Genomic DNA, 70,564 nt, shown 5'->3' with positions numbered 1-70,564 from the left:
GGTTCCATACCATGTTCTACACAAAAAAAGTTGATCAATACTTTCACAGAATTTTCAAAGTTTTATTCTAATTCATAACAAATGCTGTCTTTTCCACAAGACAAAGTTACACTTGTGTGACATGATTTTATCACAACTTTTCCATCAATAGGAACCAGAGAGACACAAACACACACCTCAGTGATACACGGGAGCTTGTGATTTCTGTTAATTTACTCAAAAATAAGAGCCAGACATTTTTCTTCTTGACCGGTATACGATAAAAAGTGTCTTGTTCATATTTTCTCATGATATGCTGTTATAAATCACTTTGAGCATTCATGTACTGCTTACATTACCTTGAAGTTGTTGCCTCTGCCTCTCCAACTGAGTTTTCTGTGACTCCAGCTGAGTTTTCTGTGACTCCAGCTGTGACTCCAACTGAGTTTTCTGTGACTCCAGCTGAGTTTTCTGTGACTCCAGCTGAGTTGCTTGTGCTGAAATAGATAACGTCTATAAGATTTTATTTTATTCACAGTTAGTTTCTTTGGAAATTATCTTTGACTCCTATCATTGGAGCTGAGGGACATTCCTATCATTTGCAAGTATCGTGCCAAATAATTCAGTGTTACAACATTGTACAGAACCTCCTGTAACAAAACATTGGTTCCTATTACTATCACTTCCTCTCTACCTTACATACTACTGTACCTTCATTCTCTCTTTGTAAGTGCCTCATCTCCACCTTCTGCTCAGCCAACGAGGCGCTTATCTCTCTCAGCACAGCATGGATGTCTTGTGTGCAGGTCTGTCGCTGGTCAGAGCCGTTCGTTGGTTCACTTCTCTGGAGTTCACTTTGTTTTTGTGGAATAATTTCGTTGTCAGACTGAAGCTGAGCCGTGGAGAGAGAGCAGATCAGCAGCAGCAGAGGAAAACACATCGTCATCTCCATTCTCACAGTGGCAGTCTATCCAGTTCTCCTTTGCTGTTTCTGTCTTAATCCCAGCTTTATATAGTGTCTGCTGCTGATCAATCATTACCAGAAATACATAACAGAAACACGTGGAGGAGATTATTTTGATAACAATTATTAGTTGAAACATGTTACGTGGAAACAACACTGAAACAAACAGTATACAAGTGAATTATCTATCAGTACCTTTATGTTGGAAAATAGCTCCAAATCAGTTGAGAATAATTAAAAAAGTGTATTTTAATATATTTTCTCAATGGTGTGAGTTTTGGTGAAATCTTACTGTAAATTAAGGAGTTGTAGTTACATGTTAATCACTACAATGTGGATTATTAAAATGATTGTTATAAATCACCTCATGGCTGATAATACTGACAGATTCTAAACAAACAGTACGAGATTTGATATAAAAAACAAGTCATTGAAGAAGTAGCAAACCAAAACATCATCATCTCTACCTGTCAAACATTAATGAGACAGTCACATATAGTGACCTCTCTGAGGTTGTTCATTGGCTGAGATAAGCAAACACTTACCAGAAACACAAGTTGGAGGAGAGATAAAGAACACTTTCTCTTGTTGCTTCCTCAATAAATCCAGCACGGTAATAAAGTCAGACTTCTGAAGAACAACAACACAAAGTTACAAAAACATTCACTGGCAGGCAGCAGCCGTGTCCACTTTACGTGATCGTACCCACAAACACACTTTTCCAAAGTGACATGAACACATTTGTACCAAACCAAACACAAGTGCTCAGTCATAAAGTCATAATATGACAAAGTGTAGAGCTTCTCCACTGAAAACACATCAGTGACTGTGTTCACTGAGCTTGTAGTCTCATCAACGCCTGTGACAACAGCAATTTAAAATGTGAATGAAGAGACAGAAAGAAATATTAAAGGAACATTATAGTTAAAAGAGCAGAGATGAAAATACAAGTACTGTACTGTATGTACTGAATAACATGTTCACTGTTCTCATTAATGAGCACAACCTATAAACCAATAAAGAACCTAACTAACTAACTAACCTAATCACATTATAATTACTCAACGTGATGAGAAGGACTACAATTTATATTCAATTAGTTGATTTAACTATTGATATAACATAAAATAATTTTGTGACATGTAATGGTTTGTTATTGTCAAATAGATATGACAATATATTTTGTTTTTGAAACTAATTTTACCATGTGATGAAGAAAAGACAACAGTTGGTACTGCAGTGGTCATTTAATGCTTTTATTCAAATTAGCAGAAGATAAAAATTCAATACATTACACAAGTACAAACATGTTATAAATCTTTGTCATTAAGTTTTCATACACAGAATAAATACAACATTTAATTAGCTGTGACTGATACAGTTCTCCTGTATGTCTAGATTTTTATTCTGACTAATAAAACCAGCACAGTTAACTGTGTCGTGCATTTGATGGTACAAAGGGGATTTTCTCTCTCACATTAACAACACAAGACCATTCAAGTTTCTACAGAACAAAGTAAAAAACAGTCAGACAGTAAAGTGACGTGGTTTATTGGATGCTGCGGTCCAACGAGTGACTGAGTCCTTTCTGGTGATTTTATTTAGTGTTTCTTTAAGTAAAATGATTTTTAAATATTTACACAATTTTGTCATGAGTTTAATACACTTAATGTTTAAAAAAAACATGTATTACAAGTATCCCCACATTTTATATCACTGTTGAATGATATCTAAATTCAGAAAGAGAGACAGATTAAAAATCCAAAAATTGTTTCTTAGCAACACATTTTGCTGTTTTACTTTGTTTTCAATCAGCTTTCAAGAAAAAATAAATGACATTATTCTCAATAGTACTGACAGTCTGCTGCAGTGTGCACGGCTGACATGTAGCTGAAGAAAAAGAAGTCCTGCTTCTCTTTCACATGGTGAAAAGCAGATGGCCACTGAAGGTGGTGTGATGATTTCCATTGTCATACACTCTTGAGTTAATCCACAGACGCAAATATACAACATCTCCGATCTCTAGAAGCAACGTGGCACCATTTGCAGAGCTCCCAAAACCAGACGTCTGGTGCTCATATGCAATAAAAATATGCTCTCCATTCTTAACCAAAACAGCACCTGAAACATATGAAGAATGTCCACCTGTTCCGATGTAGAAGTCAAAGTGGTAGGCTCCTCTCACTGGGGCAATGAAAAAACCTGTGGGACAGTTTTTGTCACTGAATGTTATCAGATAATCATATATATCAGGTTATAGTCAATATAGCTTTAACAGAACATAAGTTAATGATTTATATATGATAATTCCAGTACCTGTGTTTGGGTTGTAGGCATTTCCAATGTTTGTGACGACGTGTCTGAAGACCAGAAGAGTGTGTGCGTTAATTGGTCCCACATATCCTGAACCTGAAGCCAACAGAGAGGCTGAGAAAGCCACCTGTTTGACTGAGAGAGAGAACAATGTCATTATTCTAAACATAGTGTGGATTCAACAATGTTAACAAACATTTCTTTATTTTTTCTAATCAATAATTCTTGCTGTTTGTTTTTATAATAAAAATGTTGAAATATTAAATGGCTGATGAAGTGCTGAGCCTCACCTTCTCCATCTCTCTTTAGAGCCTCCACCTGGTTTTCTGTGACATTTGACCTGGCCTTCACAGTGATCAGCTCTGCTGCTTGTGCTGGAAAAGTTAAAAAATCATCACATATCTGTGTGATGAACATGATGCTGCATGTGTTTTACCATCAACATTTTTATAGTTCCCATTGTCCTCCAGCTAAATTTGACCATTTTCAAATGTTTTGATATGAAAAATAGAGGTTTCTGTCGCCTAAATAGCTAAAAAAAAAAAAAAAAAAAAAACATGGATGGTTCCTTATCGTGCTCTACAAAAAAAGTTAATCAATAAAAAAGTTGATCAATACTTTCACAGAATTTTCTAAGTTTTTTTTTCAGATTCATAACAGTTGTGGTCTTATCCACAAGACAAAGTAACAGGTGTGTGACATGATTTTATCACAACTTTTTCATCAATAGGAACAAGACAGACACAAACACACACCTCAGTGGTACAAAGGAGCTTGTGATTTCAGCTAATTTACTCAAAAATAAGAGCCAGAATTTTTTCCTTGACCGGCATATGATTAAAAAAAAAAAATTGTGTTCATTTTTTCTCATGATACACTATTATAAGTCACTTTAAGACATCATGTTCTGCATACATTACCTTGAAGTTGTTGCCTTTGACTCTCCAGCTGAGTTTTCTGTGACTCCAACTGAGTTTTCTGTGACTCCTGTTGAGTTTTCTGTGACTCCAGCTGAGTTTTCTGTGACTCCACTTGAGTTTTCTGTGACTCCAGCTGAGTTTTCTGGGACTCCAACTGAGTTTTCTGTGACTCCAACTGAGTTTTCTGTGACTCAAGCTGAGTTTTCTGTGACTCCAGCTGAGTTTTCTGTGACTCCAGCTGAGTTTTCTGTGACTCCAGCTGAGTTTTCTGTGCCTCCAGTTCTTTCAGCTTAGCTGCTTGTGCTGTAATAGACAAGTAAATGTCTGTTCGATTTTATTTTATTTACAGTTAGTTTCTTTGGAAATTATCTTTGACTCCTATCATTGGAGCTGAGGGACATTAATATTATTTGCAAGTATCGTGCCAAATAATTCAGTGTGACAACATTATACATTAAATACTACTGTACCTTCATTCTCTCTCTGTAAGTGCCTCATCTCCACCTTCTGCTCAGCCAACGAGGCGCTCATCTCTCTCAGCACAGCATGGATGTCTTGTGTGCAGGTCTGTCTCTGGTCAGAGCTGTTCGTTGGATCACTTCTCTGGAGTTCACTTTGTTTTTGTGGAATAATATCGTTGTCAGACTGTGTCTGAAGCTGAGCCGTGGAGAGAGAGCAGATCAGCAGCAGCAGAGGAAAACACATCGTCATCTCCATTCTCACAGTGGCAGTCTATCCAGTTCTCCTTTGCTGTTTCTGTCTTAATCCCAGCTTTATATAGTGTCTGCTGCTGATCAATCATTACCAGAAATACATATCAGAAACACGTGCAGGAGATTATTTTGATAACAATTATTAGTTGATACATGTGACGTGGAAACAACACTGAAACACACAGTACACAAATTAATTATCTATCAGTACCTTTATGTTGGAACATAGCTCCAACTTTTCCAATAATCAGATGAGAATAATTCAAAAATTTTATTTTAATATATTTTCTCAATGGTGTGAGTTTTGGTGAAATCTCACTGTAAGTTTAGGAGTTGCAGTTACATGTTAATCACAACAATGTAGATTATTGAAATCATTGTTTAAAATCACCTCATGGCTGATAATACTGACAGATTCTAAACAAACAGTACGAGATAGATGTGACTGCCTTCACTGAAATTTAAAATGGTAAATATTGAACAATTTGATATAAAAAACAAGTAATTGAAGAAGAAGCAAATCAAAACATCAACAGCTCTACCTGTCAAACATTAATGAGACAGTCACATATAGTGACCTCTCTGAGGTTGTTCATTGGCTGAGATAAGCAAACACTAATCAGAAACACAAGTTAGAGGAGAGATAAAGAATACTTTATCTTGTTGCTTCCTCAATAAATCCAGCATGGTAATAAAGTCAGACTTCTGAAGAACACCAACACAAAGTTACAAAAACATTCACTGGCAGGCAGCAGCAGTGTTCACTTTACGTGATCGTAACCACAAACACACTTTTCCAAACCGACATGAAGACATTTGTACCAAACCAAACACAAGTGCTCAGTCATAAAGTCATAATATGACAAAGTGTAGAGCTTCTCCACTGAAAACAGATCAGTGACTGTGTTCACTGAGCTTGTAGTCTCAACGGCTGTGACAACAGCAATTTAAAATGTGAATGAAGAGACAGAAAGAAATATTAAAGGAACATTATAGTTAAAAAAGCAGAGATGAAAATACAAGTACTGTACTGTATGTGAATAACATGTTCACTATGATCTCACTAATGAGCACAACTTAATCACATTATAATTACTCATCGTGTGGATGAGAACTACACTTTATGTTTAATTAGTGGATTTAACTATTGATATAACATAAAATAATTTTGTTACATGTAATGGTTTGTTTTTGTCAAAAAGATATGACAATATCTTTTTTTTAAACTAATTTTACCATGTGATGAAGAAAAGACAACAGCTGGTTCTGCAGTGACATCATGCTTTTATTTAAATTAGCACAAAATAAAAATGTCAATACATTACAAAAGTATAAGCATGTTATAAATCTTTGTCATTAAGCTCATTCACAGAATAAATACAACATTTAATTAGGTGCTACTGATACAGTTCTCCTGTATGTCTAGATTTTTATTCTGACTAATAAAACCAGTACAGTTACTGTGTCGTGAATTTGATGGTACAAAGGGGATTTTCTCTCTCACATTAACAACACAAGACCATTCAAGTTTCTACAGAACAAAGTAAAAAACAGTCAGACAGTAAAGTGACGTGGTTTAGTTGGATGCTGCGGTCCAACGAGTGAGTGAGTCCTTTCTGGTGATTTTGTTTTGTGTTTCTTTAAGTAAAATGACTTTTAAATATTTACACAATTTTTGTCATTCGTTAACTTAATGTTAAAAAACATGTATCTCAAGTATCTCCACACTGTTAATCACTATGTATTTTGATGTGAATTCAGACAGAGATACAGATTAAACATCCATAAATCTTTCCTTATTAAAACATTGTGCTGTTGTGCAGCATTGTCAATCAGCTTTCATAACAAGAAAAACATAATTATCAATAGTAGTGACAGTCTGCTGCATTGTGCACGGCTGTCATATAGCTGAAGAAAAAGAAGTCCTGCTTCTCTTTCACACGGTGAAAAGCAGATGGCCACTGAAGGTGCTGTGATGATCTCCATTGTCAAACACTCTATTGTTAATCCACAGACGCAAATATACAACATCTCCGACCTCTAGAAGCAGCGTGGCACCATTAGAAGAACTGACATGACCAGACGGCTGATACTCATATGCAATAAAAATATGCTCTCCATTCTTAACCTACACAACACCTGAATCAATAGAAGAATGTCCACCTGCTCCTATGTAGTACTCAAAGTGGTAGGCTCCTCTCACTGGGGCAATGAAAAAACCTGTGGCACAGTTTTTGTCAGTGAATGTTATCAGAGAATCATCTAAAGCAGGTTAAAGTCTACATAGCTCAATCAAAATTCAATATTAGTATTTAAATTTGAGAATTCCAGTACCTGTGTTTGGGTTGTAGGCATTTCCAATATTTGTGACGACGTGTCTGAAGACCAGAGTAGTGTGAGTGTTAAATGGTCCCACATGTCCTGAGCCTGAAGCCAACAGAGAGGCTGAGAAAGCCACCTGTTTGACTGAGAGAGAGAACTGGATTCAACAATGTTAACAAACCTTTCTTCAATTTTCTTTCATCGATCATTTTTGCTGTTTTTTTTATAATAAAAATGTTAAAATATTAAATGGCTGATGAAGTGCTGAGCCTCACCTTCTCCATCTCTCTTTAAAGCCTCCACCTGGTTTTCTGTGACATTTGACCTGGCCTTCACAGTGATCAGCTCTGCTGCTTGTGCTGGAAAAGTTAAAAATCATCACATATCTGTATGTCATGAACACAATGCTGCATGTGTTTCACCATCATTGCTGTGGGCCAAATTAGAGTGTTTTCAAATGTTTTAATATCAAAAACATGGGTTTCTGTCGCCTATTCAGCTAAAAAAAAAAACATGGATGGTTCCATGCCATGTTCTACACAAAAAAGTTGATCAATACTTTCACAGAATTTTCTAAGTTTTATTCTAATTCATAACAATTGCTGTCTTTTCCACAAGACAAAGTAACAGGTGTGTGACGTGAATTCATCACAATTTTTCCCTCAGTGGGAACCAGAGAGACACAAAAACACACCTCAGTGAGACAAGGGAGCTTGTGATTTCTGCTAATTTACTCACAAGAGCCAGACGGTAAATGATAAAAAGTGTCTTGTTCATATATTCTGATGATACGCTGTTATAAATCACTTTGAGCATTCATGTACTGCTTACATTACCTTGAAGTTGTTGCCTCTGCCTCTCCAGCTGAGTTTTCTGTGACTCCAATTGAGTTTTCTGTGACTCCAGCTGAGTTTTCTGTGACTCCAGCTGAGTTGCTTGTGCTGAAATAGATAAGTAAACGTCTGTTAGATTTTATTTTATTCACAGTTAGTTTCTTTGGAAATTATCTTTGACTCCTATCATTGGAGCTGAGGATCATTAATATTATTTGCAAGTATCGTGCCAAATAATTCAGTGTTACAACATTATACAGAAACCTCCTGTAACAAAGCATTGGTTCCTATTACTATCACTTCCTCTCTACCTTACATACTGCTGTACCTTCATTCTCTCTCTGTAAGTGCCTCGTCTCCACCTTCTGCTCAGCCAACGAGGCGCTCATCTCTCTCAGCACAGCATGGATGTCTTGTGTGCAGGTCTGTCGCTGGTCAGAGCCGTTCGTTGGTTCACTTCTCTGGAGTTCACTCTGTTTTTGTGGAATCATTTCTTTGTCAGACTGTGTCTGAAGCTGAGCCGTGGAGAGAGAGCAGATCAGCAGCAGCATGTGTCATCAGTAGATGACACATCGTCATCTCCATTCTCACAGTGGCAGTCTATCCAGTTCTCCTTTGCTGTTTCTGTCTTAATCCCAGCTTTATATAGTGTCTGCTGCTGATCAATCATTACCAGAAATATTAACCAGAAACACGTGGAGGAGAATATTTTGATAACAAATATTAGTTGAAACATGTGACGTGGAAACAACACTGAAACAAACAGTGCCTTTATGTTGGAATATAGTTCCAAATCAGTTGAGAATAATTCAAAAAGTGTATTTTAAAATATTTTCTAAATGCTGTGAGTTTTGGGGAAATCTTACTGTAAATTAAGGAGGCGCAGTTACAAGTTAATCACTATAATGTAGATTATTAAAATCATTGTTAAAAAATCACCTCACAGCTGATAACACTGACAGGTTCTGAGACAAACAGTACGAGATAGATGTGATTGTCATCATCACTGAAATTTAAAATTGTAAATATTGAACAACTTGATATAAAAAACAAGTCATTGAAGAAGGAGCAAACCAAAACATCATCATCTCTACCTGTCAAACATTAATGAGACAGTCACATATAGTGACCTCTCTGGGGTTGTTCATTGGCTGAGATAAGCAAACACTTACCAGAAACAGAAGTTAGAGGAGAGATAAAGAATACTTTCTCTTGTTGCTTCCTCAATAAATCCATCACGGTAATAAAGTCAGACTTCTGAAGAACAACAACACAAAGTTACAAAAACATTCACTAGCAGGCAGCAGCAGTGCACATGCATTCAGTTATATCAATTAGTTAAATAGCTAGATAACACAAGTTTCCAATCTACAGCAGACTTTTGCAGCCCTAGTTAAAACTCATTTTCAGTTCAGGCAGTCCTGTGTGAGTAATTTCTTTTCCAAACGAGATATTTTAAAAGAGCTGTTGACATAAACACTGCTAAAGTAGGCCTCGATATGGTGTGCCACTTCAACAGATTAAATAGACAACGGCAACTTAAATTGTGAATAAACACATCAAACTGTGGGTGTTAAGGTGATGTTTGAGCTTTGTGAATATGCAAAAGACTAAAGAACTCTGTAATCCTTTGAAGTCTAAGCATTCACATTACTTAACCCTTTGGAGTTTGGGGCTCTTTTGGCGGTTTTGGGCTCCTTTTCATTCTGCCTGTATAAACCACTTACATTTTATTTACAATGACGTGTTGGTATCATTGTTTTCCAGACAACCTCACCTATATGACCACAAAAAAAAAAAAAACACACACACACATAAAACACCAAAAACACACACAAAATTACAAAAAACACATACAAACACATTCAAAACACACCAAAAACATAATAAAAATACAATAAACACACAAAAATGATTAAAAACACAGATAAAAACACAGAAATTACAAAAAACACACAAAAAACAGTAAACACAAAAGATTGCATGACAAATGGTAAATACACAAAGCATGATTAGAAAAATATCTGCAAAAAAAGTAAAATCATGTTAATACACTTGGTAAAGGTGTTTTTACCTTTGCTAAAAAAGGATTGATGCATTAAATTGGACATGGAAACTTCTGGAAAAGCCAAAACTTTAGAGAAAAGCTGACAGCAGGGCTCCATGCTGCTTCGTTTTTACGTTGTGATGTCATGAAGAAGTCGTGCTCCAACGCTTTCGTGGACTCCAGAGGGTTAAACCGAGTTGAATCAAACTTTTGACTCGGAGTCTGAGCAGACAACAGATTGCCCTGTCTAAACTCACACGATAGTGTGCAAGTTCTGATATTAAGAAGTGGAAAAGCCCTGTCCACACTGAAAAACCAGACCACAAGAATGTACTTGTTTGGTCAAGGGCAGGGATGGGCAACTGGAGGCCCAGGGGCCACATACCAGGGCCCGCACCCTCACTTGAAGTGGCCCTTACAATACAACTACATGCATTTGAGCATGGAATCTTAAAAGTGCAGTGTATGAGACTGGGTTGAAAAATGCCCAAATTTCTTCTTGCAATTAATGTTGGTCTGCTGTTCTTGCACTGATAAAAAGAAATCACAGTAAGTGGTTATTTTTTATTTGCTTCAAACCTTTTGTATTCCTATTTATACTGTTAAACATGCATTTGAGCATGAAATATGTTAAGTTACTGCACTGTAAACATATTTAGAATTGCAGTTTCAACATATTTGGTGAAGTGCACGGTCCTACATGTGGCCCTGTGGTAGTGTCCATGAAAATTTGTGGCCCCCTCCAGCATTTAAGTTGCCCATCCCTGGTCTAGGGGGTCTCTGAGAGAGGGCCAGAAAAAGTCCTCGAGAGACGTTACTGATAACAGCAAAGGTCCACAATGCTGCACAACACACAGTCAGCAGAAATTGTCCAAAACCTTTCCCTGTGTTTTTGGCGTCCCCTATTGACCTCCAGTAAAGAAGAGCAGCTGTGACTGAGGCAGCACTTCCTGTTGGGATGCAGCTTCAGAATGAGCAGAAGGGATTCTCACTGACCCAGACCCCTGCACCTGAATGTTTTAACTATTTGAGTTTGAATTTAGAATAAACATTCTGTAACACTTTACAATTACCAACTAAGTAATGTTTATAGATGGTTTATAAACCAATTATTAACCATTTACAAAGTGCTATACATATTTAATCGTTAAATGTTTTCAACCAATTTCTTAAAGGTGAATATAAATCATTTTAAAATCATTAACAAACTTAATATGGTGTTAAAAATGTTATAATGAGTGCAACTAAAACTTTTAATAAAATAAAATAAAATGTAATTGTTTGTTAATGGTAAATTAACTATAAACTTACATTAATATACCATCTATTAGCCATTTATGAATTATTTAGTTAGTTAAACATTAATAAATTATGTATTTACCATTCTAAATGGCCTATATACAGTTTATAAATGATGGTTATTGTAAAGTGTTACCAAACATCCCTTTACTATCTTTTCCCCTTTTAAATCACATACAGTGCTTAACAAATGTATTAGACCTCCTGTCATAAAAACGAGAAAACATTAATATTTTAGAAATCTTTCAAAAGCTTGTTTTAAACAAAAATGTTAGTTATTTTTTGGGCAAAAATAACCAACTGAATTAACCTTTTTATACCCAGATTTGAGCCGGCTCACTGGACCTCTCTGAGAAGTCAGAAATTAATCAAGCAGAACATTCAACCACTAAAACTCATTTTTATGTTCAAGGATGCAAGTAAATAACTATAATTTGACATCTCAGTCAAGAAATAATAAGGTGCTTTACTTTTTTATATTTTTTTGGTGAAACAGTAAATTTGAAAATGAATTCATAACAGTAAAAATTATATTATAGAGCTTCTACATACTGGTGTTTTAACTATTACAGAAACATAGAAAATTATTTTGGTAATTACTAATGCTGTAATGCCTCACATTCATTTTCAATGCTTTCTGCAATTATATTTATATTCATTTTCAGCTGCAGGTAGCCGTGATGTCTCTCTGCAGAACATTACCACCCCTCCTCATTAGATTAGGCTACTGTGTTTTATAGATACAGGATTATCAATGTGTTGATCCATAACACCCTTGGTGGGCCAATACATAAACATGATATACATATTGTTAAAATATATAGAAAAGATTGATTATTAATACAATTATTAAAAAATAGATTTATATTGATATATTGGGCTGTGTGCAAGTATATACAAAAACACAGATTCACACACACACACACACACACACACACACACACACACATGCCTGTAAAAATATGTTTCCACCAATATTCTGAATAGAGGATTTTTCTGATTTATGACCTGTCTTTTGCAGATGTTTAATAATCAATTATAAAAAAAATAAATTATTATTGTTATTATTATATATAGTTTTTTATTCTATTTACATTTTAGTAGTATCGCTTTCTCTGCCTAATAATGATACATAAGATTTATTATCATATATTAATACTTAACTGCTAGATCTATAACACGCACACACACACACACACACACACACACACACACACACAGGGGTACCATTATTGTCGTTGTTTAATATTCACTCTCTGTCTGTTTATGTCTCGGTATTTTATTATTGCAATATTTTTTGCAAAAAAATATTTAAAAAAGATGTTTAATAATCATTTTCAATACACTGCCGTTGATGCAGAGTACAGTAAACAATTTTAATAGTTGTATTTGATATAATGACATGATGATGATATACTGAAATAAATAATGCATCATGCAATCATAAAGGTCATCATCATTTCCTTCTGCATTACTTTTCTCTGCCCTTCACTGATATCTTGTTCAGAATTTGTCATACAGATTGAGATTCTGCTGAAGATGAGAAGCCTTTCCTTCACTGCACAGCTTTACACAGCCTGAGAGGTTTTACCTGTGCTACCTCCGATATACCTTGAAAACATGTAATTTAGTTTTGATGGAAAAAATTGAATAATCATTTCCAGTACCCTAAATAGAGCAAAGATCTTCTGGTAGTTGTCATCATACAAGCACGGAAACAGTTCATTGTAATATTCTTCTTCTTATGGAGACACTGCTTTCTCTGAGAATTTGCACTTTTTACCTTCTTCTAACTAACTCATATATCAATTGTCCAATTCTTTTGTAAGTCTACATATGCTGGCTGTACTTAAGTGTAGTGCTTTGAGCTAAATGCCAACAACAACATGCTGTTTATCACCATCTTAGTTTCATAAGTTTGTGTGTGCTTATTAGCAGAAAGTACAGCTGAGGTTAGGATGTAATTTTGCATATACATGGTTGCCCATAAAGTTGGAATAATTTTGTTTTCAGACACAATCCTGTCTCCTGTTTGGAAAAGATTGATTAATACATTTTTGCCCTGACCAGGCCAAAATATGGAAGAACACACATTAACAGTACAGAGGGAACACAATTGCTCAATGTAAAGTATATTCTATTAACCAATTTCTTTAAGGTGAATATGAATCATTTTAAAATCATTGTATAAAATGTCCAGGAAACATATGTTAACATATCCAGAAAGAAACCTTTAAGTGGGCAAATGACCCTGCAGAGACAGAAATGTCCTACTAGCACATTTAACACTGAAATAGCATAACCTTTATGTCTAACTGCTAGTCTGTTTATCACCTCCACATCTATCAACCACTGATGATGCTGGCATAGATTACTGCAAATCAGCTTCTCAACACTAACAAGTCTGTCCAACATGTAATTATGACAAGGCACTATTGTGTGGCAAACTGGTTATATAACTGAACAGTAGGCAAGCCAAGCATGTTGCTGTGCCAGTCTTAAAACTTCAACCAATTACGTCATCAGGGTGTCTGTAACTGTTAAACTCCTTTAAAGGTCCGGAGGGGTCAAAGTTACTGTTATCAGTGCCACATAGTGGAGGCAGCACAAACTTTCCTCTCTTAATATGCTTTTGCCCCCTGGCTGAGAGCGCACCCAGTACTAATTATAAACAAGACACCTGTCTATACACATACAATACATTAATGATGTTGCAAGCAAACTCCACATGTTGTGTTCAAAAAGTTAGCAAGCTAACAAAATAAAGGTATCAACCTGGCTTTATGATATTCGAGTCAGGCAGAGAACCATTAATCGCTTCTTACCGCATGTGGCTGCCATCTCTGTCCACCTCTCTTGCCTAATTCTGTGAAGCCTGCCTCCACCATCCCTTGCAATCTACAATGTTATTTAGCAGACGCTTTTATCCAAAGCGACATACATTTGAGAGTACATACAATACAAGCAAGGATGAAGTCAAAAGAAACACAAGAATAAGTGGCATATATTACGTTGAGTCCTGTTAGGACGTAAGTGCTTTTGGGACGTGCAGGTTTTTTGGGGGGGGTTTTTTGCGTGTGTGCGTGCTGTGTGTTGATTATGTGTGTAGGACAGGGATGGGCAACTTAAATGCTGGAGGGGTCCCACAATTTTTCATCGACACTACCACAGGGCCACATATATGACAGAACACTTAGATATGATGAAACTGCAATTTTAAATATGTTTACAGTGCAGTAACTTAACATATTTCATGCTCAAATGCTTGTTTAACAGTATAAATAGGAATACAAAAGGTTTGAAGCAAATAAAAAATAACCACTTACTGTGATTTCTTTTCTTTTTTTTCAGTGCAAGAACAGCAGACCAACATTAATGCAAGAAGTAATGTTGTGCCTTTGTACACTGCACTTTTAAGATTTCATGCTCAAATGCATGTAGTTGTACTGAGGGCCACTTCAAGTGAGGGTGCAGGCCGTATGCGGCCCCCGGGCCTCCAGTTGCCCATCCCTGGTGTAGGTGATCAGTAAAGAGCTGGGTCTTCAGCTTCGTTTTGAAAATTGAGAGGGACTCAGCATATTGTATGGAGTTTGGAAGGTTGTTCCACCACCTGGGCACTACAGAGGAGAAGAGTCTGGTTAGAGACGTAGAGCCCTTCAGCGGAGGAGGAGCCATCCATCTTTCACTGGAAGACTGTAGTGGGCGGGAGGGTTTATAAACCTGAACAAGGGAGTTCAGATATGAAGGAGCTGTTCCCGTTGCTGTCTTGTAAGCAAGAGACAAGGCTTTAAATTTGAAGACTACAGTAGATGCGCCGCTGCGTTCTGGATCATCTGCAGAGGCTTGGTGGTGCATGCAGGGAGACCGCCAGTAGAGACTTGCAGTAGTCTAAACGGGTTAACACAAGGGCCTGAACCAGGAGTTGTGTGGATTGTTGGGTCAGGTAGGGTCTGATTTTCCTGATGTTCTACAGGGCGAATCGACACGATCTGACAGTTGAATACACATGAGTCTTGAAGGTCAGTTGGTCATCAGTCATGACACCCAGGTTCCGTGCATGGATCCAAGCTGAAGATTGATAGGCTGATGTAGGGCTGGGTGGGCCGGGATGAATAGAAGCTCCGTCTTAGAGAGGTTAGGGAGGTCCCCTGCCGCCACCGTGCTGAATAAGGTCCGGCTGCTGCAGCTCTAAACATCTCAGCTAGTTCAGCACATTTGGCATCAATTGCCTGGATTGCTTTTCGTTTGTTTGTCTCATAATTTTCCCGCGACTCCTATGCATTTCGTTTATACTTTCTCTGTGCCGTGACTTTTTGATTGATTGACAGTCGATGGGCCCAAGGAGGAGTTTTTTTGGCCATTGGTCAATGAGTCTACCTAAAATGTTGTTGGCCCAAAAGACTTGTCAGGCCATGACGTGAGTGGCTGATTGATTGATTGCCTGACAACAAAAGGGGCCAAAGACACCTCGGCCTTCTCTCTATTTTTTTATTAAAAAATATATATAATTGGCCCAGCATGCAAGATGGCCAGTCCAGCCCTGCAACCATCACAAAGCTGAGCAATTAATAGGGCTTTTATATTACAAATTAAAACGTTTATAGATATGGTCTCAGTGAGACATTTTAGTCTCTTCTAAGGATGTAAATTATGTTTATAGGCTTTTCCAGGGAAAAATGCTGAGAAAATCACTTTGGACTTGCGTTTCAAATCCCAAACTACAGATTAGCAATGATTAGCTGCTCCCAGCTTTGACATTTGTAAGTGGGCTGCTAGCAGCCTGGTACTGACATGTCATTTTCATGGGCAAAGGCTTTATGTGGGCAGAACCATTAAAGCGTGGCATTAGAGTGTCCTGAGGGATCAGCTTTGCTCCAGTGATTTCTCATTCACATGAGGGCTGAAGCCAGGCTACAGGGACCCTGGTTGGTTTATTACGCCTGATGTGTTCCACTTCCAACTGACTGGCATGGAGGCGCTTACTCAGGCTTCACTGCTAAATTACACAGGAGCATGTCAACCTTTGTCATCTACCTAAAGTCAAGTATGCACACTGAAAGCTGCTCAAAAGGTTTTGGAATATAGTGAGATACATCCTGAATAGAACTGCCTAAAATGTGCCACTATGCATGCTTGTGGCAGTTAATTTGAACTTTTGAACTTTTTCTTTTCTTTTATTTCAGCTTCTTGAAATAATTCATTAAATCCATGAAAGCACAAAGCCCAGCTTAATATAGCTTAAAGAGGAATAGACACTAAGCTTAGCTTTAGTGAAAGTTGTCTGATGTCAAAAACTCATAATTGACTTGCAATTGGTCAGGCAGCCGTCAAGGTGATAATAGTTTAGGATTTTTCATTAGTTTTAGTTTTAATTTCTTTGTGATTTTTTGTTTTCAAATTCAGTTAGTTTTTATTACTTTCTAGAGTGAGTTTGCTAGTTTTAGTTTATTATTATTATTTTTTTAAATGCTTAGTTTTAGTTTAGTTTTTATTAGTTTTACTTTTTTGTTATAGACTATGTGTTGGGTGCGAGATCCAAAGAGGTCATAATAAGTTTTGCCATTATTTCCTTTGGTTTATCCATCTCAGCCCCAATAAGGTGATTAACTCTTACATCAGGTGTTTTGAATTTAGGTTGGAGTGTAGACATCCCAGTCTCAGTAAACATATTTACCATGTGTTCCTGCACTAATCAGCAGCTATGTGGTCAGAGCTAAATAAATACATTTCATATCAACCAAAAAGGATTAATGCAGTGTTTCCCCTATATGTATTTTGCGGGGAGTGTGATTTGTAATCTCATGGTTGAATTGAAGACTTTCACTTGAACACAGTGAAAGCACAACATCCAAAGTTTACAGAGTGTTGCCCCGGCGACACTTTTACCATAATAACTAAAGGGTTTGCGCTATCGGAAAAATTCCAATGTTTTCTGAAAGCTGAGAAGTTGCTCTTTACAGCCAATGTGGTGTCATTAATTATTGTCATTATTTAACTTGCGCTTCTCCTGGAAGCCCACAAAGCAGGAATACACACACTCAGCGGTGGAGAAATAGAAACACTGGATTATGTATGAAAAAAGTTGACAAAGACGAAAACGAAGGCCATATCCATTATAATTTTAGTTAGTTTTAGTTAGTTTTGTCAATACAATAGTTTTTTTGTTTTTTTTAATAGTTTTTAGATTTATTTCAGTTAACAAAAATCTAATTTCAATTCTAGTTTTCGTTATTTCGTTAGTTTTCATTAATTATAATATCCTTGGCAGATGTTTGTGTGGGAACTCGACACTGCAGCACCACTCTGGCTCTGTGTGACGTCACCAGTGCAAGATGGCAGCACCTGTATCTGGGATAGTTAGGCCTCAATGTTGTACAACGGGAGGAAGTGAAGCCATGTCGTCCGGTCATTATACAATCTATGCTACCAATAAAAGAAAGGTGTGTCTAACCCCTCTCTTTCTATTTTCATAGAACCCTTCCCTCAAATCCCCTTTTCTGTGTGGTCTTCTGTCTATTATCACAGGAACCACATTGTCGTGTAATTTATTGGTCCAAGTTGTAGGTCAAATAGCTCATAAATTAGTTTTTAAAGGAGTCCAATTGGAAAAAATTACTTCTCTTATCTTTAACAATAAATCAAAAGCCCCGTTGGAAAACAGCTCCAAAAAAACTCTCTAACAAGTCTCAAAAATCTTCAAGCAGGAGTCCAAGATCTTGTGACACACTTTATTATCGATAAAAAGTGGAGAGAACAAATATAATACACACAAGGTGCAGTCCATAAGCTCTCTAACTCGAAATGACACTTACATGAGATTTTATAGAGAAATCACACACATCTGTCCATCCCATCATTAATATTTATTATGACCTTTCCTCCAATAAAATTTGTTAATTCTTTAGATTTCTCCTCCTAGGGGCTGCTCCAAATCCGCCCCCCCCCAAGGTGCAGGTGGCATTACCTCATTCCCTGGCAGAGAGACATCAATATGTTTAGGGGTTGAAAATATTACCATGATTTAAAATCCCGCATTGGTTCTCATAGGGCCTTTCTATGCTTTATTTACTATGATTTAAAATCACTCATCGGTTCCCATAGGGCCTTTCTATGCTTTATCTACTATGATTTAAAATGATCCGTTAGTTCCCACAGAGTTTTTCCATGTTCTTATCTCTCACTCATCTCTGTTTGTCATATACAGAGCCTTTTCTATTTTTCATTTCTCACTCAGAGTATGCTACTGTATTTAGCCCTTGTAAATGCTGCTTCTTGCCCAGCTGGGTAACCTTGCTTCTTATTCTTATTCTTGCTTCTCTCTTATTCTTACCAGCACTCTAATGAACATCTCTGGTGAAAGATCACAGGTGTTTTTCTGGCACAAACTTAACATTCTTATCTAGGCCTTATTCTACTTCTCCTCTCTTCCAGTACTTCTCCACCTTTCAGTTAAATCTCTGCAGCATATTGATTATACATATAACATCATATAGATCACTCAGGGTTACATTATTTAATCACACTTTGTCATACAAATAGCTACATAGTCCCTCTAGAGACCCTCATAAAGAGATACTAGCTTAACTCTCACCACATTATTTACTCTACATTATCCCCCCTATGTGACTTAATTAGTCACATCTCAGTAATGTCGCCGTCTAAAGATGGCCGTAGCCACCCTACTAGGTTCACTTTATCACTATTGACAAGGATCCATTTTTACGGCTTAAGTGGGAGTTTTGCCAGCTCTCACAAGGACTAGGTGCAAGCCTTAAACTCGTTTCCCAAGCGTTTTAGCGTTACAGTAGTATATATATGAGGTCACACAGGATATATAATTCCAGCACACTGGTCCAGTATATATTTTCACACAAATCTTAGTGCGGTGATACAGTAGATAAATGTAATGTGACAATCAAAACCTTTACCAGTGTTTGACTAACTTTATCAAATGTAGTGTGACAATTAAACCTTTACTATGAAATCTCCAAAAGGGAGCTACAATACATCACACATTTTGAGTCATATAAAGTAAACATGATTATACCATGGTAAAAAGAAATTAAATCTGCTGAGATGAAGATCTTTTGCTCCATGTGCCAGACGCACAGTGGAGTGCCACCACCAGGGAGAGGTTACATGTGATGCCTGGTGATGGGGTTCTCAGCGTTCCTCAGGTCCGGGAAGGTCTCAGATGTAGAGGATAGGGACCCCGGGTCCCTCATCAGGGCTTGGTAAGCGGATAGGAGTGGTGGGTGAATATGAGGGTGATGGGCTTCGAGGAGAGGGTGCTGGGCTGCGGTGAGTGGGCAGGTTGTCTTCGTCGGCGATCATATCAGCCAATGCCCGTGTTAGTGCCACACGACATGGCGCATTAGGGGAGAGTTCCCGAGTGTGGCGTCTGTAGATTTCCAGCTCACGTAGGAGGCGCCTCACCAGGTTTTGTTTGTCAACCCGGATTTCCATCTCGTGCCTCCATCTGGCCAGCAATCTCTCACGCTCGCTGACCCACTACTGTTTCATTGCCTCTCTTTCAACAGCCCATGCTCTCTCCAGCGTCTTCCTGGTGCTAGCCCACACTCTCTTCTGTGCTGCAGCCGCTTCGAGGCGGTCACGCTTTGCTGCCCAGTTGATCCGGGCCTTGATTCTGGCCCTTTCCTTCCGGAGGTTGGCAACCTCTTCAGGGGTACGGCCCTTCAGGTACCTGGAGAAGGCCGCCATGGACATTTTTACCAATGCCTCTGCTCCTCCCCCTGGCTGCAGTAGGACGTAGTTGGCCTCCTTCTCCTCCTCGTCCGATGAGGAGGATTCGTCAATATCCTCAGTCGCCGGCCTTCCCTCTCCAATCATCATCTGCCCCTCCCACTGGCGCTGTAGAGACTTCTGGGCCACTGGCAGCTGCATGTTCCGGGGAGTTTTGGCAGTACACTTGGATGGTCTCACCTGCTGATTCCCTGGCCCTGGTTTTGGTGGTGCGGGTTGTTCCAACATCACCTGCAGCATGCTCGGTCCCTGCGCGGGAGACGGGTCGTGCGTCCGAGATATCCATTGCTCAGAAGGGTCACCTGGGAGCCACGCCTGTTGAGGGAAGTGGTGGGAACTGTGTGGCCTTAGCCTCTATCACAGTTTTGACCTGTTGGAAGATAGCCTTGTATATTTGCGTTAGATGTTTCAGATAATAGGTGAATTCATGTTGATATTGTTCAAGCGGAGGCCCCTCATAGGGTCCTCTGTAAAAGGGGACCGGCATCGGTCTCCCTGTTAGTGCTTCATGCGGTGTTAGGTGGGTTAGTCTGTTACACTGTGTTCTCATGCTCATCAAAGCAAGTGGCAATGCCTCCACCCAGCTTAGCTTATGGTCACTGTCAGCCATAATTTTTGTGATTTTGTTCTTCAAAACTCCATTAGCTCGTTCTACTTGTCCCTGTGACTGAGGGTGATACACACAGCCATATTTCTGCTTAATTCCTAGCATTTTCATGGCAATTTTCATCACATTAGCTGTAAAATGCGGACCATTGTCAGAGCTCATTACATCTGGTATTCCAAACCGTGGAAAAACTTCTTTACACAGAAACTTAGCTGCTGACCTCGCATCTGGACCTTTTGTTGGAACTGCTTCCACCCACTTGGTAAACCTGTCCACAACCACAAGAATGTACCTGTAACCATTCTTTCTGTCTATCATATCTATGTAATCCATTTGTAGATGGTGAAATGGCCCTTCAGGCACCGGAACATGTGCTAACGGCGTCGTGAATGCTCTCCTGACATTATTCGTGTTACATACCGTGCATGCATTTATCCATCTATCAACTCTGTGTGCCAACATTGGTGACCACCAGACTGCTTGCAGTCGTCTCAATATCTCCCCCCTAGCGACATGGTCTTGACCATGCGCTTCCTGAATGGCAATCGATACCAATGCCGGTGGGAGGACAAATTGACCCTGCGCACTGAGCCAGAGGCCATTTTTATGTGGGTCTGGATTATTTTGGATTTTAATTGCGCCTCTTTTGATCCATATTTGATGTGACCACGGACCGGCTCTTTCCTGTGCTTCTTTTAGAGATGTTATGTTTGTTATAGGTTCCAGATTCTCTGCCATTAAAAGTGGTCCCATGCATGTGGGCGTAGCTACACGTTTAGCTGCTTCATCTGCTAAATTGTTGCCTTTGGCTATCAGGGAGTCAGTTTTTTTGGTGGGCCGGGCATTTGATAATAGCAAGTGCTTTAGGGAGGTGTATGGCCTCTAGCAGAGCTGAAATAGCTTCCCCATGAGTTACTGGAGAGCCATCTGCCCTTAAAAAGCCTCTTTGCTTCCACGTGACGCCATAAATATGGCACACGCCATAGGCGTATTGTGAGTCTGTATATACATTTAGGGTCTTACCTGCTGCCAAGTGACATGCTGCAGTCAAAGCCTTGATTTCTGCGAGCTGCGCTGAATAAGGCTGGTTAAGTTTAGTGGCTTGTACCTCATAGAAAGAGCCGTCAGACTGCAACTGTATTATGGCGTAACCAGCGTGGTTTCCTGCTGCATCTCTAAAACAGGAAACATCCACAAACAGAGTTATTTCAGCAGTTATTGGTTGATTATCTAGATCTTTACGTGGTTTCATGAACTCATTTATTGTCTGGAGACAGTCATGTGGTGTCCCGTCTACAGGAGTCACCATCCGGGTGGCAGGATTGATTGTGGTGCATCTTTGTACTGTAAGCTCTGGGGCAGCAAGGATTACCTCATAGCCTGTCCGTCGAGCCTGTGTCAAAACAAATGTGGGACTTGTGATTAGTGCATGTAATTGATGTGACGTATACAAAATAGTCGGGTGTCCCATTGTGATGCTTGACGCTTTCTGAAAGGCAAAAGCTGCCGCTGCCAATCCCTGATAACATGGAGGAAGACCTGTTTCAATGTTATCCAGCTTGGTGCTATAATATGCTAATGGTTGCTTACCACTGGGAGTGTCCTGCATCAGAACCGCACACGCATAACCTGCTTTTTCTGCAACATATAAGTGGAACACATTAGCATAATTAGGATTACCTAGTGCTGGCGCTGTTCGCATGTCTGCTTTGAGGGCTTCAAAAGCTCCCTCTGCCTCAGGGTGCCACTGTAGCGTAGCTGAGCCGTCCGTCTGACCCGCGGCTCGCATCAAACCTCTTAACGGGGCTGTTTTAATAGCGTAGTCGCAGATCCACGGGCGGCTGAACCCCGCCATCCCCAGAAAGGAGAGCATTTGCCCCACCGTTTGTGGTTTAGGGGCTTTTGTCACTGCTTCGATCTGAGAGGGTGCAATAGCACGCTTGCTGCCACACAGTTGCCTGCCTAGATATTCAACTTGTGGCTGACAAAATTGTAATTTGTCTTTACTTACTTTGTGACCCCCCCTTTGCTAAAGCCTGCAGGACCAGGACTGAGTCATGCTCACACTGCGCCTGAGATGTGCTACAAACTAACAAGTCATCAACATACTGCAAAACGATGCTAGTGACATTTACGTGTTGTAAATCATCTGACAATACTTTGTTAAAAATCGATGGGCTCTCGACATATCCCTGTGGGAGGCGTGTGTATGTGTATTGTTGTCCTTTGAATGTGAATGCAAACAGAAACTGTGATGCGGGATGTAATGGCACGCTGAAAAATGCTAAGCATAGATCAATGACTGTGTACCAGCAGGCGTCATGAGGGATATTTGAAAGTAATGTGTGTGGATCTGGTACTATAGGTATCTCTGCACCCACTACTGCATTGATGGCGCGTAGATCATGCACCAGTCTGTAGTCATCTGAGCTTGGTTTCTTTATAGGAAAGATAGGAGTGTTACAGGGACTTTTGGTTGGTTTTAACACACCTGCTGCTACCAGGCCCTTGATTGTTGTTTCTATCCCTGTTACTTGATGTGGTTTCAAAGGATATTGTTTCCTGTACGGTAGGGTAACATCCTGTTTTATTTTTATTTTTACTGTGCAGATTTTACTAATCCTACATCTGTTTTATGTTTTGACCACAACCCGGATGGTATGTTACCTAACAGTTCATTATGTTTTTCTGAAAGTGGCATTTGAGTAGGCGGCCTTTCACTGAGCAGCACCTGAACAGGTTGTACTTCTTCATAGGTGCGCACAGATATCTTCATGAACTGTCCATTAAGGGATGTCTGCACATGTGTGTCAGTTGTGAATTTCCATTCCTGTATTTGCTGCGCTGCCTTCACCATTGGTCCCAGATCGTGTGACTCATAGCCTTTGGTTGTCATGAGTGTAACATGTGGGGCAGAGTTAGGCACAGCAAACCAGTCTCTTAAGTCACGCCCACACACATTCAGGTTAACGGCTGCCGCCGCTCCTTGTGGTCCAATGTATATGTTTTCACAAGCTATGTGCACAGGAGCTTTTTGACACAGCAAGTCTGTCCAACAGGTTCTGTAATCTTGATGTTGTTGTTTGTCATCAAACATCATTGTGCAGTGCAACGGCAGTCGTGGCTCCTGTGCTGGAGGCAGCTGTTTCTCAACAAACATCCTCCACTTCTGCCATTTTTCTTCAAGGTGTGATGGATTTTGTAGTTGGAGCCAATACACTGTAGGCTGGACCTGCTGTCGTTTGCTGATTTCTTTAGCACGCTGCATCACCATCATTCCAGATGTTTTTTCTTTTATGAAGTCCAGTTTCAGGCCTTTGTCTGTGCAGATGATTGTCGCTTTCAGCGGGCACAAAATGTCTCGTCCCAAGACGTTGATGGGCATATTTTCTGATCACTGCCAGGTTCTTTTCTGTTGTGGCTAGTACGGGAGAAACGTGCCTGATACTCTCTTTTATTTCTTCTTCCCTCGGAGCTGCTGCTTTCTGTGTCAGAAGAGTCATCACTGGAGCACACTGTGTCAGGCTCAGCTTCAGTGTGGTGTGCCTTGTTGCCAGATCTTCTCACATTATCTCGGACAATGTCACTGGAGGTCATGCTCTTTTTATCCTCTTCTCCAGATACTTCTTCATTTGGTTGTGTGTTCCAGTTAATTGTGAATTTTCCCATCATTTGTCCTTCAGTGGTATCTCCCTGTGCCCTTAGTGGATATTGTCCTGTCCCGGATGGGCCAGCAGGGGGAGCCGTAGGAGGCTGAGCAGTGGTGAGAGCCACAGGTGGGATCATGGGCTGAACAGTAGGGGGCGCATATGGTGGAGGCTGAGTCATCTCCCCTTGTGCTGCAGGCGTGGTCTGTTGTTCCGTCTCCTCTTTATCCATCATGGCTAGCATCTGTTTGACGTCCATCACATGTTGTCTGGCTGTTTCTCTGAACCAGCTGAGCACCTCTCTTTCTCTGGCCCGTTTCCCTTCTCTGCTGTTACTTGTGTCCTTGGCCTTATAGTGCTTAATGTCGGCCTCCACCTCTCTACAGCATGCTGCTTCGAACGTCCCGTTAGTGGGCCATCACAGTCTGCCATTTGTACGTCTGTTCCACCTCTTCATGCACTTTTGGATCTGTTTGGCATCATCCGGGTGTTGTCTTATTACTAGTTCTACTGGGGTTAACAATCCTCCGCTTTTTATCATTTTAGCGCCCATGATCTCTTGTTTAGCTCCCGTATCCTGCCTAGTAAGTTCCGGCTGTCCCTCTTCTCTGGTTCTGATATGAACTATTATTTTGCTAACAGTTATCCCAACTTTTTTTCCACCATTGGGGGAGTTGTAAAGCAAATTCTCAGTCCTGTCCTTGGCTCGGGTTTTCACTATGTATTCAAACTTTCCTGTATACTCCTGCGATGGTTAAATCGTCAGGAATGCCCAGCCACGGGCGCAACGGGAGGGTGCCTGTAATTAGGGGATTTTGGCACAAACTCTCTAATATTGTGGCTAGGGTGGGGCCCAGATTCTACGTATTATTCCTTCCCACGACACTGCAGGAAATTCCTTTTTGGTTTGGGTTAATTTAAGAATTCGAGTGAGGTGTCACAACTTTTGACAGATCTTCTGTTCTGTCTGCCAGTGCTCTATGCCGTATACGTCAATTTATGACCGTTCCAACAACAAATGAGTTCTGATACCATGGGTTTCAATGTCTCCCTCAGTAGTAATATGTTCAGGGGTTAATTTTCATCTTCACTCTCACTACTCATTCGATCTTTGGCCATATATTCTCTTACTCCTCCTTATTTCACTATTTTGGGTTATTTTATACCTTCTTACTGTACTATTGTGTATTTTTCCTTCTTTAACCTATTTATTTCTATTTATTTATATATATATATTTATATTTAAATTTATCTATATATAATTTTCACTTCAACTCTCAACTACTCTCCAAATAACTCCACTAAGAGCCTATTTATTTCTATTTATTTATATGTATATATTTATATTTAAATTTATCTATATATAATTTTCACTTCAACTCTCAACTACTCTCCAAATAACTCCACTAAGAGCCTACTTATTTCTATTTATTTATATGTATGTATTTATACTTAAATCAATTTATTATTTAATTTTCACTCCAACTCTCAACTATTCTCCAAATAGCTCCACTAAGAACCTATTTATTTCTATTTATTTATACGTATATTTTTATATTTAAATCAATTTATTATTTAATTTTCACTCCAACTCTCAACTATTCTCCAAATAGCTCCACTAAGAACCTATTTATGAAGCTCAGAATAGTTAGAATTCCTAAGGTTATTTGCTCCGTAACAACTGACGCGTTATGGGCTGTAAATTTTCAATCCTTTCTGCTCCTTCAAACGAAAAAGTCAGATTTATACAAATGTGTGTGCGTATTTTAAGCAGTCTGTTGTTAAGGTGGATGTGGATGTGTGTGTGTGTGCCGTTTTTATCTCTCCCCTGTGTGTGTGTGTGTGTGTGTGTGTCTTATCTCTCTGCTCTCTCTTTTTCCTCTCTCGCCCTCTCAGCCAGCCGGCTCCAGCAGGCTCGCTATTAACTCACACCAGCGTTTATATACACTCAAACAGCGTCTATATACACATTACTAAACTACAAAAGAGCAAGGAGAACAACTTAGTTGGGCTTGCTGCCACTATTATACATTTCTTATATACTGCCCCTACTGTAAACGAAGTGGGGCGCCTAGGAATACCGTACACTCTGACGGTAGCTGCCTCCGCTGGACAGTCGCATGCCTTAAATGATTTGTTCCTCAAATCATTTAGCTACCTCCGCTGGGTAGTGAGACGTCTTTTCTTATTCCTCATAACATAAAACACCAACAGTCTTGCCTGCCTTGACTCCTTATACTTCTATCAAAATTCTTTCCCTTTCTCACTCTATTCTTTTCAACCTCTTTTAGCACAAGTACGTTATTAAATACACTTCCCTAACATTAACAACAGTATCTAGTGCTCTCCGTCAGACCCTTTTTTTTTTCTTTAAAAAAAAGGTGTTCTTAAGTCAACTATTTAGACATTTACATTTTAATTAAGACTCAACATTAAGAACTTCAATCACTCACTTACACAGCTCTCTCTTTTTTTATGACTTACTACTTCTTATCTATTCAACTATCACTGTCTCAGCACCTGCCAAATTAGACCTCTGTCAAACGCGGCTGTTGCCAGCAACCAGATTACAATGCAAACATTGAACAGTATCTGATCACACGCATTCACTCTCTCCGCGCCATGGTTTTGCTGAGACATGCAGACAGATTTGGACAAACGTAAAATAGACAGCACACACAGTTAGTTTAGACAGACAACATGGTTTGTCACAAAATCTCTGTTATCTCCTGCAATGGTTAACTTGGGTTAATTAATTCAAATTAGATTGGGTTCAAGAGGGAAGAATCACAGTTTAGAAAGCAGTTCCTCACCTGGGCGGACCTCACCTGTCACTCAGACACCACTTTGATCAAATTTGCAGAGACAACGTTCTGCTTACCTTGATTTTTAGTGGGCCCGTGGTTCTGATGACAGGATGAGATGACGCCGCTGGTGACGGATGCCTCCCGGATCCTTTTCCCTCCTGGCTAGCTCGCCAAAATGTCGTGTAATTTATTGGTCCAAGTTGTAGGTCAAATAGCTCATAAATTAGTTTTTAAAGGAGTCCAATTGGAAAAAATTACTTCTCTTATCTTTAACAATAAATCAAAAGCCCCGTTGGAAAACAGCTCCAAAAAAACTCTCTAACAAGTCTCAAAAATCTTCAAGCAGGAGTCCAAGATCTTGTGACACACTTTATTATCGATAAAAAGTGGAGAGAACAAATATAATACACACAAGGTGCAGTCCATAAGCTCTCTAACTCGAAATGACACTTACATGAGATTTTATAGAGAAATCACACACATCTGTCCATCCCATCATTAATATTTATTATGACCTTTCCTCCAATAAAATTTGTTAATTCTTTAGATTTCTCCTCCTAGGGGCTGCTCCAAATCCGCCCCCCCCCCCCCCCCCCCCCCCCCCCCCCCAAGGTGCAGGTGGCATTACCTCATTCCCTGGCAGAGAGACATCAATATGTTTAGGGGTTGAAAATATTACCATGATTTAAAATCCCGCATTGGTTCTCATAGGGCCTTTCTATGCTTTATTTACTATGATTTAAAATCACTCATCGGTTCCCATAGGGCCTTTCTATGCTTTATCTACTATGATTTAAAATGATCCGTTAGTTCCCACAGAGTTTTTCCATGTTCTTATCTCTCACTCATCTCTGTTTGTCATATACAGAGCCTTTTCTATTTTTCATTTCTCACTCAGAGTATGCTACTGTATTTAGCCCTTGTAAATGCTGCTTCTTGCCCAGCTGGGTAACCTTGCTTCTTATTCTTATTCTTGCTTCTCTCTTATTCTTACCAGCACTCTAATGAACATCTCTGGTGAAAGATCACAGGTGTTTTTCTGGCACAAACTTAACATTCTTATCTAGGCCTTATTCTACTTCTCCTCTCTTCCAGTACTTCTCCACCTTTCAGTTAAATCTCTGCAGCATATTGATTATACATATAACATCATATAGATCACTCAGGGTTACATTATTTAATCACACTTTGTCATACAAATAGCTACATAGTCCCTCTAGAGACCCTCATAAAGAGATACTAGCTTAACTCTCACCACATTATTTACTCTACAACATGAAGGATAATAAAGCTGTGGAGCTTTGGTGAGACATGCCCCTAACTAAATCTCAGTTCCTAGCATTGATACCACCTGGCTCATCACCTTTTATTATTATATTATTATGGATATTTCAGGTGTACTACATTTTGGTTTTATCTCCTAGTAAAGTGCTTTAGCTCTTCTGGCTAAACAGCTGTATCACCTGACTGTTGCCCTCTCAGGCTTTTGCTGTAGCAGTATCACTGTGTTCCCAGACCTTAGCTTCCGTGGGCACAATGTTATCCTAACTACCGTATTTCCTCAATTTAAAGCCGGTAAAAACAATTTTTAGTAAATAAAAGCCGGCCTCTTTTATAAGCCGGGTGTCTTACCAGTGTTGTGTCAAAGTCTGTTCCCCCGTCGATATGTGTCCCCCTTACCTTAACCTGCACCAACCTGACCCCTGACCCCAACCAGTCCTCCTTTAAGTTGTTAACATGAGCCCAAGTTTACCTTAACCCCAAACAGTTCTCTCTACAAGGCCAAACCTTAAACTTAAATCCTAACTCCAACCGCGGAGGTGATGCTACGGAGAACACCATTCAGGAAACATCATTTGACGGTAACACATTTCCACACCTGTATTTTGAAGTTTGGCCACACGAGTTAGTACTGTAGGTAAATATGGTTGTTTCTCCCGCTGTCCTAGTCATTCTCTGTAAAGTCGAGCCGTTTACGCACGTTCTTCTGGGCTTTTTAGTAGTTTAGACATTTTAAATCCTGCTTAAAATGAACATTCAGCGTGCTGTTCATTGTTTGTTTACTTCCAATATGGCTGACATCCGGGTAACTGGCTACAATGCGCTGTGTAAAACACTCTAAAAAGTGCCGGTCAGAGCTGCTCTGATTTTCTTTTTTTAATAAAAGCCTCCTTCAAATAATAGCCCGCCCCTATTATTAGCCGGGTCCCAAACTGATTTTTTATCAATAGAAGCCCTGGCTACTATTTGAGGAAATACGGTAATAGCAATTATGGCCAGCAAAATGAAAACACAAATTGTGATAAACCAGAATGATCCTTTAAGCTTGAGGTATTGTTGACTTTGTAAACTTCTGAATACTTTGGCATAGTACAAAACTCTGTTCAATAAAGTACTTGAGAGTCTGTGTTTTGTAATTAAATCCTGAATGGCTTTTAATTACGCATTGTGGACTAAAATGAACCAAATAAAACAATGTAACAAAGGTCCCTAATCCACCAGCATTTAAACACACTCATCATTTAGACCAGCTGGAACAGCTTTCAGCAGCTTCTACTTTTGTATTCTGCACACACCAATTATTTCACTATTAAAAACAATTGCAACTAAAATATTCTTCTCTGTCTGAATAAATTAACTGAAGTACCACGTTCCTGCAACCCAGAGCTTTGTTTAGTCTTTGATAATTTCTCATATTTTCTTAGCAGTTTTCTTGCGCAGTGACAACACTCATTAACCAACAGTTAACAGACACAAATTTTAATTTGTCTTCAAAGAAATACAGGAAAGAACAGTCTTTCATCATAAGAAAATAAGAAAAAAGACCCTACAGAGCCAAGTTACTGTACATAGACGCACTTTCTTGATGTCGCAAACAGATACTGAACAAAGTTGCTGTCAGGAAACACTTATCTGTCCATCATTGTGATCTTCAACATATCAGTGACATTATCAACCTGTACAAAAAATGTTAGTGATTAAAAGAAGTAAGTAGTGAACATTTACTGCAGAGAAATTCTCATCAGAAGTGCTCAGCGTTGGAGAAAAAACAGGTAGGCATTAATATAAAGGGATAGTCTTTTGCAAGAGCTGATTTAATCATTTCTGGTCATGCTCAGGGCATCTGCCAGGGAAACAAGGCCATGCTTACATCAGCCACTTGTCCTTCTCCTTGTTGAAGTTCTCGGCCCACTGGCGCGTAAGCTCTAAGTAGTGGTTTGCTTGGTTGGGTCGGTAGTCTAGGTACAAACGGGCCACTGTTTTCTTGGGTATAGCTTTCTCTATCTGCGTGCCTTCGTGCCACTGGTTAAAGGAAGTAATGGTGACAATTTCTGGTCTGACAGACAAAGCTGCCTGCAAGGATGTGTCATAGTAACGTCCATTAACCCGATTCCTTGTGTTATGGTTGTTCCACGGCCGAACAGCAGTGTCCACATACCCTGGCCCAACACTGGGAATAAATAGCAGATTGTTTACATCACAGAAGGCCTTGATTGCTTTCCAGTTCTGGTGGGATGAGCCAAAGGAAAAGCCATTGGAGGCAAAGTAAGTGTATATGCCATCAAAGCCGCTAGCTAGGATGTCATGTTTGTGGCGCTCTTCCACAATGAGGGCAACGAAAACGCCATCATAAGGTGTGCCTCTGATGCTGTGCGAGCCTTTACTCGTCAGAAGCTCTGCCCAGGACTCTGGTGGCGTCAGGTAGGAGTCATAGACGTAAAACAGGGGCAGGATTCGCCCTGTGCTGGATTTGAATCTGTAGAAAGCGCCATGCTTTCCATACCTAAGAACAAAAAGAGAGGGGAAATTCAAGCTGTTACAATATGCATAGCAAAGCATTAAAGCTACTATAACTTAATTATCCATGTCTTTAAAGAGATAGAACAGTTCAAGGCTGGATTAATATTTTAGAAATATACTATTTAATCAGACACCTGAATACTTCTTCAACCAAATGCAAAGCACAAGAAAAAGACACAAACACTACACCAGAAGCGCCACCTCAGGTCATTTAACCCTGTAAGACCCAGTGTTGCAGAATTACAACAATTTTGGTTATTCCCAAAAAACCTCTAATTTTTTTATTATTTTTTTGGTTCAACCACATTAACATGATCATTGGGTCCTATTGTTTGTACTCACAATGCGATTGGATCCAGCATTTGTATATAAGGGTCAAGAAGTCACACAACCTCCAATTTTTTGATCGAGCAACATCCCTTTAATTTACTGGACTGGATTCATCTGATTCAAGTAAGTAAAATGCTTTGAATATTATTTTGTGTGTTTATTACAGTGTCTAGAACATGAACATATGTAGTTATTGTGGAAAATATGCCCTACATTTTATTTAGAGCTTGTTTTATAATTGTTGCAATATTACAACATTGGGTCAGAGTGGTAGTCAAAACAGCCCTGATTTTTTGAGGAATGTCTTGAGAGGAACTTCAATTAAAATTTTCACAATATAACTTTAAACTACACATGATTTACACATTCTAGCCTTAGCCTTATATTGGATTACATTACATACATTACTAAAGATTTAATACCTCCAACACCAAGAACAAACATACTCAAACGCACAGTTATCTATCGTTCAATAATGTCATGAAACTCTTTGCCTCCTCACATCTTTAGCACGCAAAACAAATTGTCATTCAAAAAATTACTTAAGACACACCTGATGCTGCCCACCATATGACTGATTACTAATATGTTGCGATTTATTTTGTTTTCTTACTTTATTTTTTATGGTTGACTGTGGGTAGAGTGTGGGTTTTAAAGAAAACTTAAACTATCTAATGAAGTAAAATGTGTGAACTTTTAATATGTGCAAATATTGATATTTTGTTGTGTCTTTAGTTTCACGGTGCTCGGTGATGGAATAAAATTTTGTACCAGTTGAACTCTACGCTGCCCAAGACTCCAAAGGGTTAAGTAACAGGCTCTAACTTGTATTTTACATCTACTGCCAGACTGGCACTAGATGTTGGGCGGTCGGCAGGCGGCGGCAGAGACACGGTTAACCGCAAAAAAACAAGGCTATGTTGGTGTTTCATCACGATGAGAAACAATCTATATTGCTGCAGACCTATTCCAGTGTGCATTGCTCTCTGCCACATCTATCGGCAGAGCCCCTTCCCTCTACCTGTATTTTCTCTTTTTACTTCCTTTTTTTTACATTACATTACATGTCATTTAGCAGACGCTTTTGTCCAAAGCGACTTACAATAAGTGCATTCAAGTGTTTGAGCTGATCTAGGCGTCACCCTGTGGGCACAAAGCTACAAAAATAGCCAACACAGTGCTAAAAAATGCAAATAAAGCAAGGCAATATGCCAAGCGGACAAAGCTCATTCCAAAACATGAGTGTTTGCTTTCACTGTCACTGAACAAGGGAGGAGATGCTCATTCTGAATGTTGTGTCTACAGACTTGCTATTAGAGGATGGAACTACACGTTATCTAGTACAGTACATAGAAGTGTATATATATATATATATATATATATATATATATATATATCAATTTTGCACAAAGAGACAAAGAGACAAAGTTAAATAGAGTCTTAATAACATTAGCGCATATTACTATGCATGCAAGCAAATGTACAGACAAAACAAAAAGTTCAGCTTTCTGAAGGTGTTATACTATATAAAATACAAACCTGTGAAAACAAAAAGCAGTGCAAAGTAAAAGTCTTGCCACTATGAAAGTGAAAGTTACAAGGTTGGTCAGAGTTGAATCGGCTGTGGTCAGTGGTGAAATGTAACTAAGTACCAAGGTTATAATAGTTTTGGATTTTTCATTCGTTTTAGTTTTAATTTCATTGTCAATTTTTGTTTTCAAATTCAGTTAATTTTAATTTGTTTTTTGAGTGAGTTTGCTAGTTTTAATTAGTTTTTATTTTTTTGGAAAATGCCTAGTTTTAGTTTAGTTTTTATTAGTTTTAGTGTTAGTTTTAGTTTTTTGTAATGGGGTATTTGTTGGGTGCGAGATTCAGTAAGGTCACAATAAATGTTTCCTTTATTTCCTTTGTCTTATCCATCTCAGCTCCAATAAGTTTATTAAGTCATAAAACCAGATAGATGAAATAGATTTCATATCAACCAAAAAGGTTTACGTGTGAAAAAAGTTGACAAAGACTAAAACGAAGGACATTTTCACATTTCATAATTTTAGTTAGTTGTAGTCAGTTTTGTAACCACAAAATACAGTTCATAATTTTTGTTAGTTGTAGTCAGTTTTGTAACCACAAAATACAGTTTCAGTTAGTCATTGTTTTTTTTAAAAACAATCGTTTTTTATTTCAGTAATGAAAATGTTTTTTCAATTCTAGTTTTCGGTATTTTTTCTTTAACTATAATAACCTTGCTAAGTAGATTTACTCAAGTACCGTACTTAAGTACAGTTTCAAGGTACTTGTACTTTACTTGAGTATTTCGATTTATGTAACTCTATACTTCTACTCAACTCCACTTCTGCTCTGCTACAGTTTGAAACTTTAAGAACATTTTGATGCTTGATTCTTGATACTTTTGTTCTTTTAGTTAAGTAAGATTTTTAAAAGCAGGACTTTTATTCATAGTGGAGTTATTCCATTAATGTGATGTAAGTACTTTTACTGAAGTGAATGATATGAATACCTCTTTTACCAGTGGTTGTGGTCCCAAATATTTCAATATAGGGAGAGACATTTATAGCTAGCATTTTTGACATTGTCTCAAATTAGTTCTGCCAAATGCTTGATAATAATGGACAAGAAAAGAATAGAACATGTGGTAGGGTTACAGTATAAAGCATTACATTGGAAGTTGTACATTGTACATTTCAATGAAAGGGGGCAGAAAGATAAGGGGTTAATAAGCAGCTGCAGTGTTTTTTATGTAGCTGCTTAATTCACAATGTAAATGATGTGTATTTATTAAATCTGCAGTATCCAGTCAGCGATATTCAGGCCTAAGGCAAATTGTCTTCAGAAGATCAGTTCAAAACCTGCCAATTGACCATTCAGCTCATTGGAATAACCAAGTCATCATTTCTGAAGGGATTTTTCATAATGAAGTCCAGTAATAAAGAGCAAAGGATATTTTTGCAATAGAACAATTTTACTGTTTCAGGCTTTCCATGTGTCCACTCTGGTTTTCAAACACAGCTTCCAAAAAATGTGGTCATGTTTGAATGTTTGATAGTTCACCACAATACATTCATAATGATGATTATAGCTGCATTTTAGCCAAACAATAATATGAGGCAATTTTGTGGTGATAATTGCAAATAATAGCGACACCCTCCGTAGTCTTTTGTAGGAAAGATAATCAACCCACTGTCAATTTGCTCTTATTATCATAAAGGCAATATTTCATCATTCATCTGTGCTTTAGTAGCAGAAGCAGTTTTACCTTTTTCATTTTTTAATCCTACATGACATATTCACAATAGTTCACTCATCATCAGGCATAAAAATAAATAACTCGATGTCAAAGACGTTATAATTCACATAGTTTTTTATAACCATAGCCTTTTTACAGCTTCTTGTTCTAGATTAGTGAATATATTGTTTACTATTTCACCTCATTCAAATTCAGTCTCTTTCCAGCTCTGTTTTGGTTTCCACCAGCTAAGTTGTCTGTACTGTTCAGTACTATGCAGATCATGTAACAAAGCTTGTTTGCTACAAACAGCTAGAAATAAGGACTAACGGAATGACTGAACTACACAGTCATAAAGTTGGAATAAAAATACTTCTGTCTTCTTTCCATGAAATGTTTGTGACAATGTGATTTATTCTTGACAGATCTGGTACATATCTTCTCAAAACTGTATTTCAATCTCTTCCAAACTGTCACAATGAAAATGAAACCACAATTAACAGAGGACTGTGTCTGAAACAAAATTATTCCAACTTTATGGGCAACCGTGTATAACAGAAAAACCCAAACAAGTCCAAAGAAAAAGCTTCATGTCTCTGTGTAGCTGAGGGAGACTGAGTTGGATGACAATTCTCTGTGGGTTCAACACCACAAGAAACACTTGTCAGATAAAATGTAGTAATTTAAATAATTATTAATATGAAATTATAGATTAGTCTGAGGCTGTCTGGCTCGTCAGATAGTAACTTCTTTAAAAGGCTGCAGGCTCTGGCCGTTCCCTTTATAAATGAGGACAGCAATGACAACAGGTTAAGTTAACAAGCTGCATGCAAGAGATGGAAAGCCCAGGCACGAAGTTAATAATAATTCATCAATAGCATTATTTATAAAGCACACAGCTTTTGCAGAGGGTAAAATGAATACAAGAAGATAAATGTAAACAATAAATATATGCCAATAATAATAAATAAATACATGCAATACAAGTAATAAAAGACTTAAAATATGTTGAAAAAGCAGACAACATGACATAAAAGCAAGTCTGTAAAATGGGTCTTAACCCTTTGTTGCACAACATATTGACACCCCTTCTAATGCACAACATGGGTCAAAAATGACCCGCATTCATTTCCCATGTTATTTAATGTTTGCTGAGATATCAACTTATTTTATGATTGAATATTCCAAGTATTCATTAAATATCTTGTCTTTGATAACAACAGATCATGATTTCCATTTTGCTTCTCATACTATGTGAAGAAAACGTAGTTAGCTTAGCAAGCTACTTAGCTAAAAATGTATATGGGTCATTTTTGACCCATGTTGTGCATTAGAAGGGTAGTGACACAAAAAGGGATTTTATTCAAAAATGAATAAAGGAAAACATAAAAATGTATGATGATCAAGAACAAACTAATTGAGGAAAACTTGGAATACTGAATGATGAAAATAATTTATTGCAAAGATATAGGACATAAAAACTCTGTTGTGTCACTTTAGACCCATGTTGTGCATCAAAGGATTAAGAAGTGATTTGAAAAGAAGTCACTGATTCTGCAGGACTTAATTCCTTAAGTTGAATTGTCGTATGCGTCCGTATGACCCAGAGTCAGTGGGTTCCCAGACTAGAGGCCTAAGCAACTAATCTTCTTATCGTTGATCTTGTTTTATTGCAACTATACTAATATTTCAAATGTACCGATGCCAAAATGCCACATGTAACCCCTTTAATACAGCTAAGTGGTTGTGTAAGGTTGTGTTAGACATTCAGAAAATACTTATGCTTTACTGAAACCATCATTGCTTTTTCTATCCCTTCAATATTTGTTTCATTTTTTACAGATGGTCAGCACAGTAGGTTTCTGAAAATGTTGGCAGCGATATAAAGTCCAGAAATCAGATTCAACTCAAGGCTCTGCAGGCTTTGCTTTGATTTCACTCCAGTGTTGTATCAATATAAGTATGGCATCATTGAGACTCCTTATTCCTGTCCCTCGTCACAGTGTGAGATCATGGGCTTCTTCTTTTTATCAGACTACTACTGAATATATTACAACTTGAAACACTATTTGATAAGCTTCACAGCCCGTTCACATGTCTCTCTCTTAAAGCTCACATATTCTACACCTAGCCTGAGTTATGGAAAAAGCAATAACCACCCTGAACTCTCATATGCACGGATTTTCATATGGACTTTATTACTGTGCAATATTTATTTTTTAAATATACAATACTTGGCAATGTGCAATAACTTGTGCAATAATTTGTCCTTCAACGTGCAATATATTTATGAACACTGCATAGCATCATATCTGCTTCTGGCAAATGGAATTGAAGACTGTGCACCATACCTCCCTTTCTTGCCTATGTTTACATTATATCTAGGGCCGGGACTTTAACGCGTTAATTAAGATTGATTAATTACACAAAAATTAACGCATTAAAAAAATTGACGCATTTTAATCACACTTAGTTTTTGCACCACGGAACGTTTCTCACTGGATGAGTTTCAGGCGGACCGATTATACTGGAGCACCAACTAGCGTTCATGAGTTCAGACAACAACAAACCACAGTGAACATGAAGGAAGAAGCTGATGAGAGCTTTGGTTGGCCCCGTGGATGATGGGACATTTTGTTACAAAAAACCAACGGATGGAAGCATCGATAAGTAATAATAATAGTCAAGGTTTCCAATGTTCTGAATGTATTTGAAAGTATTGTGTTTTACTTAAAAAAAAAAAAAAATTATAGTTTACAGAAGGTCTACCTACCTATAGACTACCTGAATTTCTGAAATGTACTATATTTCTAAATATGCTATTGCTACACTTAATGGCAAAAATTGCACTGGTCTGTTGGACTTGAACAAAAATAAACAATATTTTTGTTATTTAAGCTTATGTATTCAGTCATTATTCAACAGTATACTAAAAATCCATGTGAAAAAAATTACTTCTCACTGTTCTCAGGTCAAATATTGTTGTGCGATAATATTATGCGATTAATTTAAATTAATTAATTACAAAGCCTTAGATTATTTTTTTTAATCGAGTCCCGGCCCTAATTATATCATATATATTTTTCTTTACATTTACTTGCCTATGTTTGTTTATGTTTAGATTGTATATTTTTATATTTCATATACATTTTATTTATTGTCGAACTGCTTTTTGGAGTCGGCTTTCAAATCTCATTGTACATGCGTATAGTGACAATGAAGGCATTCTATTCTATTCTATTCTATTCTATTCTAAAAGCTGAATATAATCAAATGCTAGGAGACGGAGGGGTTCTCTTTGACACACATTCAGGAGCGGTCAAACTCAGAGAAAAAGCTACCTTCTGATCCATTACAGCAGGATCACAGGGGACACATCTATATTTAACTACCTTTTTCCTTGTCTTCCCTTTCTAGGTTTCATGTTTCACCACACTGGCAGACTTCTAACCTCAGATGTGGAAAGCAGAGCTCGATCCTTTGGGTCAGAGAAAGAAAACAAGTGGCAAGGTGAAAGCATAAAACAACAACTTACTTGTCAATTATGTATCTGATGTTGTCATGCATGCTCTGGTCCGTCCGTCCTTTGTATGGCTGTATGTGAAAGGCCACCTGTGCAAAACACATTTGGACACAGATGTTAACAAAAATATCTTAAAAGCACAAACTAATTACACAAAACTTGACAAATAAAGGGTTATGCAGTTAATGTCAAACTGAGTAGTCAGTTGTTCATTATTCCAGTGTATTATTTGTTTGGACAGCCAGTGTAAATGCAACATTTAATGAATCAAAGGATATTTTTGAAATCGAATAATTTTACTGTTTCAGGCTTTCCATGTGTCCGCTCTGGTTTTCAAACACAGCTTCCAACAAATGTGGTCATATTTGAATGTTTGATAGTTCACGACAATACATTCATAATGATGATTATAGCTGCATTTTAGCCAAACAATAATATGAGGCAATTTTGTGGTGATAATTGCAAATAATAGCGATACCCTCCGTAGTCTTTTGTAGGAAAGAGAATCAACCCACTGTCAATTTGCTGTTATTATCATAAAGGCAATTTTTCATCATTCATATGTGCTTTAGTAGCAAAAGCAGTTTTACCTTTTTAATTTTTTAATTTTACATGACATATTCACAATAGTTCATTCATCATCAGGCATAAAAAAAACAATAACTCAATGCCAAAGACGTTATAATTCACATACACTGTAAAAAAAAAAAAAATCTATTTTTCTAAAAATCTATATTTTTACGGTAAAAAAACGGCAGCTGTGGTTGCCAGAATTTTACTGTAATAAATAGGTTGCAACTTTTTGTAATATAACGGTAAAATTATATGACCACTGTTGATTTCCTGTTTAAGATTTTTAGGTTAGGTTTTTAAGGTTTTTAGTACATTTAACAGTTAGAAAAATAATTTTTACAAAAAAATAAATGCAAAAATGATGGTTTGTATATATATTACAGTATATTTTTGCTACAAACATGATGCCAGTGTATTTTACAGTGGAGTCATGTATTTAAAAAAATAAAATAAAACATAAAAAATAGTGTTCTGGCTGATATATACATTCACGGTGTTTCATTGTTACTGAAACTGAATTAAACCATTTATCATTTTACGGTCTTTTACTGTCATGGTTCAGCAGTTTTTCACCTTAAAATCTACAGACATTTTTTTTTTACAGTGTAGTTATTTATAACCATAGCTTTTTTACAGCTTCTTGTTCTAGACTGGTGAATATATTGTTTACTATTTCACCTCATTGAAATGACTGTTTACTGTCTGCGGCTTGATGAAAAAATAACATGACAATACAAGTTTGCATAGTGAATGCTGCAGTATGTGACCGAATTATTTAGGGTACAATGGTCACAATTGACCTAGGGCTGGGGTGAAGCCAGAGACAGAATAAAAAATCTTTCAAACCGATAAGTCAGAAATCTCAATAAAAAATGGAAACAGACACAGTCATGCCCTTGTTTAACCCTCTGGGCCCACTGTGGACCTTTTCAGTCCACAGTGGAGTTTTGGAAGAAGGATTTCTTTCTTGATATATATTGAAATTCAAATTTAAATTTTTCTCATGGGCCTATAATACACTGTGTACTAATTAAGTACCCTTTCAGGCCATTCGGGCTGAAAATGTCCACCTTCCAAAAAAAATGCTATAAAAACTTTACAGATTAATATTTTTTTCTAGTTTTTTTTTTTTTGCATAAACCTTTTAAACAACCTCCGCCCTGCTCAAAACTACCAAACATTCAACAATTTTGAGGAAAAAAGTAGAAAAAAATATTAATCTGTAAAGTTTTTATAGCATTTTTTTTGGAGGTGGACATTTTCAGCCCAAATGGCCTGAAAGGGTAGTAAACTTGAGTGGGCCCAGAGGGTTAAAAAGTAGAGAAAGAGTGACAGTCTGGAAGTAAAGTCTACAAAAATTTGAATTTTTTAAAAAGAGTTCCTAATTTATAACCAGAAGGACACCAGATAAACACATTAAATTATGCATAAAACATCCAACCTTGCTTGTTCAGAAATGGTCAACAAAGTAAAAGAGATGATTGCTGTCTTTTTTTCCTGATTTTTCATTTATCCTTCAGTAGGTATGATTGACAACATTTTGACCACAAACAGTTGTGGAGAAGACAGATGATTGACAACTCTTTGACTACAAATGATCGTCAATAGTATGTAATGTTGTCAATCATGTCCATGTGGAACAATGTCAATGTTCCATATTCTTTTGTTTCTCAGCACCAACAAAGGAGTTATGGATGTGGTGGTGCTTCTTAACAGAGGAAATGTCTGCTTTTAGGCAGTGGACGTCTTTTCTATTAATAAACAGAGAATAACTCTAGTAAAAAAATAAAAAATAAAAAACCCTTTCTGTGCTTTTTAGAAACATATTTTTCCTGCTGCTCAGTGGTGTGTGAATGCTGCAGGACTGACTCATCTGACCTTTTATTAGGAACTGCTGCTTCTTTAGATGAGCATTATTGAAGGATTATGGCTGTGTTCCAGCCCTGAGATCTAATGTCAGCATGACAGTATACACTGAAAACACAGCAAGAGCACTTCACAAATGACTGTAAATCAACAAAACAAATGGCATTACAAGTGCTGAAAGTTACAATGTAACAAATATTATACAATTCAATTTTATTGCAGTTCAGTGCAGTTCTTGTTGCTTAATGTGCATTTTCCATATCTGATAGACTGACTGAAGGTGATTAGATTATTGTATGGTCATTCATGTGTTTGCCCACCCTTTTTGCATGTTATCAGCCCATTAAATGTCTGTATCAGTTGTTATCACTGCTAGTGTAATCTAATCTGTTTATAGCACTCATTAATACTGCTTTGAAACAATGCTTATAGGACAATAGAGCATTTTATTAAAAGGTCAAGTATCATAATAGATCAAAATAGCTGGCTTGGATATTAAAATCCTCATAATAATAATAAGAGATTATTTTATATATTATTATTATATAATATATAATTATATATTGGTTGACTGATATTGGCCAATCATAGAAATATTTCTATCTACTAGTATTTGTGTAAATGTTTGATGTCTGATATGTGCCTAAATGACATTTTTACATTAAAAACAATAATATGAAAAAACAAAAAAAACAATGCTGGAGGTGACTTAAATTAATGGTGTTTATTTTATTTTTATGTATTCTTTATTTATATCATCAGCAATTGACTGATACTGAAAATACAGTATTGATGTTAATTAAGCTATTTATTTTACTAAAACGTTTTGGTTTTCCCTGCTTATCCTTCCAGAATTAGTTGACAATGTAATAAATTGTTAAATAAATATTCTTTAATAAAGTTACGTGTTGAGGGAAGCAGCTTTCTGAGTATCTAGTTAAAAAAACAAAAACAGTTTTGAGGTACTTGTACTTTATCTTGAGTATTTCCATTGTATCTTACTTTATACTTCTACTTCACTACTTTTTGAGGGAAATATTGTTCTTTTACTCTGTTACATTATGATGACAGCTTTAGTTACTTTTCAGGTCGAGATTTAACATAAAAAACATGATACATTTAAAGTGATTATGAAATTTTATAAATTAACCTCCTAACAGTATATATACCATCAGGGTTGAATGCACTTATTGTAAGTCGCTTTGGAGAAAAGTGTCAGCTAAATGACATGTAATGTAATGTAATGCTTGGTGGGTAGCCTTCTGGTAGGTGGGCACCTACCAGAAGGCTAAAGGGTGCATATTCAATATCATAAAACAGTTAGGTTCATAACTACATAGTTACATTTGGGAAATATTATGGTTAGGGTTAAAGTAGGTAAATTTGTAACATAACGTCACTTAACCCTTTGATGCACAACATGGGTCTTAAGTGACCCAACTAAGTTTTTATATTCTATATCTTTGCAATAAATTAATTTCATCATTCAGTATTGCAGCATTTCCTCAAATAATTTGTTTTTGATCATCATACATCCTAATATTACAAGGTCATTTTTGACCCATGTTGTGCATTAGAAGGTGTTTATATGTTGTCATTAATTCACCAATCACCAATTTAAAACCTGACAAAGAAGACACAAGTATTAACTATCCTATTTTGTTAAACTGGTGTTTTTCCAATGGAAATTATTATTTGGTGGCTCTAATAAGTTTCAAATGTTAAAATATGTGATTTTCCAATGTAATCTGGTGGTTCTAACAACTCTTTTTAAGTTAAACCTTAAAAATAAGACAAACACATATACTCAAATTGTTAATTTAGTGAATCACTTTCTGTATCACTACGCTTCTAATGCACAAGGTCATTTTTGACCCGTGTGTGTAAACTTGATGTAATAATACAAAAAATATTTTTCTTCATAAAGTATGAAAGGGAAAATGGATATAATGATCTGTGGTAATAAAAAAAAGATAAAAAAAAAAAACACACAGCAGCATGAAATAACATGGGAAATGAATGCGGGTCAATTTGGTCCCATGTTGTGCAATCGAAGGTGTTTTTATGTTGTGCGTCAAAGGGTTAATGTAATGTAGCACAACATAACATAAATTAAGTATGTTACATGAGTTAACATAGAAATTACAATAAGTCACAGCTATTTGTGTCCCATTTGACAGCAGAAAGCCAGCGCCTGGGTGAAAGTCCACTCTGACCTCCTCCAAACACGGACTTTGTCACTCTTAATACTACATCATAAACTACTGTCATAATTACTACAGCCATTACTGGTCCCTGCCTAACAATAAACATATAAAGGAGTTAAAGTCACCGTAGTCCTCTTGTGTTCGTATCAGTGATCAACCATATGAATAGATGATAACGATCTGAACCTATTATAGGCTCACAAATGATAACGCCAATTCAATCAAGTGCAATAAAACAATAAAAGTAGCTGGTTTGCTTCACATATGGCAGGGATTCCCAAAGTGTGGTGCCCCCAGGGGGTGCGCGGGCTGCTGCTAGGGGGTGCGCAAGATGAAAAATTACACAGTTACATTCCCCCCCCCCACACACACACACACACACACACACACACACACAATAAAGACGTGTAATTAAACATTTCCTTTGTAAAATGTAAAATCAAAAAACTGTAATATCAAAGCTATTCAAAATGCACTTCATCTTAAAATGAGGCGTAGAAGTTATCTTCTTCCATTTTTGCAACCTTATGATGACGGGGTTGTGTTAGCTTCACAGTCATTTAATTAATTCTGCAATTTCTGTTCAATGCAGCTCAAAATAGTATAACATTTTCCCAACTTATGTGCTATTTTCTTTCTGCCTCTGATCCTGAGCCTGTCATCATCCTCGTTGCTCATAAAAGTGGAAGCTTGTGCATAACTTTGTTGCATTATATTGAAACTGTGTTTCAGATGAATTCAAATGCGAGAGCTCATTGTTGTGATGGTGATTATTTTATTAAATGTGTGTTCTGGTCATTTGAGCATGATTAAACATGCCGCCTTTAATATGGCTATAAAAAAGCTTATTGCATTTTTTTGTTTTGTTTTGAAGGTGTGGGTGATTGGGGGTGCGTTAACCCGGTTGGGACATAGAAGGGAGTGCGCGGCTAAAAAAGTTTGGGAACCGCTGACATATGGTATAAAAATAATCTTCCCACTGGAGAGGCACCTTGGTCCAAGAGCCATCCAAAAGGAAACACGCAGGCAAACAGTGTCCTTTTCCTTTTGTATAAAGATAGAAGGAGACAGAATAGCAGGCAGAAGCTAAGTTTAGCCCGCAGGATGCTGAGGATTTCTGGAAAATGGAGCTGAGAGGGAAGAGGAGGAGGAGGAGGAGGAGGGAACAAGAGAAGCAGATGCTCACGATCCCCACAGGCTTGTCCTGTATTGTCATCTCATCTGTCAACACATTCAGGTGAAGCAGCATGACATCTATTCCACTGACCCGAGTATCTCAGAAATGCTTTTAAACTATTTCTCAGTAATAATTAAACCAAACAGAACTCTTTTTGGTAACACTTTACAATAACCAACTAAGCAACGTTTATAGATGGTTTATAGACCAATTGTTAACCATTTACAAAGTGCTATACATATTTAATATTTAAATGTTTTCAACCAATTTCTTAAAGGTATATGAATCATTTCAAAATCACGTTCAAAAATGTTAAAATGAGTGCAACTAAAACTATTGATAAACTATTAATTATAATTTAATTGTTTGTTAATGGTAAAGGAACTATAAACTTACATGAACTCTATGGAGTCTTGGTCTATTTTGTCCATTTTTGAATCCTTTTCGTGTCTTTGTAATTCATTTCTTTTTTGGTCATTTGTGTCTTTTTCTGTCTTTTTTGGTAATTTTGTGTCTGTTGTTGTGTCTTTTTTAGTTATTATGTGTCTCTTTTGTCATTTGTGTGTCTTTTTTGGTAATGTTGTGTCTGTTGTTGTGTCTTTTTCAGTTATTTCGTGTCTTTTTTTGGTCATTTTGTGTCTTTTTTTGTCATTTCTGTTTTAATTTTTTTTTTCTTTTTTGGGTTTGAAGCCATTCATTGGCACTTTTGGAGACTCCAGAGGGTTAATATACCATCTATTAACCATTTATAAATTATGTAGTTAGTTTAAGTGTATAGTTAGTAACATTACTAATTATGTATTTACCATTCTAAATGGCCTATATATGGTTTATTATATTATTATATTTTTAATATAAATTATGAATAAAGATTAATAAACTATCTGTTTACCACTTATAAATGAGGGTTATTGTAAAGTGTTACCCTCTTTTTTAAAATGATGTGATCCAGAGGGAATTTCAGGTCACATGCAGCAGAATTTTTTTTAGAAGATCTAAATTTTAAAAATCACCAAAGCTGGAGGTATGAGTATATTTTGACAGAGAACATTGTGTTTTGTTCTTTGTCAGGAGCTGAAAGCTGAATGATTGATGCCCTGTGTCGTCCAGGAACAACTATGGACGCTTTTTTGCTTCAGTCACAAAGGGAGAAAAGGGTCCACTGCAGCTCAGTAGCAAACAGTAAAGCATTGACAGAGCTGTCGAGCCATAAACACTGAGCGCTCAACGCCCACTCCATCTTTCAAAAGAGGCTGCAAGGTCTTCCTAAACAGTTTCCATGGTAACACGGCAGTGTTTGGCGCCCGGGCTCGGGCTTGTCAGCTGTCTCGACTGGTTGGAAATCATGAAAGGCCAGCGAGGTAAGACGCTGCTCAATCTGTTCCTGTTCGGCTGAATAAACCACGACTGGGTGTGGATGAAAAGTGCTTTGTTTGAGCAGATCCTCTCATGTTGTGTGCTGCCGACAGACTCTAATATTTGCATTCCAAGCCTCAGGTGAATAGTTGCTGCAGCAACAGCAAGCCTCCTCAACTTTTCACCGATGTTTAGCTTTTCTACAGTTAATGACAAACACTAAGAGAAGCTCTGTTATATCATCATGTTGCTGTATGCCACATTATATCAGCTAGTTATGTAAACTGCAGATTATTTCCGGTTATTCTTGGTACACTTTTTGTCATTTTCAGGATTCAAGAAGAAAAGCCTCGCACCAAATTTAATTTATCATGTCAATGTGCACACAACACAGCCATATTTACCTTCAATCTAATCTGTGATGCTTTATATCAAATAAATCCAAACACCGTAAAAAAATTTTTTTTTATATTTTACGGTGAAAAACTGCTAAACCATGACAGTAAAAGACCGTAAAATGATAAATGGGTTAATTCAGTTTCAGTAACAATGAAACACCGAAAATGTATATATCAGCCAAAACAGTATTTTTTTTACAGTTTAGTGTAGTTTAAAAAAATAAAATAAATAAAAAATACATTACTCTACTGTAAAATACACTGGCACCGTGTTTGTAACCAACAATACTGTAATATATATACAAGCATCACTGTAATTTTTGCATTCATTTTTTGTAAAAATACTTTTTCTAACTGTTAAATGTACTAAACACCATATCTCTAACAGAAATATACTGTAATATTTAATGGTAAAATCTTTAATTCATACTGCATTTATATAGTATTTTCTTGTCAATTATATGGCAAAAAAGCGTTTCTTTTGATGGAATTTTATGTAATATTAGAAAAGTTGCACTGCATTTATTACGGTAAAGTTCTGGCAACCACAGCTGCCGTTTTTTTACCGTAAAAACAACAGGTTTTTTTTTTTTACAGTGCAGAAGAAACACAGGCACAAAGTCAAATGAACACTTTCTTATTCATTATTTGACAATTATGTAATTTTAATTTGTCATTTCATAATAACAGCTCGATGCTTTAAAGAGCTATTATACGGTGCCCCTCAGCCTCCTACACCATTTAAAAAATTATATGAGAGAGTTTTGGGAGTCGTTCTGTGAGATTGTATGTATACAGAGTAAGGAACTGCTAATTACAAGTTTAATATAATATTAAAACAGTTTTTTGTCAGACTTCCTCTGAATCTTTGGTATGAATTTATATCTTCAAACCATGGGGTAGTTTTAATTTTTTTAAATGTTAGCAAGGAATGCCTTGTTTAGCCCCTGCAACCTGGCCGAAGAGAAGTGGAAGAAAATGGATGGATGCTCCACTTTGTAAATCACCTATACTTGCCAATTTCCTCTTTCTGCCATTTGGTGCTTTATGAGATTTTTTTGTTGTTGCTGAAAGCAGACTGAACCAAAACAATGAAGTTTTGGTTAAAAAAATAAATAGAAGTAGCTTTCATGTTTCATACAAGATGAATGGTAAAACAAAAATACAACAAAGCCTCCAAACCATGAAACCACATGTTTTGTTTGTTCCTAACCTCAAATACACGGGAGAGTTTCAAAAAGTAGCACCCCTACTGTTTACAGGAGATCACAAGTCATTATACAGAAACAAAACATTTACAGTTGTGAAAAAGTTGAAATTCATTTAGGTTGCAAAACTACTTCTCTAAGGTTAGGGCAAAAAGGTTCCTGGTTAGGGGATATAAAATACAGTTTAAAGAGTCAACTAAATGCATGTTAATGCTGTAAGTGATGTAGTTACGAGGACAAAGTGACTAATGGAAGTGACATAGTTCCGTGCATCACGTGCTGCTTCTTCTAATAACATGGTCAGTTTTGTTTTCACATGGTACGCAAACACACTGCCCTAACTGCAATTTTGGTGCTTTATACTCCCATCAGCATCATTCATCATTACTACGGCCACTAGAGGGTGCCACTAACTCCGAACGAGCAAGGAGGCAAACCAGGAAGTGCTGCATTCTACCGAAAATCCCAGCAGGGGGCACTAAGTTTGGCTGCAAAAAAATTCTGTCTATTCCTTTCAGTGCAAAATGAGAAAACTTCTCACTTGATTTATTACCTCAGAATTTTTTTTAGGACAACAACTCTAATAAAAAAAATTCTTCAAGACAATTTGATGTCAATAGTTCAAATAATGGCCCCATTTACAAGAAAAGAGAAGATAAAGAATCGTATGATAAAGCAAACAAGGCTAGCTGTCACCAGGAGAGAATCAGAACAATGCGAACAAAGGAGTTGCTGCTCAGTTTTCTGAGGTAAGTAACAAACATTTTGTTTTTATTTGTTGCTAGCCAAAACTAACATCCCAGTTAATGCTAACATGAATTAGCAGCAGCTTCTCTCAGTCAGGTTGAGGTGTAGAGAGGCTGTAGTCACTCCTCCACAGTCCAGATATGGTCTGCTCCCCGTATCGGAAACAAGATGGAGACGCAAAATGGTGACGAGTGTCACGCTGAACTTGATGCTTCCAACGGGCCACAAACCAACGGGTGACGTCACGGTGACTACACTCAAAAAAAAAAATTGTTGGATTTACTTAAAAATGTTGTTTCAAGTGGTTCCACGTAACTTTGTTAAGTAGATGTTAATAAACCTGTTTTCATACCACTTACTCAATATATTGAAGTATACTGTACAACAGTGACTTAAGTGACTTCAACTTAACTGGGTTACTTTCTTTTTATGCATGAAGTCTAAATTAAACTTATTTCATATGGTTAAGTTCAGCGAATGAACTGGATATACATTACTGCAATACATGGTTATTGAGTCAGAGTAACTTGATGTGGTTAAGTTAGTCTTAATTGAGTTTAATTTGTTCAATTAAAATGATAAAAATAGAAAAAAGCTGTTAACAGAGGGGGAAATAATCACAACTTTTCTCCAAACAGCACTTTTATTAACCACTCAAAGCAGCCTGTTATACAAAAACACTTTTGAACACTTGGCATAAAAATGCTTGTACTTGCACATGTATGAACATTACATGTTTACCAAATAGTTTAATGTATTATTAGCTGAGATTTAAAGAGCACCCATATCAACATTTTAACATAACATTGTAAAGTGCCATTTTTTAATTTCAATAAACATATTGCAAATAAATTCAAACTCTTAGCTCCAGCCATGGCAAGGGCTATGCCTCTTGGGCAGGGGTCACATGAGGTTGCCAGAATCTTTTAGGGCTGAGAGAGGCAGTTTATAACAACTGAAACTGCTGTACATGTAATTTGACAATCATAACACAATGACACATAATCATGTCACAGAAAAATCATGACAAGAAGAACGCTCAAACAATCTTTACATCAGCAACAAGCAGTATTTGGTCCCTGGTCAATAGTTTGAAACCACTGCTTTAGAGTCCCATTTGAAACTTCTACCTTTCAGGCACAACAGTAACAGTAAGAAAATACAAAATGTTGCTACAATAATACAAATACAAATGTTAACAGTAAGTCAAAACTATAGCTGAAGTAGTCAAAATAACAAAACCATTTCAGCGCAATAATCCGTGTATCGTTCGTTCCTTCCATTTTCAATTGGTAATCAAAATCAAATATTGAAAAATTGGTTCTTTTGTCATTTGTTGTCCATTATAAAATAAAATAAAAAATGCTTGTTTTTTCATATTTCAATCTTTGGCTCAGATCAAAAATAGGAAATGGAAAAACGGGAACCAGGACTGAATTTGATTTTAATATTTAATTAGTCTGGTTTACTTCACCAGGAAGTTTGACTGTGGTCCAGTGAGACGCCATTCGCTTCTCCGTAGTCAAACCAGCCGCCCCTACATAATGTATTGACCCGTATTGTGATATTTATGGTAAATTCATTGAAACTGCTCAAAGCGAGCTGACATGAAGGATAAACACTTTACGGTCATTCTTTCTCACCTTTTTTCAGTATAAAACTCTTACCAGCAGAGAGGAGATGAAGTGTTAGCTTTACATGAACACACCACGTCAAATAATTAAATTGTGTCGGGCCGAAAATGTATTTGTTGTGTCGACGTGCGGTTTTCAGTTTTCAGAATAAAGTGTTACACAACCTGGCCAAAAACCAGATAAATATGGAAATAAAAATTAATTGCATGGTATTCACCGAACTGTTCACTGTGGTGTGTTCATGTAAAGCTAACACTTCATCTCCTCTCTGCTCAGCTCGCTCTGAGCAATTTCAATGAATTTACCATAAATATCACAATATGGGTCACTACATTATGTACTGGTTTGACTACTGAGAAGCGAATGACGTCTCACTGGACCACAGTCAAACTTCCTGGTCACGTTAACTAGACCAATTTAATATTAAAATCAAATTCAGTCCTGGTGCCCGTTTTTCCATTTCCTATTTTTGATCTGAGCCTAAGATTGAAATATGAAAAAAACAAGCATTTTGTTCGTTTTTTGTGTTATAATAAAAAAAACAGTACATTTTTTATTATTTGATTTTTGATTGCCAATTGAAAATGGAAAGAACGAATGATACACGGATTTGTAATAAATAGCCTCCAGGTCACAACACTGTCACAGCTTCATGCATTCATTCCAGCAGTTTGTTTTTGAGTACCTGGATTTTGGTTGAAAGCCTGTGTGTATCAAGCTCCATCAGGATCTTTTGAATGAATTCAAACGTGTACCTGAGGTCAGTTGGATAGCTCAGGTTCAGGTCGTAGATGGTACCGAACAGTAAGGCACAAGCAGTGGCGACATCTTTGATTTCAGAGAGCACCTGTACACCTTCAACGATGATGCCCACATCTTCTGGAAGTTCTGCACTTGGATGTTTTATCACATAGATGCCGATGACCGTCCGGTCCAATTCTCTCTGGGTTTCATCAGGTGTCTCACTCTAAAAATCAGACAAAAAAGAACATAATTTAATTAAAAAAATCTCCCACTGAAAGCACATTCACATGAAATTTGCACCATTTTAATAGAGGGTATGCACAGGACGTCACGGTACTCAGAAGTCCTTCACCACGTTGAGGGATGTTTGATTTGCCACTCAGTCCGAATAAAAGGAGCGTTGCCGAGCGAAACGTGACGTAAACGCACACCCTCTATATTCACCTTGATAACTGACTCCACTAGTAAGTGAAGTCAGTTAAATAAAAATAGGTACATAAAAACATTTATGAGAGCATATTTAGCGCTGTGTTCAATGTTGAATGAAAAATCACTTTAAAACAACTGATAACACATACTCCGTATTCCTTCACTAGCTCTTTGGGGTCTTCATTGAGATACAAAGCTACTGCTTGGAGGCTGCAAGCTCTCCTTGTTTCGATGGAGTCGTTCTGGAAACACAACAAGAAATACACTGTATAAACAAGTCACTGACATCAGATATCAGTTGGCCAGCCGGTCTTCATGCAGAGGTCACTCAGACATTCATAAAATAGTTAACTACAGGTGCACTTGCCAGTAAGCAACAAGGGCAGAGCAAATAAAAGTGTGAGTGTGTGTGTCGCAGGTAATTATACACACACCTGGTCAATAACAGCCATAATGTCTGTTATTCTGCGACCTGCTGCTCCTCCTTTCTTTCGGAGCACTCTAGTCAACTTGTCATAGTAGTGGTCCAGCTGCGACATAAACTTTGGGATGAGTGGGATGGTGGTTATCCGCATGAACTCAGCGCTTACCTAGGTACATGTTTCAACAAGACAAAAAACACAAAGTACAGAAGATTAACACACAACTTAAAATTTACAAATATATAATTCGAAACAGGTTTAGGTACTTTATGCAGAATCTAGCTTTAAAGTTTACTCAGAACTAGGCAATAAGTACAAAATCAAATGTCAAAAATATTTTTGACCAATTACCAGAAATATTAAAGTTGTGATACTTCTTTAAGGAACTCTAAAACTCTAGATTTGGGTTAGGTTTGCATGAGATGGTCCTGTCCCCTCAAGCAGGGGCTCTAAGGATGAATTAATCCCCTCTCATATCTTCTCCTGATTAGTGACAAATGAGCAAGAATTTGAAAAGAAAACCTACACACAGACCTATCTTAATTGTTACAAATAAAATTATACTTAAACCTAAACTATACCACATAGGCCATTTCTGTACATTAAACAAAGACAATTTACTTTTGACCTGCAAATTCAAGACTTGCCTCATGTTCTGTAAAAAGAGCCGGCCATCTACTTTTGAATTCTGCGATGAAGGGCATGCTTTGAACCACTTCATACCGCCGATGAGCAAAGGTTTTCTCCATTTTCTCTTTTATCACCTGATGGTTGTTCCTTTTCTTGATCTCAGATAGCAGTTCCATGCGTTCCTTCTCAAGACTCTCTCTGTCTTCTCCAACTGGATATTGAGGGCAGAAATTTACCTCGGCTCGCCTGGGTTTCTTAACTTGGTTAGGACTTGACAAGTTACTAGGCTGTCTGTTTCTCATGGAGTTAATGCTAATTTCTGGGCATCCTAAGCTCCTAAGCTTAGTACGGTAGTTGCCCATTTTGAATTTCAAGCTGATTTTCCAACCGTAGTATCCAGTAGCAGAGCCCTGTTCCTTTAAGCATGGATGTTTTCTGATCAAAGCTTCAGCAACATCATCTAATTGTGCAGAGGTAGGGTATCCTGTTGTGTATTTCATTATTTCAGAAGCCAAGGCCTGTAAAATGTCTGACCTGACTTTGAAACTAGGGTTCATACGCTTGCCTTCAGCAAGGAATTGCTGGTTTGCCTCTGACAGTTGCATCTCAACTTCATAGGAGAACGGAGGAACAGGGAAGCTGCGTGGCCAGCCTTGGCTTCTTAGTGACGAGGTTGGAGATGAGGTTGAAGTGGTTGACTCAGAGGATGAAAGTATGTCAGTGTCTGCAGAGGAATCATCCATCCCCTGAAAAGGTGTGAATGGCATATGACTGGGTGCCTGTGTTGACTGCTCACTTGGTACAATCACTTTTACTGTTCCTTTGTCTTGGATATCTGTTGTTGAAGTAAGGTTCATAAACTGGTCAAAATCATTGTCCATGTACTGCAGTCTGAACTCTCCTTCAATTCCACACTGTTTTTGAATCTCAAATTTAAGACTGTCCACAGAGTCCGGGATTCCAGAGGTCAAAGTGAGCTTCACACAGTTATCTGCTCCAAGGACAATCCGAAGCTTTGCTGGAGTAGACATCGTGTGTACCTTTAAATCAGACTCCTACTCTGAAAGAGAAAGAAAATTAGTATAAAACAGAGCAGAGCACCACTACAAACAGGTTATTGTGACATCTTTACAAAGTAGGCTAAGTCATAAGAGTGAGTAAACCAAGTTTGTTACCCTGTGTTGCACTATATGAATAAAAAATAAAAGGCTTTGTTCTGTCTCCACTACTGTCCAACTAAATCAACCAAGAGCTAAAAGGTTTCATTAAACACTGATCAGGTAGATCTTTCTCAACCCTTGCAATTTCTAAATTAAAATGTATTTCAAATACACACAATTCACTTTATATATAAGACAACTTTTAAACTGTGAGATTTGATTTTTCACTTTGACAGAGGTATGCCAAGCTACACGAGATTCTAACCAGCATCAAAAGAACCAGTGGATGTACAGAGGAGAAAAAAAAGGTATCTAAACATATTGTGTAAGTTTGTGTTAGTCAGAAAAACTACTACTACTTTATTACCTGAAGAATGTATGTATCTTTTCAAAGTAACCATCCGGAGAGTGCCAACTTTGTAATCACAGAGGGGGTAACGATCCACAAGTTGACTCAGTTCAATCACACAAACATCCCTTGGAGAAGGATCCAACTCGAAGGATCTGTAGTGTTCTCTGTACCATGAGCTTAATTTTTTTACTATGAAGGCAAGCCCATCTTTTAAAACACACATCTGCACAATTTCGGCAAAGTCTGGCAGTCCACCAACAAATCCATGCACTATTATCATGCCACTTCTGAAGTTGATGCCATCAGCAGATACATTCTGTGCTAGATTAACAACAGTAAGATCAGGGTACTTCTGATGGAGGCTAACTGCTACCTCTTCTTTAAGGACATCAAGAGGGACTGTTGAGACTCGTGTAACCTCGAGAGAGTTTTTTTCACAGCTTGATGAAAACATACTATGGCCATTCATGAGCTGATGTTTAGTGGCCAAAGACAATGTTATGTTTTTAAAACAGTTGGTATGCCTCACAACTTGTTTAAAATAACTGTGCTTCGACTCAAACCTCAGAGTCCAGAAAGAAACTAGTGGACCAAAGAGGAGGATCAGAGCTGGATAGTGTTCCAGGTAGTGTTGTTTTGGTAGAATTTTTCTTTCTGGGAAAAGTGTGCAATACTTGTATCTGTGCTCTGATATTTTAGTCTCCAAGTATGCAATTGACTCATTTGTATGTACAGGGCAAACAACCAGATCAACAATATCCTTCAAATCTAATATAAGCTGCCAAGCTGGTTCATCTTCTGGAATTAGTTTTCCAACAATCAGTGGTAGTAGTCTTAATAGACACCAGTTCTCATGTGAGTTGCCACCAATATTTTTTTTTCTTTGGAAAGCACGTGGCAATATTTGAGGACGGTTTGTTTTATCCCCCCACTTGTATGGGAAAGCCTGAATTAGTTCATTTAAACCATCAAAAGTGAAGTACTTCTTGGCTAACAACAATCCAAAGCACTGAGCAAGTTCAATGGGTACTATCCCCTCAAAAAGGTCATGAGCAAGATCTGGGGGGAAACCTGCCGTAACCTCAAAGAACGAAAGGCTCTCAGCTAAAGCACATGTAGTTTTGACTCCAAAACAGGGTTTACCTTGTTCACATGCACTTGCTACATGTGTATGATGAAGCTCTTTAGTTCTGAGAATGAAGCCACCCTCTTTGACCTCCTGTGACTGAATTTCACTGCGTGTAGCAGTACAAAACCGACAGACAAAATCTCCAGAAAAACTCTCCACAAATCCAGCTAATCCATGAGCTCCAAGGTTATCAGCGACTACACACTGAACAGTACCTCTGATGAATGTTCCTAGATGATCAATGAAAACCCCCTGTTGCTCTAATTTAACAATATCATGCAGAAAGGGCTCAAATATTTTTTTATAGCCAAATGTTTTTACATCTTCACTTTTACAAAGTAATGCAAGATAAATTGAGTTCAATGATGACTGACAAACTGGCAGCAAATTCCCTAAAATCCAATAAACCCCACAAAGTTTATGTTTTTTTCGCGACGTCCCTAGAGGGTTACAGATCTCGAAGTCATCTATGTAAAGGCACAACGACAGTCTTAATTCCTCACCTGCAAGAAACTCATTATTTTTAAAGTGACAACCATCTTGATAACATCTATACTCCCCATGTACAGAATGCTGGTCTGAATGACTATCAACAACTTTACGAAGTATATCTTTCTGTTTGAGTAACTGCTCTAAGGTTTTCAGAACAGGAATATACTGGAAGGTTCGTCTTGTTTTTGCGTCAAGTATGTACTCTACTGGATCGATTATATCAAAATTTTCTTTATAATACTTGCTGCGTTTATGAGCTGTGGCTAGTGGGCCATCCTTTTCTATACCTTTTAACAAAGGATTACATGAAGATAATGCAGTGGTCAATTCTTTAATTACTATCTGGTCCACAGAGATATTGTGATTTGTCAATGTTTCTTGGATTGCTTCGTTTGATATGGGCACAGACGCAGATCCTATCAAATAATGCAATTCAGCAAGCAGTTCATCTATTGCTGTGCGTGGAACATGGAAATAGTTTTCAAGTTTTAGTAAAAGAGATGCTAATTTCAGTTCTATAGTCTTAGATAAATGTTGTTCTTTTGTTTCAGTTTCTATATCACTATCAGAATCAACATCACACTCCCCACTATGAGCTGAATTACCAATGTCACCTTCTGCTAAATGTTCTGCTTCACTAGTGTTTACAATACCTACTTTAAAATCTTGAAGAGAATATGGAGTGTGTTTTCTATTTCTGTGGGACTTGAAAGTACCATAAATATTTGTCTGGAAACAGCAGCCCTGAAACATACAATTCACCGTTTCATGGCTCTTGAGATGGTTATATATGTGACTAAAATACTCTTGTGCTGATCCTATGCAGGTGCTTGTACACAACTGACAGTTAAATGTAGCTGAAGTAACACATTTTCCAACACTTTGATTAATATGTGACCTGCTTAAATGACTATGAAGAGCATTCCAAGTTTTGAATACACACGGACAATCAGAATAAGTGCATGGGTATGGGTACCTGCGGCCAAAATTGCCATGAGCTAACCTGTAGTGTTTTAGTAGATGGACTCTTGTTGATACAGTTGTCCCACAGTCTTTACAAGACCACATTCATATCTGTTGAAAAAAAGAAAGTGATATTAGAATCGATCACATATTTTCCAACGTGCATGCCCCTGCGGGAGAAAAATTTGTAAATTTTTAAGTAAAATGCATCAATGTTGTGCACTTTGAGAGTAAAATGAGAGCAAACACATCACATTAGATTTTCAAAGTCAGGAGATATGTGTTTAGCAACAGGAAGTAATTAGATCATTACTCACAGTTTAGCTTGTTGTGATCAAAGCAACATTAATTGTAAGATAATGTTAGCTCGCGGCTACCAAACGGCATATGCAACAGTGTGTTTGGACCTTGGTAAACCAGCTCGGTATATTCAGTGAGGGTGAATGCGCCTCATGTCTTGGAGGAGGACGGGGAGGGGGGTCGGTGTTTAGACTGACTGGCGGGTCACAGACACTCTGCTGAGCAACGGCAACACAACGCAGTGGAACTTTATATACATTTATATAAGTGTAAATGTACTTTAAGTAGCTTGAAATGTGACGTTAGCGCAGCAGATTAGACTAGCGGGCCGACACAGTCCTTGTAATTAATGGGAAATTGCATGTGCGTTGGCGCATCGGGGCAGAACTCCGCTGCGCGCAATACAGAGAGCAGACGAGAAATGTAGGCTACTCACCAACCATGAGGGGACAAAAATGACATGATAAATAAGCTAAATAACACAAGGCTAGTTAGTTTGTTCGATAAAAGGACAAGATATAGACCTGTGCTATAGGAAAGGTTACCTTAAATGGCTTCTCTTAATAAAATAAACTTGATCTTCAAGGAGGGCGGGGGGGGGGGGGGGGGGGGGGGGGGCTAATATAGTGGTAGGGGATACACTAAGAATAATTGATTTGCAAACTGCCTAGATGCAGCCACAGTTGCCGTTTTCACACATACTAGTATACAGTAATATATATATATGTGTATGTACACAGAGCTGCTCATATTGCTTAATAAAGAAGCCGCTCGCTTTCGAATGTAGCCGCGCTAACGACGCTAACGACGCTAACGGAGCTAACGGAGCTAAATGGTAAACCGATGTGGTAACTTAGCCTATTGGTGCCATGACTTACTTGCAGTAAAATGCCGTGACTTACTGGCAGGAAAAATGTTTTTACTTACCTCTATTTGGAGGATGGCTGTGGATGTGTCCAGGGTGTGTTTCTCCATGTGCAATCAACAGGATAATGGCGGATGTAATAAAAACTCGCGTGATTTTGAACGAGATTAGAGGGGATGAGTGGTGTCCTCAAAGGGACAAACTAGCTACTACTGCTTTCGGTTTTATTTCATTTTTACATGACAGAGTTGAGTAGGGGTAACTAACACAGCCAAGTAAACCTGACATTGCATATTTTTGCTTTCAACCAATACAACTAACTTAAGTTAACATTAAAAACTTGTGGTTCTTGAGTAATTCAAACATAATACTATGTTTTATAGCTAACAACAGTGAGATTTCCTTTTTTTGAGTGTACGTCCATTATTTATATACATTCTATGGTTTTAATGAGGTATAAACAACACATGGGGTCATATTTTGGAGGACGACTTTCTCAAATGTAAATATGGGTTGTAGAAACAAACTATGGGGGCGTTTTAACCCATTTAGGCCTAAAACGCCTGGAAAAATGCCTGTAAAACCTCTGGGCGATTTTAAAATAACCCCCTAAAACTTGAAGTTTTTCTGGAAATTCAAGTGTCAACGCTTCATACTAAATAATAGATTTTTTAGCCTCTGTAGCAGATAGAAATGAAAAATGAAAAAGTATTTGAGAGCTTTTAGCTGTTATATCTGAGCTCCCTCCGCTATACTCGTCTTCCGCCATGATTTCTGAAAAAGTCCCATGTTGCATTGCGACACTCCCACGTATAAGTATTCTGTGTATAAGTATTCGTATTCTGATGCATTTCATTGTCCAAGAGACCGAAAATAGGTGAAAAAAACTACAAAAACTACAAATACTACAAAACGATGTATCCACTTTCCCGGCTTTAATGGTAGAATAACGCAACAGCGCCCCGGTTTTAATGGTAGAAATGCGGTAATGCTTTCCCGGCTTAAATGGGTTAAAGGGGGGACAGTCACAAAAAATCCCATCTATATTCTGACAAAACTACATTACAACATATTACTTTTCAGCTGGCATCCTGACATCAGCATTTCACTGGACAAACAGGGTCAATCTATGCTTAATTAGTGAGCATGGAGGGCTGGAGGGGATTATGGATCAGACTGTGTCCTTCTGTCTGTCATAAGTGTTGGTCTCAAATGAAATCTATGACACCGGTGGTCTGGTTCAGATGGAATTACCACAACAATCTCTCTTCATGCATCATTTTGCAAATAAATATTAACAGAAAGGTTGTGTGCGTCAAAAGCACAACAACAAATGGTATGCCACGCATATTATATTATATATTATTATATATTATATATCATTATTATTTTATTTTAATAATATATAATAATATAATATTTTATCATTATTATTATTATTATTTTATTTTATGTATTATTATTTATAATTATAATTATTTTATTTATTATTATTTTCTATTGTTACTATTTATTATTACATATTATATTATATTATATACTGTACTATTATTATTATATAATCACTATAGCATTGTTGCCATCATATCATTACCATCATCTTGCCAAACTACCAACTGATCTTCTTTTTTTAACTTCTTAAGTGTCCTTGTTCTATTCTGTGTTTTTTTTTTTCTACTGTTGTTTTTATTTATTCTACCTCAGTATTTTTATTCTTTTGTATTTTATTGTACTTGAATACCGGACTACTGTGACAACCGAATTTCCCTTTGGGGATGAATAAAGTAATCTACACGTATGACCCTGGCAGAGAGAACACACACACACGACTGCACACAAACACAGACTTCAGCCTGTATTTCGTCAGCGGCAGCTCTGGTGCACTGAAACACTGGAGCATTAGCCCTGAGGTCAGCTGTGAGATGCACACTGTTGTGTAAGTCTGACTGAGACACACAGAGAGACCCAGTTCTCAGTCTAAGACTTCCATATAAGGAGCATGAAAGTAGACTGAGGGAAAGCTCTTCTGTCCTCTTAATGCTGAATCTACAGTCTATGCTCAGCTTGTTTTGCCACCGCTGTCTCAAGCACCTTCAGCATCTTACAGCTTTATGCTATCTGACGCGCTCAGTGCTAAAGCAGATATGACTTTGTAAGATGGAGTGCTGAATTGAAAAGACAATCGACCCTTGAGCATATCATGTTTTTAAAAACAGCTATTGGCTCGGATAGAAAAGCGTCTGAAAGCAGAACAGTTTCATTTATCCACAATCTCCATATTAGTGTAAATGTCATGTTTTGAGGTCAGAGCATTAAAATTGAAGATGCCACTGGAACCCATTGGGTAGGTAGCCATTTTTTTTTAATGCCAGGAGCATCAGTGGACCAGAATGCAATGCAGCTGCAAGACATTTTGAATAAAGGGCATTGAACACTTTTTCTTATGTGGGGAAAATGTACCTTAAGTTACCATCACACAAGCATTTAACTCTATGGAGTCTATTTTGTCCATTTTTGAATCCTTTTCATATCTTTTCGTGTCTTTGTAAGTCATTTTGTGTCATTTTTGGTCATTTTGTGTCATTTTGTGTCTTCTGTGGGCTTTTTTTGGTCATTCTGTCTTCTCATTTTGTGTCTTTTTTGGTCATTTTGTGTCTTTTTGTTTCTTTTTTTGGTCATTTTGTGTCTTTTATTGGTCATGTTGTATCTTTTTTTTGTCATTTTGTGTCTTTTTTTGGTCAATTTGTGTCTTTTTTCAAGTCATTGTGTGTCTTTTTTTTGTCTTTTGCGTCTTTTTTGCGTCTTTTTGTGTCTTTTTGTGTCTTTTTTGGTCATTTTGTGTCTTTTTCTGGTCATTTTGTGTCTTTTTTTGGTCATTTCATATCTTTTTTAGTCCTTTAATCCAACATAAAATGTGATTTTAAATATTTTTTTACTTTCAAAACACTATCATGCTCAATAAAGAATTTTAAATGTTGCAAATGTGAACAAAAGTTGCAAATATAACATATAAGAGGGTTACATCCAGTTCTATCATTTTATACAAAATATATTTGACCTTGTCTCCAGTTTTACTTGATATATCATCATCAAACTGAAACTGGCCTCATGGAGTTTAAAGCCTGAACTTTAGAGGTAAATTTACAGGAGGGCTCCACGCTGCTTTGTTTTCTAGTCTGGATGGCGCTTTTGGAGACTCCAGAGGGTTAAAAGCAAAATTTAATCTGTGTGAATCGTTTACTGCGACTGTAATGAATTATACAAGAGATTTCAAAACAGGTTCATGACCTATTAGCTGTGTTGCACCTTATAAACTGCTGCTGTTATAATGAAACAGGGGTCAATGGATGGAGCCAAAAAGTCCTGAAAAATAATGTGTTTTAAATGTTGCAGGAATAAGATAAATAGATATGTGTTTTCAGCTTTAACACAACTGTCACTATGAAGTCATTCATTCATTAAATCATCAGAAATGAAAAACATACCGGTTGTCTCACCAGTTACCTTGATGCTGTGCCTGTGGGCAGCGTCCATGACAGCAGGAACCAGGTCCTCGGTGGGCTCCCCGTGGTCGTCTGCCACCCCGGGAGGATACCAGGACAACACCAGCACCCCTACAACACCACAGCGTGGGGAGGAAGTCTACTCTGAGTACAGTCAGGCATCAAGTTGGAATGTAATGAATGATGGTGGAGGTGAAAGTGCTGCTTTGTAGGGGGATTGATTCTTGGATGTGGCATTTAAAAAAACAGATCATAGCCTTCAACAAACTGAAACTCACTATTTTTACCTGCACCAAAAAGGGTTAGTTTTCAGTTCAGTTCATAAAAAAGAATGTAGCATGAGCCAGGAAAGAATCCATTACATTTTGGAACAGATCCGATTCCCAGGGCAAACACACAAATTATGTTTCACTTCCTTTAACATTCTGAGATAGACCTTGGCAGAGGTCTGTGCTCTCCAAACACCCTTCTAGCTGTTATTTTTCCATCAATGGACATCATTAAATTCTAAAATAAAATGTTCTGTTTTTGTAAAAGAGCCCTGGGTGTCAAATCTCTTAACAAATTAACAATAACAGCTATGGCAAATGTTTTACCTCTTCTGGGGAGGTCATTTTTGTTTTGTTTTTGTCTCTTTGTCAGCAGGATTACAGAAAAATTACTGGTCCCATTTTCCTTTAACTTGGATCCAAAACTTGTGGCGATTACACAAATTATTTTTTTTACTTTTTTTTAACATTGTGAGACAGTGCATTTGGCATTGGCAGAGGTCTGCACTTTTAGAGTCCCCTACTACACTGCAAAAAAGGTATGTCTAAAAACAAGATAAAAATACTAAATCTGAGGGAAATGATCTTGCTGCATGGACAGATCATTTCACTTGACAAGATTTCTTAAATTCAGATTGTTAAATCTAGAAATAAGCGAGTTGAACGCTTAAAATAAGAAATTAACTCTTAAAACAAGATAAATTATCAAACACAGTTTTTTTTTTTATCTTGGTACGAAAGAAATAATTTGCAGTTAATGTCTTATTTTAGGCGTACAACATGCTTATTTCTAGATTTAATGATCTTAATTTAACAAATCCTGTCAAGTGAAATTATCTGTCCATGCAGCAAGATCATTTCCCTCAGATTTAGTGTTTTTATCTTGTTTTTAGACCTTTTTTGCAGTGTATTGTAGACTATTTCTGATGTGGGGGACCATCTACAGCCCTGGAGGGATGTCAACATTGTACAATACAGCCTAATTACCTGCTGCAGCCTCCTCTATCTGGGACATGTGTGACTCCAGCACCTTTGGGTCCCTGGAGCTGTAGGGTCCCAGCTCAGGGTAAAAACTTGAGGCAATATCATCTGGAGGTGTGTGCCTTCCTTGGGCATGACTGGCTGCAATCTTGGGGTCCCAGTGTGGCACCAGCACATGATCCCAGTGGATGTACTTGTTGTCCATGCTGGGTGAGCCGTACCACAGGTAGTAGAAGATGTGAACGTCATAGAATATGCTGTAATCTCTGTCCGATTTGGTGAAAACCACCTTGGTGTCACTGCTGCCCATGTGGAACTGGCCAGGAGACACCACCACGTCTTTCACGTCCAGCCGCCTCCTGTCGGATCTCTCCCCGATGAAGTCCATACCGGGGGCCAGGTCTGAGAAGCCATCGCTGGGCTTCAGCGTCCTGAGTCCCATCATGGCCCCGAAAATGAAGAGCGTGAAGAGGAAAAGTGCCACCAGAGCTTTCCTGCGGAGCCGCGTCATTGTCGCTGTCCGTGGTGCTGCAGACAAACAGCCAGTAACAGGGTCCTGGTCCTCCTAATGCCGGCTACAGAGCCTGGATGCAGTCATCGGATTTCAGCATGGCGTCGAGCAGGTAAAATAAAACGCGTTCAGTCACTGCAGCTGGCGCATAATCGAGCCTGTTAAACGCAAAAGCAAAGCGATCTCATTTCACTTCCATCATCACGACATGAAGGCATCCTGCATTATATTACTGCCTCAGTAAACCGCCTCCTGCTCGCCTTCGCACTTTGGCTTTTATTTTTTTGCTCCATCCTTTCCCCTTGGAGAGAAAAGAGAAAAGTGGATTTGATCAGTCAACAGTTCCTTCATGTCTACAGACTGTCTAGTCACAGCTGAGGCTGCTTTAAAGCTCCATTAAAACAAGTGTTGTTACCTTCCATCCAATGGCTTCTTCTTATCTCTTACTGTCATCCCATCGTTATTTTTTTTTTTTTAAAAAGGTCAAATCTTCTTCTTGGAAAGCTTTCTGCGCTGTTGCTTGACCAAAGCCTGCATCAGAGAGAGAAACACGGTGTTTACCTACGAGAGAATGAAACATTTGTTTGTGTGGTGGAGCAGGAGGAGGTGGGATTAACCCCAACCGGAAATACATGTATGAGGGGTGATTCATGCACAAGAGAAGCAGGAGGTGGAGCTTGACTGTCATCTCTTACATATACCTCTTTCATAACAATAACCAGGGTTGTTTGACACGTGTTCAGACCTTCAGACAGTTTTTCGAAGCCAAAAATAATAAACCAGATGTCACTTTTACTTAAAAATATATCATATAGGGTTTTTTTTAATCATGTTTTACCATTTGGAACAATGTCATGCTGGAAATGTGTGTGGGGTTAACATGTCGAAACAGGATTCATGTTTTGGGGTAAAATACTGCGTTATTAAATGTCTCGGTAAACAGCCTCCTGTTCGCCTTCACACGTCAGTTTTTTTTTTTTTGCTCCATCCTTTCCCCTTGGACAGAAAAGAGAAAAGTGGATTTCATCAGTCAACAGTTCCCTCATGTCTACAGAAGTTGTTACCTTCCATCCAATGGCTTCTTCTCATCTCTTACTGTCATCCCATCGTTATTTAAAAAAAATAAAAGATCAAATCTTCTTGGAAAGCTTTCTGCGCTGTTGCTTGACCAAAGCCTGCATCAGAGAAACACGGTGTTTACCTACGAGATAATGAAACACTTGTTTGTGTGGTGGAGCAGGAGGAGGTTACAATAAACTAAGTTAATTGATATACAGAAACTGGACATTTCATTTGTGCACGTAAAATACTATAAATGGGATCTCATCATACTAGTTGCATCTTTTTTAGTAGCAATCGGGTCACTACATGGGTTTATAACTCAGTTTTGACATGGGTCACAATGAATTACCTCACATGCTGGAAATGTGTGTGGGGTTAACATGTCAAAACTGGATTCATGTTTTGGGATAAAATACTGCGTTATACTACTGCCTCAGTAAACCGCATCCTGTTCGCCTTCGCACGTCGGGTTTTATAGTTTTGTATGAGGGGTGATTAATGCACAAGAGAGGCAGGAGGTGGAGCTTGACTGTCATCTCTTACATATACCTCTTTCATAACAATAACCAGAGTTTCTTTGTTCCTCGGAGGCAATGATATCACTAAAAATAAATGCTTGAATAAATTCATCAGGAGCCTCATGCTGACTGTAACTGGGCCCTCAGCATAATATTTTTGGACAGCGTTATATGGGAATATTGATTGGAGGCAAATTTGGCTAGTTGGGGATAAATTTGTCTTGAATAATAAAGTAATAAGTAGAGGTCTCCTAATGCATAAAATATATCCAGCAAAAAAAACCTTAGAGAGATTTCAGCTTGATATTGAGTATTCTTGTGTTTTCTGTGGTTTAGAGGAGGAAACAAGTTGCCATATGTTTTATGAGTTTACATCCCTCCAATATTCTGGAGGTATGTGCAAAAGTCAACAGGAAAACTGGACAAGCAGGAAAACTGGACTAGCAATCCACATTAAGGAAAAATACATGATTATTTGTTTTGAAGAAAATCAGAGGGAAAAGGACTTGAGTTTTTTTGTACAGCCACTTTCAATGTTTAGGAAAGTTTCACATACATAAGAAGAAATGTTCTGACTCCAAACCCAGTTTTGTTCACTTTCTACGGGAACTGGAGCAATACAGCACTTCTATTAAGGGACTTAAGAGCAAAAAGGCTCTGAAAACTGACTTTGTTTTGGACAAATACTTTATTGATTGATGAATTATACATCATGTTTTTTGTTATTGTTTGTGTTCTGTCTCTCTTACCCTGTGTTTATTTTGGATCTCTATTTTGGAATTGATGTTTGTCTGATTCTGTGTGTGTTTTTCTTTCTGTAACCCCCTGGCAAATATTGTATATATTGTAAATTGTTAATGTGAATAAAAATAAATAAATAAATAAAACAATAACCAGGGTTATCTGACACGTGTTCAGACTTTCTTATGCCAATTCACACTATGTCAGTAAAAACAGGTTTATAAGTCAGTTTTGACCTGGGTCACAATGAATTACCTCACATGCTGTAAATGTGTGTGGCGTTAGCATGTCAAAACAGGATTCATGTTTTGGGTTAAAACACAATGTAAATAATATACAAAGGCTAGTTAGTTCGATAGTTGATAGTCAGACTAGATTACATGCTAACACTGTTAAATACAACCTGACAGTGGGATACCTCAAATAGTGAGTGAAACCTTTAATGTTACTTCTCGATTGCAGTGTGGCACTAAACACCTCTCATACAGACATGTTTTTTTTTCTGAAAATGTAATGCCTTTTGTCTCAGACATGCTCCTTTGAATTTGAGTGAACTCCAACAATTCACTGGAGCTTTGAGGACTCCAAATCAATCTTCTTTTTGGCCTTTGTTTCATTATCTCATAGAAAGTGGCAGCTATAAGGATTGCCGTCAACATAACACACATCATTCGCTTTTCTGTCTGTATAAAAAGGAAACACTGTATTTAAAAAGAATAATACCGCATTGTATCAATAGTAACTATTAAAAGAAACTGGAGCTCAATCTCTGTTTATGCTGCAAAACATACTTTTAACCCTTTAATGCACAACATGTGTCTAAAGTGACCCAACTAAGTTTTTATATTCTATATCTTTGCAATATATTAATTTCATCATTAAGCATTGCAGGTTTTCCTGAAATAACTTGTTTTTGATCATCATACATCCTCATTTTTTTTGTTTTCATTTCTTACTTTTTGAACAAAACCCCTTTTTTTTCATCACTATGCTTCTAATGCACAAGGTTGTGCATTAGAAGGTGTTTATATGTTGTCATTAATTTACCAATCACCAATTTAAAACCTGACAAAGAAGACACAAATTGGTGTTTTTCCAATGGAAATCAAATGTTAAAATATGTGATGTTTCCAATGTAATGTGGTGGTTCTAACAACTATTTTAAAGTTAAACCGTAAAAATAAAACAAACATAGTTACACATATACTCAAATTGTTGATTTTGTGACTCTTTTCACTTTTTGTATCATTACGCTTCTAATGCACAAGGTCATTTTTGACCCATGTGTGTAAACTTGATGTAATAACACAAAAACTATTTTTCTTCATAAACTATGAAAGGAAATAAGGATATAATGATATGTTGTAATAAAAAAAAAAAAGTTATAACACACAACCAGCATGAAATAACATGGGAAATGAATGCTGGTCATTTTTGACCCATGTTGTGCATTAGAAGGTGTTTATATGTTGTGCATCAAAGGGTTAACTCTTACCTGATCATCTCTGCTCTGCACATTCATTAAATGAATATAAATATGATTCTGAAAGTGCTGTTTGTGTAGTGATGTACCAGGAAGTATGTCTTTGCCACTGTATTTGCGATGCCTACACCTTTATTTGGATCATGGATCAATCAGTAATAAACTACTATGATCCTTGGTGGTCTCAGAGAATACATGCTTGAGGTGACATCTAGTGGGAAAAACAAAATAGTGCATGTATTATCTTCATGTTTGTGGGTGTCGCTATACGTCTCTGTGCACAAAGGCTGGCCATTATCTCCCAGCAGGCTTTGAGAATAGATTCTCCCTGCATGTGTATGTCACCCATAGATGGTGCCTCTCTATTTAAAATAGACTCAATTACACAAGAGAAAGCCCATGTAGCTCTGACATGCATGTTTCTGGAAAAATAAATATCACGTGGCAGATGGATCAGTTTCTCTTTCAAAATTAATGAATTTAATAATAATAATAATAATAATAATAATAATAATAATAATAATAATAATAATAATAATAGATTAGATTAGATTAAATTTAAATAGCGCTTTAAAAATACTGAAGCTAATATTTTGGGAGCAACTTTTTGTGAAACAGCAACCTGTGCCATACATTATATAAATAAAAAAAATAGTCAGGGATGACACAATTAAGCCCTAAGGCTTATTACCATTGTGGTATAGGGAAGAGACCGGGGCAGGTAGTAGCATATCATACATACATCAAACATGTATCATTCATACATACATACATACATACATACATCATTAATAAGACACATAAAAACATAAATTACAGTTTCAAATACACATGACAAATACAAATTGCCAACAGTCTAAGATTGGTGTCTACACCATTTTTTCAAATTTTGTTTGAAACTGAACTGAACAGTTTTGTTTCGAGCTGACTGACTGATGTGATGACAGTGAGTGATTCTGAGGTACACCATAGGTTTGCATGGCTGGTTGACCATGAATCAATAATCAACTCCAGGCCAAATCTTTCAGAGGATCTTCAATGGCCTTGGTTATTTATATATATATATATATATATATATATATATATATATATATATATATATATATATATATTTTTTTTTTTTTTTTTTTTTTTTTTTAATTAACAACAGTATCTTTCAGCTGTGAATGATTCAAGGTGTAAATACTTTATTGTCAGACATTACATTGCAGAAATGCCACCAAAGGAAGGCTTTTCTTTGTTAGTGGAGCTGTCCCTGGTGCTGAATCAGTCCTTTGTTGCATCCAGCACTGCTCCACCCTTTGTGTGACAGAGACTACAGGCGAGGTTATACAAGGATAGAGCATTTTGTTTGTTTGTTATTTGCCTCCTTTCAACAATAACTATGCACATGTAGGTAATTGTATTTGCACCATTTATCATTCCATGCATGTCCCTGAAAACATATGCTTTTGATAACAACAGTAGTTATGTCAAACACCAGGATTTGGTTCTATGTCCTTTTTTATTTCATTTTATTTTTACATAAAGCCAAAAAAAAGAACAAAATATTCCACCAAACCGCCCACATAAAAGACCAAAGCTAGCAATGAATTGTGTGTGTATCCAAATACAGATCCAACAATTTTCCCAAATTTTTCATACAGTCTTCATTATCATCATGCCTCTTGGTGTCTGGCCGAGCTCAAGTCAGGATTCAGATGCAGAGCAGGTGAACTTAAAATCTCTGTATTCAAAAATGCAGCAAGGAAAACCTCACAAAGTGAAAGAAAAGGTCTGAAAAACTGAAAAATGAAAAACTAGATAAGGACTAAAGAGGAAAAATAATAAAGAACACAAAATCACTCCAAAAAGAGGAAAAACAAAACGGCTGACTCAAAAAGCTATGAAACTAAGAACTGCACTTAACTAATAAATTACAAAGAAAAATCACTCTTGCGAGGAATCCAAAAGGCCAAAAAACAAGACAAGCTGTGGCAAGAAGGAGATAAGTGGCTGGTATGGTGACGGGTCAAACACACTGGACCAAGTCAAGGGAAAACACAGACACATGTCCCAGCATGCTGCTCTTGAGGCAGCATGTTGGAGGACTCAGCCTTAATGGTAAGCGCTCTACCAGTGTGAGCCACCGGGACACCCCACATGAACCATTCTTAAGAACAAATTTGTTCTTATGTCTGTTATAATAATAATAATAATAATATAATAATAATAACAATCAGAGGAGAAGGGGTAGGAATTTATAAGTGTACACTTCTTCCTACTCCCTTTTCATGTATGATTTGATTTAATCTGTTAGGAGAAATTAACAACTGAGCTGTTGCATGTACAGGTGTGACCTGTACATGCCTTTTCTTTTCTTTTTCTTTTTTTCTCTCATTGTATATTTCTTTTCATTTCACTTAGATTTTATCTTATTTTAGTGTTTTTGTTGACTTGTACATGTTCAAAATAAAATTCTCAGTGTCTCCAATGTCCAACAGCTCCTCAGCAATAGAGTACATACAGTATGTTGGGAAATGGGTGTAAGCCTAAGAAAATGGTACATTTTTGTTAACTTGTTCATTTTTTTATACTTTATTGCAAGGCTTCTTACCTTCACAAACATAATCAGCCATTCCGTTTTATTTGCAATATTGTACCTTGCATTTTTTTTTTCAGGTATATATTCACAAAGTAGATAACAAACCATAAGGTAAACAGACAAACATATACACCAGGCAAACTGGTATTTCCCAAATGAGGATCTCAAAGAAAATAAATAAACAAACAAACAAACAAATACAAAAATAAATAAATAATAGAATAAACTAAAATAAACTAATGGGAAAACAAGGGGTGGTGCATGTATGCGTGTTCATGTATCTGTGTGTGTGTGTGTGTGTGTGTGTGTGTGTTAGTGTTGGGGTGGGGACCATTTAGTTCATCTCCTTAATTTGATTAAATATTTCCACTGTTTTTATCAGCCTTTCTTGACAGTATAACTTATTCCAAATATGTATTTGTTCCCTATTTCTAAAAGTTAGTCTTTCCATCTCTAAACTTTGTTCTGCTGTTAACCCTTTAGAGTTTGGGGCTATTGTGTTGGTTTTTGACTCCTTTTCATTCTGCCTGTATAAACGACTTAAAAAGTGTTTACCATGTCATGTTGGTATTGTTTTCAGCACAACCTCACTTACATGACCTGATTACTATTTTTTCATTTTGACTTACTGGATGAACATTTTCAACACAAAAAACACACAAAAACACAGCAAAAACACACACAAAACACACACACAAAATTACAAAAACAAATGTAAAAATCTAATTTTTTAAACAAAAAAACCCCACATAAAAACCCACTTAAAAGACACAAAACCACACCGAAAACACATACATTTTCTTTACGAAAAACACTCAAAAAATTATAAAAACAACAAAAAATAATAAAGAAAGACAAAATATTGCATGAACCCTTAATAGGACTCATTGAAATACTTGCAAATTCCAAATTTCAACCCAAGAGAATATTGGAGGATATTACATACTGCCAGAATATACATACTGCCAGAATTTTGTGTTAAAAAAACAAACATACGGAACCGGGGAAGGGGGGTAATATTTTGAGAAATAAATTGTGCCGAAAAAATATGCAGATTTATGAGATTTAAAGTGGTGAATTTGCGAGAAAAAAGTTGTTTTTTTCCCAATTTTTTTCTTGTAAATCTGTGATTTTTTTCGCGCAGATTTGCCACTTTAATCTAGTAAATTTGCAATTTTTTTTTCTAAATATTTTTATTTTTTATTTTGTATATCCGCAGAAGTTACCAAATACGGTTCTTAAAAAGGGTTAAGAATGCTGAATGAGACTGCAAAATATGAAAAACCTCTGCAAAAACTTACACTTGGTCAAGGTGTTTTATACCTTTCCTGAAAAAGAGTTGATGCAATAAATTGGACATGGAAACTCGTGAGGAGGGGCTCCATGCTGCTTCGTTTTTACGTTGCAACGTCATGAAGTCTTGCGCCGGTGCTTTCGTGGACTCCAGAGGGTTAATACCCATGCTCTTAATTTTGGTGTAGCCTATTTGATTGTTTCCATGCTTTAGTCACCTGCTTCATGGCGGTTACTCGCAGTACATAAAAAAAAAAAAAATATCCTTTGCTCTTATCTTTCCTTTTAAATAAACACCTAACCAATGTTGTACCTGCAAAGGCTCTTTAACCCTCTGAAATATTGGGCTATTATGTCCTTTAAAAAATCTGTTAAAAAATCTTTAAAATGCCATGTTGGTATCAGTTTTTTCAGTGTTTCCTCATTTATATGTCCTGATAATAAATTTTTAACATTGACTTACTTGATAAAATTGTTGAACCCAAAAGAAACAAAGGAAAACATAAAATCTGATCTTGAAAATTTCATTTCAATACACAGAATTTTAAATGTTGCAAATATGAACACAGGTTGCAAATATTACATACAACAGATAAAATGAGGATAATCTGTAATTCTATATTTTTATACTAAATATATTTGACAATATCTCTGGTTTTACTTGGCCGAATATAATCGAAAAAAAATCTGGTATGGAGTTTCAAGCCAGAACTTTAGAGGGAAGCTGATGGCAAGACTCAATGTTGCTTCATTTTTATGTCTTCATGTCATGAAAGAGTCATGTGCTGGTGCTTTCATGGACTCTAGAGGGTTAAACTCAAAAATGTACTATAGGATTTTCTTAACTCCTTCCCA

At 37.3% G+C, this 70,564-nt stretch overlaps 3 protein-coding genes across 7 annotated transcripts in view; all 3 read right to left on the bottom strand.

Moving 5' to 3' along the window:
* The window catches only part of LOC131985265 (complement C1q-like protein 2), a 2,469-nt gene extending 1,538 nt beyond the window's left edge, over positions 1-931 (bottom strand). Inside the window, exons 1-3 of the mRNA XM_059350307.1 lie at positions 854-931; positions 691-805; positions 339-476 (exon numbers count right to left, since the gene is read on the bottom strand). Of these exons, the coding sequence (XP_059206290.1) occupies positions 339-476; positions 691-805; positions 854-931 (331 nt within the window). The remainder of the gene's footprint in view (positions 1-338; positions 477-690; positions 806-853) is intronic.
* A 29,027-nt stretch (positions 932-29,958) lies between these two features.
* Positions 29,959-62,624, bottom strand: maneal (mannosidase endo-alpha like). Its single transcript, XM_059349445.1, has 5 exons — positions 62,444-62,624; positions 61,524-62,329; positions 60,269-60,378; positions 38,125-38,201; positions 29,959-30,998 (listed from the first exon to the last, which is right to left on the bottom strand). The coding sequence occupies exons 2-5, from the start codon at positions 62,026-62,028 to the stop codon at positions 30,362-30,364; spliced, it is 1,329 nt and encodes a 442-aa protein (XP_059205428.1). The 5' UTR covers positions 62,029-62,329; positions 62,444-62,624; the 3' UTR covers positions 29,959-30,361.
* LOC131984585 (sterile alpha motif domain-containing protein 3-like) lies at positions 49,767-56,886 on the bottom strand. 5 transcript variants are annotated; one of them, XM_059349443.1, is made up of 6 exons: positions 56,827-56,886; positions 55,640-55,710; positions 51,521-52,558; positions 50,886-51,041; positions 50,601-50,693; positions 49,767-50,245 (listed from the first exon to the last, which is right to left on the bottom strand). In XM_059349443.1, the coding sequence occupies exons 3-6, from the start codon at positions 52,532-52,534 to the stop codon at positions 49,937-49,939; spliced, it is 1,572 nt and encodes a 523-aa protein (XP_059205426.1). In that variant the 5' UTR covers positions 52,535-52,558; positions 55,640-55,710; positions 56,827-56,886; the 3' UTR covers positions 49,767-49,936. The 5 variants fall into 5 exon arrangements, with proteins under 5 accessions (XP_059205426.1, XP_059205425.1, XP_059205424.1 ...); XM_059349442.1 differs by having other exon boundaries at positions 51,521-52,563; positions 55,613-55,710; positions 56,827-56,865; XM_059349439.1 differs by having other exon boundaries at positions 49,769-50,245; positions 51,521-52,563.
* Positions 62,625-70,564: the final 7,940 nt, after the last annotated feature.

Source organism: Centropristis striata, chromosome 14 (genome assembly GCF_030273125.1).
Source record: "Centropristis striata isolate RG_2023a ecotype Rhode Island chromosome 14, C.striata_1.0, whole genome shotgun sequence".
NCBI lineage: Eukaryota > Metazoa > Chordata > Actinopteri > Perciformes > Serranidae > Centropristis > Centropristis striata.
Note: the sequence above shows the minus strand (reverse complement) of the source record. Positions and strands in the feature narration are given on the sequence as shown.

Excerpts from the sequence above, each read along its gene's own strand:
- LOC131984585 (XM_059349443.1), bottom strand. The coding sequence starts at position 52,534 with ATGTCTACTCCAGCAAAGCTTCGGATTGTCCTTGGAGCAGATAACTGT. Across the intron at positions 51,042-51,520 it reads CTCTTTTTACAGAACATGAG|GTAAGCGCTGAGTTCATGCG; the intron begins GCAAGTCTTGAA and ends ACATGTACCTAG. Across the intron at positions 50,694-50,885 it reads TTATGGCTGTTATTGACCAG|AACGACTCCATCGAAACAAG; the intron begins GTGTGTGTATAA and ends TTGTGTTTCCAG.
- maneal (XM_059349445.1), bottom strand. The coding sequence starts at position 62,028 with ATGACGCGGCTCCGCAGGAAAGCTCTGGTGGCACTTTTCCTCTTCACG. Across the intron at positions 60,379-61,523 it reads GATAGAGGAGGCTGCAGCAG|GGGTGCTGGTGTTGTCCTGG; the intron begins GTAATTAGGCTG and ends GTGGTGTTGTAG. Across the intron at positions 30,999-38,124 it reads ATCAGATACATAATTGACAA|GTATGGAAAGCATGGCGCTT; the intron begins GTAAGTTGTTGT and ends TTTTGTTCTTAG.